At 44.4% G+C, this 72,089-nt stretch overlaps 2 protein-coding genes and 1 long non-coding RNA gene across 5 annotated transcripts; 2 read left to right on the top strand and 1 right to left on the bottom strand.

Moving 5' to 3' along the window:
• Positions 1–3,145: 3,145 nt before the first annotated feature.
• LOC125506213 (uncharacterized) lies at positions 3,146–4,540 on the top strand. The gene is made up of 2 exons (XR_015602915.1): positions 3,146–3,870; positions 3,952–4,540. It is a non-coding gene; the product is annotated as an uncharacterized LOC125506213 (long non-coding RNA).
• A 27,708-nt stretch (positions 4,541–32,248) lies between these two features.
• Positions 32,249–43,505, top strand: KAPP (kinase associated protein phosphatase). 3 transcript variants are annotated; one of them, XM_087522064.1, is made up of 14 exons: positions 32,249–32,367; positions 32,904–32,995; positions 39,228–39,393; positions 39,533–39,703; positions 39,805–39,980; positions 40,431–40,589; positions 41,038–41,178; positions 41,244–41,305; positions 41,445–41,580; positions 42,137–42,231; positions 42,465–42,580; positions 42,656–42,785; positions 42,869–42,923; positions 43,013–43,505. In XM_087522064.1, the coding sequence occupies exons 3-14, from the start codon at positions 39,324–39,326 to the stop codon at positions 43,151–43,153; spliced, it is 1,452 nt and encodes a 483-aa protein (XP_087378190.1). In that variant the 5' UTR covers positions 32,249–32,367; positions 32,904–32,995; positions 39,228–39,323; the 3' UTR covers positions 43,154–43,505. The 3 variants fall into 3 exon arrangements, with proteins under 3 accessions (XP_087378190.1, XP_048532320.2, XP_087378189.1); XM_048676363.2 differs by lacking the exons at positions 32,249–32,367; positions 32,904–32,995 and adding an exon at positions 36,865–37,044; XM_087522063.1 differs by lacking the exons at positions 32,249–32,367; positions 32,904–32,995 and adding an exon at positions 38,257–38,464.
• A 1,988-nt stretch (positions 43,506–45,493) lies between these two features.
• LOC125511082 (putative inorganic phosphate transporter 1-8) lies at positions 45,494–47,446 on the bottom strand. The gene has a single exon (XM_048676362.2). It carries the CDS (start codon positions 47,380–47,382, stop codon positions 45,766–45,768), a length of 1,617 nt encoding a protein of 538 aa, XP_048532319.1. The 5' UTR covers positions 47,383–47,446; the 3' UTR covers positions 45,494–45,765.
• Between the last annotated feature and the right edge of the window lie 24,643 nt (positions 47,447–72,089).

The raw sequence follows: 72,089 nt of genomic DNA, 5'->3' as shown, positions 1-72,089 counted from the left end.
CAGCGAGCTCCTTCACTAGGTGGACTGATGGGCAGGGCGTGAAGCAATTCAGAGGCCGGTGCCTTATAGTGAGTATTTTCGGTCATCCAGTCCAAGACCCAGGTGTTGATATCTTCAGGATCACCTATGATATGCAATGTAGCGTAGAACTGAAGAATAAGCTCTTCATTCCAATCAACAATGTCAGAGCAAAAGTTGAGGAGGCCTGCATCATGAAGAACACTGAGCACAGGAGAGAAGCAAGGTAATGATTCCATGTCCACGTGAGGAATATGCTCATGGTAGAAGATTTTGTCTTTGTTGAAAAGCAGTGAAGAATAGAAGTTGGCCTGGCTTGCAGTCCAGAAACGCTTCCTCCTTAAACGAGTAGAGTCATAAGGATTGTAGTTAGTGAAGAACACGTGCTCGCCGAAGAAATCATTAGCCTTGAATTTCTGCTTCTTTGAGAATGGATCCTTTGGCTTGGGGTGAGGAGTGTCAGTCAATTGCATCACAACCTCCAGGATCTCGATCTCAGGTTCCACAGGCTGAGGAATTTCATGTGCTACTTCAGTGGCAGCCTGGGACTTCAATTCTTCATTTACATGATCTTCAGCACTGGTGGCTGGAATTTCTTCATGGACAGATGGTGTGGCATGTGGTTCATCAGATCCCATTTGTACAGTAGTTACTGGGGACTGAGGAATTTCCTATTGCGTTGGGGCTGCAACATTGGAAGTGAACTGTTCAGTTATCTTTACAAATCTGACTTTGGCTCCTAGCCAGTCAGCATAATAGCGATCAAATTCATCACTCAGTTTCTTGATTTCAGATTGAAGAGCAACAAGTTCTTCAGGTGAAAGCTTCAGAACGTTTTGCTTCAGAAAGCGCTCTTTCTTGTACTGCGCTTTCTTCACCCTCCTTCCCTGTTCAAATTTCCACTTCTCTTCATCAATGAAGTGAGTCAGTACATGACTTTGACCAGGGGCGAGGTTCAGCTCAGGCAGAGGTGTGTTGGGGTCCTTGTGCCACAAGTCAATTAAGTCTAGGATCAACTTCAGATCTAGCATTAATGGCACATTACTGCCTTTGGCTCTAGCGGCCCTGAGTTGCATGTCCCTGATGATTTCAGCAAGTTCTTCATCATCAGCCTCATCATCATCAGAGGGCACTTGGAAAGCAACTTGTTTCTTGTGAGGACTTGGTCGAGGACCTCATCCAGCAGAGGTCTTCTTCTTCAAAAGAGTGGGAGAAGCTGAGGAACTTGCAGAGACTCCTGAGGCAATAGATATGCCTGTGGTTCTTTGGCACGTGGCGAGATGCACAGGTGCTGAGGATTTGGTCGGAGTAGCCGAAGATTTTGGAGGAGGAGCTGAGGATTTTGTAGAAGTAGGAGCAGCGTGAGGAATTGGTCGTGAGGGCTTTGAGGAATCTTGTCGTGAGGGCATAGCTGAGGAACTTGGTCGTGACGGCATTGCTGGTGAAGCACTGGGCTTGTGAGCAGGCTTCTTTGGCATGGCCTTCTTCGGCTTTACAGAGGCCTCAACAGCAGCAGCGGTAGCAGAGTCTTCGTTGAATTTCCTCATTGCATCTTTTGCTTGTTTGGACAACTTGGCCTGGCGCTTGGCCCATTCGTCAGGATAATCCTCACCACGCTTGAGGCTGGTGGGATCAGCTATTTGACCATGTACCAATGGAGGTCTTGGGCATGGAGGATTTAGTGCAAATTTCTTCATATATTTGGGAGTGACATATATGTACTCCCTCCACTCTCTTGCCCACCTCCTCTCAATCTTTTGAATGCGCACCTTGCGCTGATTTTTATCTTCTTCAGGAGGTGTGCAATACCCAGCATAGATGTCCTCGGGTATTTCAAAGGCAGTGTTGACCTCAGGCCTCTTTCCTCCTTTATGTGGCTTCTTACCATCAACCATTTTCTTCAGTTGAGGAATTTGAACAATTGAATTCTCTGAAGAGGTATGCAACTTTTCTTCGAGGAACGCTGCAAATGAGTTAAGTTGATGAGAACCTAGTGATTCATCAGCTGACATGAGTACCTGTGAACAGAGTATAGTTGCAAGGAATTTGGAGAGGTCATATGCGTTCTTAGAAGATTTTTTTATAAAGATCAAGTTTAAGGAATTTGACCAGATGAGTCTTGAAGAATTTCACTAAGTGTTCTTTCTCTTAGGTTCCAGAGATGTATAGATCGAAAATCCACACATTTGAGGAATCTTGAAGAAAAACATAGCTTAGAGAAACGAATCAAGAACAGATGACATGTGAGGTGTTTTAGTGTGTGAAGATATGAAGAAAAACACCTTTGAGGATTTTGTAGAAATCATTTGAATCAAAGAGGGCAGTAAAAGTAACTTTTAATTACCCTGGACGAAGAACACGACGAACTGGTATGTGGAGATGTGAAGTTCGTCAGTGCAGATCTTCCACGCCCTAACTTGGCGGAGGAATACAGCTACGACGGCGGCGGAGTGAAGATTTCCGTGGCCCGCGCGAGTATGACAGCGATGAGGTCGAGGCAGTGAAGCTTTTCCTCACCAGCGATGATGATGTAGCGGCGGCGCTATTTGAGAAGCTCGAGCTGGAGAGAGGTAGAGCGGAGTAAAGGAAGTGAGGAAGGGGAAGGGGGTATTTATAGCCACGGTGAAAAACTGTTCGCCCGAAGAATTTGGACGAACGTGCCCCTGACCCTTCTTATTCGCTTGACATGTGTCACCCACGTACTGAGAAGTGGAGATCGTGTGCGATCGTGGGTGAATAGATAAGTATATCGTGGGATGCGGAACGGTTTGAGCGGCAAAGCCGAAAATTTAGATAAGATAGGTTTTAAAGTTCCGTTCGCAATTTCTTCAGCTGACAAGGACACAGTGAAGATTTTAAACGAGTTTCAAATAAAACGCACATAAAGAATTTGTGAACAGATTAGGTTGAGTATAGCATAGAGAGGGAAGGGTCCAATCACATTCATTTAGCAGAAAAATCAACTTGAAGAAATAGTCATAAATGAATGCTGTAGATGACATAAACTCATATATATATATATATATATATATATATATATATATATATATATATATATATATATATATATATATGGATCTATTCTAACAACACTTCTTCTTATTCTGATAACACCCGTACGCCCGCCCACCCGAACAGAACAGAAACAAACAGCCCACCCCACCCACCTCCACCCACGCGCACCCCACTCCCCACCTTCTCCTCGATCCCCCACCCCACCTTCTCCCCGCACCGGCGCCTCCCAGCAAGCCACCGCCCCGGCCATGACCCCTCGGCGCGGCGCCCCCACCCCCACCCCACACCGCCGCCTCCCAGCCAGCCACCGTCCCGGATCCGGTGGTGCCTCCTCCCACCACCGCCCTGCGGCCACCGGATCCGGCGGGATCCTCCTCCCACCCCCGTCCGGCCACCTACCCGGATGCGACCTCCTGAGCCGGCCACCTCCCTCCTCCCAGGTGCCCAGCGCAACTGCCGGCGTGGATCCGGGCATACCGCCCCCGCCGTGGCTTTCCCATCTTCAGGCTCCTCCCGCGGCCACCGGATCCGGCGGGATCCTCCTCCACCTACCTCCTCCCACCCCACATCGGCCCATCCTTGTTGAGCCCCCGCGCCGGTTCCCGTGGAGGCCCGGCCGGATCTCCTCCATCGCGTCCCTCCCCTCATCATCACCGGATCCCTGCATCTCTCCTTCCACCAGTGAGGGTTGCGGCGAGGAGTAACCTCCTCGGCTCCTACGCATCCGTCCTTGCGCTGCCCGAGATCCACGTCTACGGCAACCGGATCCACCTACCCCACGGCACGGGTGCTCCTTGCTCCGCCGCTGAAGGTTGCTGCTGCTGCTCATGGCACAAGGCAGAGCCCTATCCGCCTCTCCTCCAATTGTTGCAGTTAATTTGATTTTTGTGTTGAAGCTCACTGAATCTTGTTTTGTAGTTCGCTGTCAAATGAAAAATTGACCAAATTTCCTGGCGCGGCGTCGAGCAGTTGGTAGGGCGCGGCGTGCAGTTTCCATGCGTGGATAGGAAATTCCTGAGGCTGCTGCGATCCATTTCTTCCCTAGTGCACTGCAGATAACTCTGAAGCAATGTGGTTCAATTTCTAAAAAAATACACAAGAAATTCACTTATTTTCCCCTGTAGTGCACTTTTTTTCTTGCTATGTTTCACTTGAACGGTGTGCAACGGTGGTTTACTTCTGTTCTGTGTTGCAGGGATTTTTTTCACTTGTGTGGGAAAAAAGAAGGAAAATTAAACACCACTCGCCGACAAAGATAACGACCCCGAGCATCATGCGCGTGCAGTTCCTTTTGTGTATGCTTGCAATGCATTGTGTGTATGTGTGTAGTGCACCCCATCACTTCATGTTTTTTGAGAAAACAATTTGTATTGTCATACGTGGCAGTTTCACTTGTGTATATGCTTGCAATGCGGTTGTCTGTATGCGTGCAGTGCACTCCTGTGGTTTCCTTTGTAAAATGGCAATTAAAAAACATCACAAAGAAGTCCATTCCTTTTTAGATGTAGTTCACTAGTTTCTGTCGCAGGGTTTACTCTCACCAACGAAGCAGTTCTTTAGTCTTTATGGGTTCACTAACTATGACCTCGGAAAGCAGCTCACTTCTCATTACATGTGGTTCACTTGCTCAGTCCCTGCGGTCCACTTGCCCGGTCTACGCATGTAAAAAATATTGAGTTTGGAAAAAGCTCAAGCAGTTCATTTTCGATAGTGTCACGACCTGTTTACGGTAGTCTCGAGGTTCACTTTTTATAGTATTGCGGTTCATCAACACTTAACATGAAGTGCACTCCATCTCGTTTGGAAAAATTTGCGTCCCACAAAAAAGAAATCATGCAATGCACTTGTCTGTCCGCTAAAGTGCGGTTTTTAGTCTGAAGCAGTGCACTCCACCTCATTTTGGAAAATTTACGTCCCACAAAAAAGAAAACATGCAGTGCACTTGTTCGTCTGATGAAGTGCGGTGTCGTGGCCCGTTTACGGTAGTCTCGAGGTTCACTTTTCATAGTATTATGGTTCACCAACACTCACATGAAGTGCACTCCACCTTGTTTAGGAAAATTTGCGTCCCACAAAAAAGAAACCATGCAATGCACTTGTTTGTCTGATGAAGTGCGGTTTTTAGTCTGAAGCAGTGCGCTTTTCTGTCTGATGCAGTACCCACGTCGATTTGGGTGTCGCGAAAAACAGAGTGCCCGCATTTCGGTAAATTTAAAACTGCTCTTAAACCGTAAGGAATTAGAGAGAGTGTTCTACATGAAAAAGTTGCGTCTCGTCGATATCTTTCCAACGGCATATCATTTGAATCATTTCGACAAACGGTTTGTAAAATTTCGCGAAAAACGACCGCTGCCTCTCGTCGTCCACCGCACGATTTTCAAAATTAACTTAAAACTATAAGTAATCTCAAAACCATTTCTACATATGGAAGTTGCGCCTTGTCCATAGCTTTCCAACGACATATTACACGCCTCGTTTCGACAAACGGTTCAAAAACTGGAGCAAAAACAGTACCGAAAATTTCAAAATTTTTGAAAAACAGAGTTCCGCGATTTAGTAAATTTGAAACTGCTTTTAAACCGTAATGAATTAGAGAAAGATTTATATATGAAAAAGATGCGTCTCGACGATATCTATCCAACGGCGTATCATTTGCTTCATTCCAACAAGCGGTTTAGAAAAAAACACGAAAAAACGCTCGCTGCCACTCGTCATCCACCGCACTATTTTCAAAACTGCTCTTAAACCGTGTGGAATCTCGAAAAGTGTTCAACATGTCGAAGTTGCGCCTAATCCATAGCTTTTCAATGGTATATTACACGCCTCATTCCGATAAACGGTTAAAAAATTAGAGTGAAAACAGTACCGAAAAAATAACGCGTGCAGTTTTTTCCGACGAGAAGTTCACTAGTCTCTATTGCAGTGCTCGTCGTCAAAATGATGCAGTGCGCTTCTGTTGAGCGTGCAGTGCCGAAGTGGTGTGCAAAATAGTTATTCTGCTAATATTAGCAGAATAGACCGTCTGTATATATATATAACACTGAAGACAATGCAAAGTTGAAGAATTTGAACTGAGGAATTTCAACACAAAAAAAACTCAAATTGAGGATTTTCAACTTTTGGTGGTGGCGTGACCCACCATATAAGAATGATGATTTCAGACACTGCGTATAATTGTCGTAGGGTTTTGAGAATCAAATTCTTCGTTAATTTCTTCACACTTAGAGTGTTATTCTTCATTGATTGAAGAAAAACGTTTATTCATGTGTTGCACATCTAAGTCATCAATTTTGCATAAGTGTTAGGATGAGTGTCCTTTTCAAAGAACATTCAAAGATTCTAAGATATTTAGCTCACACCGCAACTTGCTAAATCTCTTCTCATTCAAGGGCTTTGTGAAGATATCGGCTAGCTGTTCTTCAGTCTTCACATGCTCAATAGAAATGTTGCCCTTCAACACATGATCACGAAGAAAATGATGACGAATCTGAATGTGCTTTGTCTTCGAGTGCTGAACTGGGTTGTGAGCAATCTTGATGGCACTCTCATTGTCACGGAAGAGAGGCACATTCTTCATGTTGACGCCATAGTCCTTGAGAGTTTGCTTCACCCATAGCAATTGAGCACAGCAAGAACCAGCGGCAATGTACTCAGCTTCAGCAATAGATAGTGATACGCAGTTATGTTTCTTCGAGGACCAACAGACCAAAGATCGTCCGAGGAAATGACATGTACCAGATGTTGATTTGCGGTCCACACGATCACCAGCATAGTCAGAGTCAGGATATCCAATGAGATCAAAAGCCGAGCCCTTGGGGTACCATAATCCAAGTGTTGGTGTGTGAGCTAGATATCGAAGAATATGCTTCATAGCCTTATGGTGTGATTCCTTCGCTGTAGCTTGAAATCGGGCACACATGCAAACACTAAGCATAATATCTGGCCTAGATGCACATAAGTACAATAAAGAACCAATCATGGAGCGGTATACCTTATGATCAAAGTCGATACCATTTTCATCAGTGCACAGATGGTCATTTGTGGGCATAGGAATTTTGACGCCTTTGCAATCTTGCATGCCGAATTTCCTCAGTACATCCTTGAGGTATTTCTCCTGAGATATGAATATGACATTGCGTTGTTGGCGAATTTGAAGACCTAAGAAGAATTTCAATTCTCCCATCATAGACATTTGATATTCTTCACTCATCATATAGGCAAATTCATCACTATAACGTTGGTCAGTACAGCCAAAGATAATATCATCAACATATATTTGGCACACAAACAATTCACCATCATAAGATTTAGTGAAAATAGTAGGGTCGAGTGAACCGGGTTTGAAGCCTTTCTTCATAAGGAATTCCTTCAAAGTATCATACCACGCCCGTGGGGCCTGCTTGAGGCCATAGAGGGCCTTATTGAGTCTGAAGACTTTGTCAGGATGCTTTGGATCTTCAAAACCTGGGGGTTGAGCAACATATACTTCTTCCTCAAGCTTACCATTGAGGAATGCACTTTTCACATCCATTTGATATAGAGTGATATCATGATGGTTAGCATAAGCAAGTAATATGCGAATAGCCTCAAGTCTAGCAGCAGGTGCAAAAGTTTCATCGGAATCAATTCCTTCAACCTGTGTGTAGCCTTGAGCTACAAGCCGTGCCTTATTCCTTACCACAAGGCCATTTTCGTCTTACTTGTTGCGATAGATCCATTTTGTGTCAATGATATTGTGCTTGCGAGGATCTGGACGTTTAACCAGTTCCCAAACGTTGTTGAGCTCAAACTAATGTAATTCTTCTTGCATGGCCTGAATCCACTCAGGCTCCAGAAATGCTTCATCTACCTTAGCAGTGGGCTCTATGATAGAGACAAAAGCATAGTGCCCACAAAAGTTAAATAAATGTGAAGCTTTTGAGCGTGTGAGAGGACCTGACGCTTTAATGTCATTGATGATCTTTTCAACTTGCACATCTTTTGCAACACGAGGATGAGCGGGTTGTCGTTGAGGAATTTGATCAGCATTTTCTTCAGCACCATTTCTTCAGTATTTTCTTCAGGTGCATTAGCTCGACATTCTTCATGTTCTGGAATGAATTCTTCAGCAGATCCTCAGTAGGAATGACATCCTCAGTAGCCTTGAACTTGATAGTTTCCTCAGGTGTTGGTTCATCTATCACAGAAGGTAGGTGCTCTCTTTGCGAGCCATTAGTTTCATCGAACCGCACATCTACAGTTTCAACAACCTTGTGAAGAACGTTGTTGAAAACTCTGTAGGTGTGCGAGTCCTTTCCGTAACCAAGCATAAAACCTTCATGTGCTTTTGGTGCAAATTTTGAGTTGTGATGAGGATCTCTAATCCAACATTTAGCACCGAAGACTTTGAAATAACTTACATTGGGTTTCTTATCAGTGAGGAGTTCATAGGCAGTCTTCTTGAAGAATTTTTGAAGATATACTCTGTTGATGATGTGGCACGCAGTATCAATTGCCTCAATCCAGAAACGACGAGGCGTTTTGTATTCATCAAGCATAGTGCGAGCCATCTCAGCAAGAGTCTTATTCTTGCGCTCCACGACGCCATTCTGCTGAGGAGTATAAGGAGCAGATAACTCATGAGTAATACCAAGTTCATCAAGATAGTCATCAAGACCAGAATTCTTGAACTCAGTTCCATTGTCACTTCTGATGTGCTTGATCTTCACACCAAAGTTGGTTGAAGCCCTCAAGGAAAATCGTTTGAAGACTTCCTGCACTTCATGTTTGTAAGTAACAATGTGTACCCATGTGTATCGAGAGTAATCATCAACAATAACAAAGCCATATTGAGATGCATCATTTGAGACTGCAGAATAATGGTTAGGACCGAAGAGATCCATGTGAAGCAATTCAAATGGACGAGTGGTGATCATGATAGTCTTCGCTGGATGTTTAGCCTTTGTCATCTTCCCAGCTTCATAGGATCCGCATAAGTGATCCTTGAGGAATTTGACATTCTCGATGCCAATGACATGCTTCTTCTTCGCAAGCGTGTGCAAATTCCTCATGCCTGCATGACCAAGTCGTCGATGCCAGAGCTAGCCTTCTGAAGCTTTTGCAAGTAGACACACGGCTGGTTGCGGTCCTATAGAGAAATCAACAATATACAGGTCTCCTCTCCTAAAGCCTTCGAAGACTTTGGAATTGTCAGCTTCCATAACCACAACACAACGGTACTTGCCAAAGACAACAACCATATCAAGATCACAAAGCATTGAGACAGACATGAGGTTGTATCCTAAGGACTCGACAAGCATGACTTTGTCCATGTGTCGATCCTTTGTGATCGCAACCTTACCTAGACCCAATACCTGACTTTTGCCTTTGTCAGCGAAGATGATATGCTTCAGATGCGATGGTGATAAGGGAGCATCCATCAATAGATTCTTGTCACCAGTCATGTGATTTGTACATCCACTATCGAGGACCCACTCGGTGGCTTTGGGTTGATCATCCTGCAGATGAATTAGTGCAACTTACAAACTCATATACTTCATCAGTGAAGAATATGATATCAATTCATCAGATCAATTTCATCAAGCAAGAGAACAGATAAAGCAGTATGAGGATGTGAGAAATGAAAGTTCATTTCTTCATGATTAGCCTGCGTCCTTTCAGGCACATTCAGGTCTCCAGCAAATTCTTCAGACGATTACGTATGTCTGGAGACCTGACCCTACAGAAGAGATTAGTTCTTTTTCTTCACCACCCACATCTGAAGGGGTGGCAAATAGTTCATCACTCTGCGAGCTCCATACGAGAAAGGTGGCATAGAAGCCAATCCATTTCGTTTCACATAAGAGGGGTTAGGATAAGCATATGAATAAGCAAAGAAATTCTTCGAGGACTTATGAACATAATGATTAGAAGAATAATGCTCATATTTATAGCCCTTAGCTCTTCCCTGCGAAACAGAGTTGTTAGCACGATGATATTCATATGAGGACTTTGATCCTTTTGAGGAATTTGGTCCATATGAAGAATTTGATCTGGGGTTCCTATTCTTCACAGATGGTGTCCTGAGGACATTCACGTGAAGACTTTCAAGGCACCTTTTGGGAACCCAGATTTTCTTCATAGGAGGACCGTTCCTGCAGTTAGTGCCAACATATCTAGCAAATATTTCACCATTCTGATTTTTGAACAGTTTATAGTCGGAGTCAAATGACTCATCATCAGAACAAGGAGATTCACATGCAAAGCCAGATAAGTTAGATGGATCAACTGGAGGTCCCTTTGCAGCAACCCATGAGGTTTTGGGGTACTGCTCAGGCTTCCAATATGTACCATCAACATTGAGTTTCCTCTCAAAGGCAATACCCTCTTTCCTAGGGTTCCTGTTGAGGATCTGCTTTTTAAGCACATCACAAAGAGTCTGATGCCCTTTGAGGCTTTTGTACATGCCTGTCATGTACAATTCCTTCATCCCTGCATCTTCAGTGATACTAGCAATGTCCTTAGATGAGGAATTAGTGATAGCAGAGGCAGGTGAAGAATTTGAAACATTAGCAGTATTTGAACATTTAGGTGAAGAATTAGCAGATTCACGTTCAATGCACTTCAAGCATGGAGGAACAAATTCTTCCTGAGAAGCGCTGATTTATTGAGCAAGTAATGAATCACGCTCCTTCTGAAGATCTTCATAACCCACTCTTAGCTTTTCAAGATCTTGCTTTCTTTGAAGAAATTCATATAAAAGCTTCTCGTGATTAGATAAGAGAGTGTTATGATGACCTTGAAGGGTGTCAAACTTAGACTGAAGCCTCTGAAGACTCTCAGCCAAAGCTTTGGACTGATCCATTTCTTCTCCCAACATATCATCACTCTTATTTAGCATGTATTGAACTTTTTCCAAAGCTCTTTGTTGTTTAGTGGCAAGGGAAGCAAGTTTGACATAGCTGGGTCCAAATTCATCACCAGATTCATCATCACTGGATTCAGATAGATAGCATTCAGTTACCTTAGCATCTTTTGCCATAAGGCATGATGCAGAAGATGATGATTCTAGTTCGAATGTCATTGCTTTGAGAGATTCCTTGAAGTCCTCAAACCAAGGATCATGACGGGTTCGATGACCTTCATAGACCTCAGAGAGACGGTCCCAGATAAGCTTCGCATGATCGAGATGCATGATATTCCTGAACTGATTTTGAGACAGACAGGAGCAGATGACATCCTTCGCTGTGAGGTTGAGAAGAGTGTACTTGCGAATGTCATCAGCTTCCGCCATCTTGCACAGATCGATCAGACCAATCTCAGTGACGGTCCACAGCTCGCTGTTCATCGCCATGAGGTGCTTCTTCATCATGGCCTTCCACTTGGGATACTCGTGACTGTCAAAGATGGGGCATGACACAGTCTTCATTCCTGTGGTCGACATAACTAAAAGTCCAGGCGGTTAAACCAAAATCACACAGAACAAGGGAGTACCTTGCTCTGATACCAATTGAAAGTGCGTTATATCGACTAGAGGGGGGTGAATAGGCGATTTTTATGAAATTCTTCACTGAGGAATTTGCAGGTGAGGAAATTCCTTAGCGAAGAACTACTAGCAGTGGAATAAGTACTCAAAAGTAAACATAACAGAACACAAGCATAGTCATCATGATGAAATGAAGACAAGCACAGAGTACAGAAAGCGTAAACACATGATAACACAGGATGAAGACAAACATGCTGAAGAAATTGAACTGAGGAAATTGAGAAAGTCTTCGGTCAAAGTCTTCAAACACAGATACGAACAAGCACTCAACATAGTTATGAGGAAATGAAAGAGTTGAGGAAATAGAACCAGTGAGCTTGGTGAAGACAGTGATTTGGTAGACCAGTTCCAACTGCTGTCTCAGTTGTACATCTGGTTGGAGCGGCTAGGTATTTAAACCTGAGTGAGGGAGTCCTGGATTAGGGGGTCTCTAGACAGCCGGACTATATCCTTTGGCCGGATTGTTGGACTATGAAGACATAAGATTGAAGACTTCGTCCCGTGTCCGGATGGGACTCTACTTGGCGTGGAAGGCAAGCTAGGCAATACGAATATGTATATCTCCTCCTTTGTAACCGACCTTGTGTAACACTAGCCCCCTCGGTGTCTATATAAACCGGAAGGTTTTAGTCCGTAGGACAACATACAATCATACCATAGGCTAGCTTCTAGGGTTTAGCCTCTCCGATCTCGTGGTAGATCAACTCTTGTACTACTCATATTATCAAGAATAATCAAGCAGGACGTAGTGTTTTACCTCCATCAAGAGGGCCCGAACCTGGGTAAAACATCGTGTCCCCTGCCTCCTGTTACCATCCGCTTTATACGCACAGTTCGGGACCCCCTACCCGAGATCCGCCGGTTTTGACACCGACATTGGTGCTTTCATTGAGAGTTCCTCTGTGTCGTCGCCGTTAGGCTTGATGGCTCCTTCGATCATCAATAGCGATGCAGTCCAGGGTGAGACTTTTTTCCCGGACAGATCTTTGTGTTCGGCGGCTTCGCACTGCGGGCCAACTCGCTTGGCCATCTGGAACAGATCGAGAGTTGCGCCCCTGGCCACCAGGTCAGGTTTGGAAGCTTGAACTACACGGTCGATATCCGTGGAGACTTGAACTTCGACGGATTTGAGCCCCTGCCTTGTGCGCCACATGATTTAGCTCTACCATCAGACAGTGTTTAGGAGATCGCACCAGCAACCACTCCGACCCTCAATTCGGAACCAGCTGCGCCATCCATGGATGGGTGGGTAGACCCCGCCATGGAGGCCGCACTCTCATCGGCGATCGAGCCGAGTATCGACCTTACCCTCCACGAGAGCCGTGACGCTGAACTACCGGATTCCTCCCCAGCCACGGACTCCGAACCGCCTGCGCCCGTGCCTATCGAATCCGATTGGGCGCCGATCATGGAGTTTACTGATACGTCTCCAACGTATCTATAATTTTTGATTGCTCCATGCTATATTATCTAATATTTTGGGCAACATTGGGCTTTAGTTTCCACTTTTATATTATTTTTGGGACTAACCTATTAACTGGAGGCCCAGCCCAGATTTGCTGTTTTATGCCTATTTCAGTGTTTCGAGGAAAAGGAACATCAAACGGAGTCAAAACGGAACGAAATCAACTGGAGAAGTTATTTTTGGAAGGAAACCTACCGGATAGACTTGGACCCTACGTCAGAAGATGAAGGAGGTGCTCACGAGGGTAGGGGCGCGCCCACCCCCCTGGGGGGCGCCCCCTGCCTCGTGGCCACCCCTTCGGTCCACCGACGTACTCCTTTCACCCATATATACCCACGTATCATAAAAATTCCAGAACGGAGATTAGATCTAGAGTTCCGCCGCCGCAAGCCTCTGTAGCCACCAAAAGTCAATCGGGACCCTGTTCCGGCACCCTGCCGGAGGGGGGGGATGTTGGGGAACGTAGCAGAAATTCAAAATTTTCCTACGTGTCACCAAGATCTATCTATGGAGAGACTAGCAATGAGGGGAAGGAGAGTGCATCTACATACCCTTGTAGATCGCTAAGCGCAAGCGTTCAAGTGAACGGGGTTGATGGAGTCGTACTCGTCGTGATTCAAATCACCGATGACCAAGTGCCGAACGCACGGCACCTCCGCGTTCAACACACGTACAGCCCGGTGACGTCTCCCACGCCTTGATCCAGCAAGGAGAGAGGGAGAGGTTGAGGAAGACTCCATCCAGCAGCAGCACAACGGCGTGGTGGTGATGGAGGAGCGTGGCAATCCTGCAGGGCTTCGCCAAGCACCGCAGAAGAGGAGAAGAACTTGGGAGAGAGGGAGGGGCTGCTCCAAAGGCAAAAGGTGTGTTTGAGAGGCCCTCCTACCCCACTATATATAGGGATCCCAAAGGGGGGGTGCGCCAGCCCCTAGGAGATCCAATCTCCAAGGGGGCGGCGGCCAGGGGAGGAGTCCTCCCCCCCCCAAGGCACCTAGGAGGTGCCTTCCCCTGCTGGGACTCTTCCTTTAGGGTTTCCCCAGGCGCATGGGCCTCTTGGGGCTGGTGCCCTTGGCCCATGTAGGCCAAGGCGCACCCCCTACAGCCCATGTGGCCCCCGGGGTAGGTGGCCCCACCCGGTGGGCCCCCGGGACCCTTCCGGTGGTCCAGGTACAATACCGATGACCCCGAAACTTGCCCCGATGGCCGAAACAGGACTTCCTATATATAAATCTTTACCTCCGGACCATTCCGGAACTCCTCGTGACGTCCAGGATCTCATCCGGGACTCCGAACAACATTCGGTAACCACATACGAGCTTCCTTTATAACCCTAGCGTCATCGAACCTTAAGTGTGTAGACCCTACGGGTTCGGGAGACATGCAGACATGACCGAGACGTTCTCCGGTCAATAACCAACAGCGGGATCTGGATACCCATGATGGCTCCCACATGTTCCACGATGATCTCATCGGATAAACCACGATGTCAAGGACTTAATCAATCCCGTATACAATTCCCTTTGTCTAGCGGTATTGTACTTGCCCGAGATTCGATCGTCGGTATCCCGATACCTTGTTCAATCTCGTTACCGGCAAGTCTCTTTACTCGTTCCGTAACACATCATCCCGTGATCAACTCCTTGATCACATTGTGCACATTATGATGATGTCCTACCGAGTGGGCCCAGAGATACCTCTCCGTTTACACGGAGTGACAAATCCCAGTCTCGATTCGTGCCAACCCAACAGACACTTTCGGAGATACCTATAGTGCACCTTTATAGTCACCCAGTTACGTTGTGACGTTTGATACACCCAAAGCACTCCTACGGTATCCGGGAGTCGCACAATCTCATGGTCTAAGGAAATGATACTTGACATTAGAAAAGCTTTAGCATATGAACTACACGATCTAGTGCTATGCTTAGGATTGGGTCTTGTCCATCACATCATTCTCCTAATGATGTGATCCCGTTATCAACGACATCCAATGTCCATGGTTAGGAAACCATAACCATCTATTGATCAACGAGCTAGTCAACTAGAGGCTCACTAGGGACATGGTGTTGTCTATGTATCCACACATGTATCTGAGTTTCCTATCAATACAATTATAGCATGGATAATAGATGATTATCATGAACAAGGAAATATAATAATAATCAATTTATTATTGCCTCCAGGGCATACTTCCAACAGTCTCCCACTTGCACTAGAGTCAATAATCTAGTTCACATCGCCATGTGATTAACACTCACAGGTCACATCGCCATGTAACCAACATCCAAAGAGTTTACTAGAGTCAATAATCTAGTTCACATCACTATGTGATTTAACACTCAATGAGTTCTAGGTTTAATCATGTTGCTTGTGAGAGAGGTTTTAGTCAACGGGTTTGAATCTTTCAGATCCATATGTACTTCGCAAATCTCTATGTCATCTTGTAGATGTAGCTACCACGTTCTATTTGGAGCTATTCCAAATAACTGTTCTACTTGGAGCTATTCTAAATTGTTGCTCCATTATACGTATCCGACATCTCTACTCAGAGCTATCCGGATAGGTGTTAAGCTTGCATCGACGTAACCCTTTACGACGAACTCTTTTACCACCTCCATAATCGAGAAAATTCCTTAGTCCACTAGTTACTAAGGATAACTTTGACCGCTGTCCTGTGATCCATTCTTGGATCACACTTGTACCCCTTGACTGACTCATGGCAAGGCACACTTCAGGTGCGGTACACAGCATAGCATACTATAGAGCCTATGTCTTAAGCATAGGGGACGACCTTTGTCCTTTCTCTCTATTCTGCCGTGGTCGAGCTTTAAGTCTTAACTTCATACCTTACAACTCAGGCAAGAACTCCTTCTTTGACTGATCCATCTTGAACACCTTCAAGATCATGTCAAGGTATGTGCTCATTTGAAAGTACTTTTAAGCGTTTTGATCTATCCTTATAGATCTTGATGCTCAATGTTCAAGTAGCTTAATCCAGGCTTTCCATTGAAAACACTTTCCAAATAACCCTATATGCTTTCCAGAAATTCTACGTCATTTCCGATCAACAATATACTCATCAGAAATTCTATAGTGCTCCCACTCACTTCTTTGGAAATACGAGTTTCTCATAAACTTTGTATAAACCCAAAATCTTTGATCATCTCATCAAAGTGTACATTCCAACTTCGAGATGCTCACTCCAGTCCTCAGAAGGATTGCTGGAGCTTTGCATCCTTATTAGCATCTTTTCAGGATTGACAAAACCTTTTGGTTGTATCACATACAACCTTTCCTCAAGAAAATCGTCGAGGAAACAATGTTTTGACATCCTATCTGCAAGATTTCATAAACAATGCAGTGACTGCTAATATAATTCCAACAGACTCTCAGCATCGCTACGAGTGAGAAAGTCTCATCGTAGTCAACTCCTTGAACTTGTCGGAAAACATCTTAACGACAAGTCGAGCTTTCTTTAATGGTGACATTTACCATCATTGTCCGTCTTCCTTTTAAAATCCATCTGCACTCAACAGCCTTACGACCATCGAGCTATTCTGCCAAAGTCTACACTTTGTTTTCATACATGGATCCTCTCTCGGATTTTATGGCCTCAAGCCATTTATCGGAATCCAGGCCCACCATCGCTTCTCCATAGCTCGTAGGTTCATTGTTGTCTAGCAACATGACTTCCAAGACAGGATTACGTACCACTCTGAAGTAGTACGCATCCTTGTCATCCCACGAGGTTTGGGAGTGACTTGATCCGAAGTCTCATGATCAATATCATAAGCTTCCACTTCAATTGGTGTAGGTGCCACAGGAACAACTCTTTGTGCCCTGCTATACACTAGCTGAAGTGATGGTTCAATAACCTCATCAAGTCTCCACCATCCTCCCACTCAATTCTTTCGAGAGAAACTTTTCCTCGAGAAAGGACCCGATTCTAGAAACAATCCTTTATTGCTTTCGGATCTGAGACATGAGGTATACCCAATTGTTTTTGGGTTGTCCTATGAAGATGCATTTATCCGCTTTGGGTTCGAGCTTATCGGCCTGAAACTTTTCCACATAAGCGTCGCAGCCCCAAACTTTTAAGAAATGACAGCTTAGGTTTCTCTAAACCATAGTTCATACGGTGTCATCTCATCGGAATTACGTGGTGCCCTATTTAAAGTGAATGTGGTTGTCTCTAATGCTTAACCCATAAACTATTGTGGTAATTCGATAAGAGACATCATGGTATGCATCATATCCAATAGGGTGCAGTTATGATGTTCGGACACACCATCACACTATGGTGTTCCAGGCTGTATTAGTTGTGAAACGATTTCCACAATGTCTTAATTTTGTGCCAAACTCGTAATTCAGATATTCATCTCTATGATCATATCATAGATCTTTTATCCTCTTGTCACGACGATCTTTCAACTTTACACTGAAATTACTTGAACCTTTCAATAATTCAGACTCGTGATTCATCAAGTAAATGTACTCAACATCTACTCAAATCATCTGTGAAGAAAGAACATAACGATATCCACTACATGCCTCAGCACTCATTGGACTGCACACATCAAAATGTATTACTTCCAACAATTTGCTTTCTAGTTCCATTTTACTGAAACCGAGGCTTTCAGTCATCTTGCCCATGTGGTATGATTTGCATGCCTCAAGTGATTCAAAATCAAGTTAGTCCAAATGGTCCATTTGCATGGAGTTTCTTCATGCATACACACCAATAGACATGGTTCGCATGTCTCAAACTTTTCAAAAATGAGTGAGTCCAAAGATCCATCAACATGGAGCTCCTTCATGCGTTTTATACCGATATGACTTACGTGGCTGTGCCACAAGTAGGTGGTACTATCATTACTATCTTTTGGCATGAACATGTGTATCACTACGATCGAGATTCAATAAACCATTCATTTTAGGTGTAATACCAATGAAGGTATTATTCAAATAAACAGAGTAACCATTGTTCTCCTTAAATGAATAACCGTATTGCGATAGACATAATCCAATCATGTCTATGCTCAACACAAACACCAAACTCGATGGTAGAGGGAGCGCGCGATGCTTGATCATATCAACCTTGGAAACACTTCCAACACATGTCGTCAGCTCACCTTTAGCTAGTCTCCGTTTATTCCGTAGTTTTTATTTCGAGTTACTAACATTTAGCAACCGAACCGGTATCTAATACCCTGGTGCTACTAGGAGTACTAGTAAAGTACACATCAACACAATGTATATCCAATATACTTCTATCGACCTTGCCAACCTTCTCATCTACCAAGTATCTAGGGTAATTCTGCTCCAATGGCTGTTCCCCTTATTACAGAAGCACTTAGTCTCGGGTTTGGGTTCAACCTTGGGTCTCTTCACTAGAGCAGCAGCTGAATTGCCGTTTCATGAAGTATCCCTTCTTGCCCTTGCCCTTCTTGAAACTAGTGGTTTCACCAACCATCAACAATTGATGCTCCTTCTTGATTTCTACTTTTGTGGTGTCAAACATCGCGAATATCTCAAGGATCATCATATATGTCCCCGATATATTATAGTTCATCACGAAGCTCTAGCAGCTTGGTTATAATGACTTCGGAGAAACTATCACTATTTCATCTAGAAGATCAACTCCCACTTGATTCAAGTGATTGTTGTACTCAGACAATCTGAGCACAAGCTCAACAATTGAGCTTCTCTCCTTAGTTTGCAGGCTAAGAAAATCGTCGGAGGTCTCATACCTCTTGACGTGGGCACAAGCCTGAAATCCCAATTTCAGCCCTCGAAACATCTCATATGTCTCGCGACGTTTCAAAATGTCTTTGGTGCGTCAACTCTAAACCGTTTAACTGAACTATCACGTAGTTATCAAAATGTGTATGTCAGATGTTCGCAACATCCACAAACAACGTTCGAGATTCAGCACACTGAGCGGTGCATTAAGGACATAAGCCTTCTGAGAAGCAATGAGGACAATCCTCAGTTTACGGACCTAGTCCGCATAATTGCTACTATCAACTTTCAACTAAATTTTCTCTAGGAACATATCTAAACAGTAGAACTAAAGCGCGAGCTACGACATAATTTGCAAAAACCTTTTGACTATGTTCAGGATAATTAAGTTCATCTTATGAACTCCCACTCAGATAGACATCCCTCCAGTAATCTAAGTGATTACATGATCCGAGTCAACTAGCCCGTGTCCGATCATCACGTGAGACGGACTAGTTAACGTCGGTGAACATCTTCATGTTGATCATATCTTCTATACGACTCATGCTCGACCTTTCGGTCTTCTGTGTTCCGAGGCCATGTCTGTACATGCTAGGCTCGTCAAGTTAACCCTAAGTGTTTTGCTGTGTAAAAATGTCTTACACCCGTTGTATGTGAACGTAAGGATCTATCACACCCGATCATCACGGCGTGCTTCGAAACGACGAACTGTAGCAACGGTGCACAGTTAGGGGAGAACACTTCTTGAAATTGTTGTAAGGGATCATCTTATTTACTACCATCGTTCTAAGCAAATAAGATGTATAAACATGATAAACATCACATGCAATCAAATAATAGTGACATGATATGGCCAATATCATATAGCTCCTTTGATCTCCATCTTGGGGCTCCATGATCATCTATTACAAGAACATGATCAATCTCATACATCACATATATCATTCATCACATCCTTTTGGCCATATCACATCACATAGCATACCCTGCAAAAACAAGTTAGACGTCCTCTAATTGTTGTTTGCATGTTTTACGTGGCTGCTATGGGTTTCTAGCAAGAACGTTTCTTACCTACGCAAAAACCACAACGTGATATGCCAATTGCTATTTACCCTTCATAAGGACCCTTTTCATCGAATCCGATCCGACTAAAGTGGGAGAGACAAACACCCGCTAGCCACCTTATGCAACTAGTGCATGTCAGTCGGTGGAACCAGTCTCACGTAAGAGTACGTGTAAGGTTGGTCCGGGCCGCTTCATCCCACGATGCCGCCGAATCAAGATAGGACTAGTAACGGTAAGCATATTGAACAAAATCAACGCCCACAACTACTTTGTGTTCTACTCGTGCATAGTAACTACGCATAGACCTAGCTCATGATGCCACTGTTGGGGAACGTAGCAGAAATTCAAAATTTTCCTACGTGTCACCAAGATCTATCTATGGAGAGACTAGCAACGAGGGGAAGGAGAGTGCATCTACATACCCTTGTAGATCGCTAAGCGGAAGCGTTCAAGTGAACGGGGTTGATGGAGTCGTACTCGTCGTGATTCAAATCACCGATGACCAAGTGCCGAACGCACGACACCTCCGCGTTCAACACACGTACAACCCGGTGACGTCTCCCACGCCTTGATCCAGCAAGGAGAGAGGGAGAGGTTGAGGAAGACTCCATCCAGCAGCAGCACAACGGCGTGGTGGTGATGGAGGAGCGTGGCAATCCTGCAGGGCTTCGCCAAGCACCGCAGAAGAGGAGAAGAACTTGGGAGAGAGGGAGGGGCTGCTCCAAAGGCAAAAGGTGTGTTTGAGAGGCCCTCCTACCCCACTATATATAGGGATCCCAAAGGGGGGGTGCGCCAGCCCCTAGGAGATCCAATCTCCAAGGGGGCGGCAGCCAGGGGAGGAGTCCTCCCCCCCCCCCCAAGGCACCTAGGAGGTGCCTTCCCCTGCTGGGACTCTTCCTTTAGGGTTTCCCCAGGCGCATGGGCCTCTTGGGGCTGGTGCCCTTGGCCCATGTAGGCCAAGGCGCACCCCCTACAGCCCATGTGGCCCCCGGGGTAGGTGGCCCCACCCGGTGGGCCCCCGGGACCCTTCCGGTGGTCCAGGTACAATACCGATGACCCCGAAACTTGCCCCGATGGCCGAAACAGGACTTCCTATATATAAATCTTTACCTCCGGACCATTCCGGAACTCCTCGTGACGTCCGGGATCTCATCCGGGACTCCGAACAACATTCGGTAACCACATACAAGCTTCCTTTATAACCCTAGCGTCATCGAACCTTAAGTGTGTAGACCCTACGGGTTCGGGAGACATGCAGACATGACCGAGACGTTCTCCGGTCAATAACCAACAGCGGGATCTGGATACCCATGATGGCTCCCACATGTTCCACGATGATCTCATCGGATAAACCACGATGTCAAGGACTTAATCAATCCCGTATACAATTCCCTTTGTCTAGCGGTATTGTACTTGCCCGAGATTCAATCGTCGGTATCCCGATACCTTGTTCAATCTCGTTACCGGCAAGTCTCTTTACTCGTTCCGTAACACATCATCCCGTGATCAACTCCTTGATCACATTGTGCACATTATGATGATGTCCTACCGAGTGGGCCCAGAGATACCTCTCCGTTTACACGGAGTGACAAATCCCAGTCTCGATTCGTGCCAACCCAACAGACACTTTCGAAGATACCTGTAGTGCACCTTTATAGTCACCCAGTTACGTTGTGACGTTTGATACACCCAAAGCACTCCTACGGTATCCGGGAGTTGCATAATCTCATGGTCTAAGGAAATGATACTTGACATTAGAAAAGCTTTAGCATACGAACTACACGATCTAGTGCTATGCTTAGGATCGGGTCTTGTCCATCACATCATTCTCCTAATGATGTGATCCCGTTATCAACGACATCCAATGTCCATGATTAGGAAACCATAACCATCTATTGATCAACGAGCTAGTCAACTAGAGGCTCACTAGGGACATGGTGTTGTCTATGTATCCACACATGTATCTGAGTTTCCTATCAATACAATTATAGCATGGATAATAGACGATTATCATGAACAAGGAAATATAATAATAATCAATTTATTATTGCCTCTAGGGCATATTTCCAACAGGGGAACCCTCACCAGTGGCCATCTTCATCATCCCGGTGCTCTCCATGACAAGGAGGGAGTAGTTCTCCCTTGGGGCTGAGGGTATGTACCAGTAGCTATGTGTTTGATCTCTCTCTCTCTCTCTCTCTCTCGTGTTCTTGATTTGGCACGATCTTGATGTATCGCGAGCTTTGATATTATAGTTGGATCTCATGTTTCTCCTCCCCCTCTACTCTCTTGTAATGAATTGAGTTTCCCCTTTGGAGTTATGTTATCGGATTGAGTCTTTAAAGATTTGAGAACACTTGATGTATGTCTTGTCGTGCGTATCTGTGGTGACAATGGGATATCACGTGATTCACTTGATGTATGTTTTGGTGATCAACTTGCGGGTTCCGCCCATGAACCTATGCATAGGGGTTGGCACACGTTTTCGTCGTGATTCTCCGGTAGGAACTTTGGGGCACTCTTTGAGGTTCTATGTGTTGGTTGAATAGATGAATCTGAGATTGTGTGATGCATATCGTATAATCATACCCATGGATACTTGAGGTGACATTGGAGTATCTAGGTGACATTAGGGTTTTGATTGATTTGTGTCTTAAGGTGTTATTTTAGTACGAACTCTAGGGCTGTTTGTGACACTTATAGGAATAGCCCAACGGATTGATTGGAAAGAATAACTTTGAGGTGGTTTCGTACCCTACCATAATCTCTTTGTTCGTTCTCCGCTATTGATGACTTTGGAGTGACTCTTTGTTGCATGTTGAGGGATAGTTATATGATCCAATTATGTTATTATTGTTGAGGGAACTTGCACTAGCGAAAGTATGAACCCTAGGCCTTGTTTACCATCATTGCAATACCGTTTACGCTCACTTTTATCATTAGTTACCTTACTATTTTTATATTTTCAGATTACAAAAACCTTTATCTACTATCCATATACCACTTGTATCACCATCTCTTCACCGAACTAATGCACCTATACAATTTACCATTGTATTGGGTGTGTTGGGGACACAAGAGACTCTTTGTTATTTGGTTGCAGGGTTGCTTGAGAGAGACCATCTTCATCCTACGCCTCCTACGGATTGATAAACCTTAGGTCATCCACTTGAGGGAAATTTGCTACTGTCCTACAAACCTCTGCACTTGGAGGCCCAACAACGTCTACAAGAAGAAGGTTGTGTAGTAGACATCAAGCTCTTTTCTGGCGCCGTTGCCGGGGAGGTGAGTGCTTGAAGGTATATCTTTAGATCTTGCAATCGAGTCTTTTAGTTTCTTGTTTTATCACTAGTTTAGTTTATAAAAGAAAATTACAAAAAAAATGGAATAGAGTTTGTCTCATACGCTTCATCTTTTTAATATCTTTCGTGAGTATGATGGAAAGGATAATTGTGCTCAAGCGCTAGAAGAAGAAATCCATAAAATTTTTGGCACTAAATATTTGAATAATGAGCATGATTGCAATGTTGTTAGTATGAATTCCTTGAATATCCATGATGCTAATGATATGCAAAGCCACAAGCTTGGGGAAGCTATGTTTGATGAAGATGATATTTTTTGTCCCCCAAGTTTTGATGAGCAAATTTATTATGATGAAAGCATGCCTCCTATTTATGATGATTATTGTGATGACATGTATGCTTTAAAGAATAATTATAACAATGAAATTTGTCATCTTGATTTCAATTTTCAATCCCATGATAGTTACTTTGTTGAGTTTGCTCCCACAATTATTCATGAGAAGAATTTTGCTTGTGTGGAGAGTAGTAAATTTTCTATGCTTGTAGATCATGAAAAGAATGCTTTAGGTGCTGGTTATATTGTTGAATTCATTCATTATGCTACTGAAAATTATTATTAGGGAGGAACATATGCTTGTAGGAATTGCAATAATATCAAGTTTCCTCTCTATGTGCTTAAAGTTTTGAAGTTATGCTTGTTTTGCCCTCCTATGCTAGTTGATTATTGTTCCCACAAGTTGTTTGCTCACAAAATCCCTATGCATAGGAAGTGGGTTAGACTTAAATGTGCTAGTCATATTCTTCATGATGCTCTCTTTATGTTTCAATTCTTATCCCTTATGTGAGCATCATTGAAATCATCAAGCCTAGCTAGGGGCGTTAAACGATAGCGCTTGTTGGGAGGCAACCCAATTTTATTTTTGTTTCTTGATTTTTGTTCCTGTTTAGTAATAAATAATTCATCTAGCCTCTGTTTAGATGTGGTTTTATTCTTTTAATTAGTGTTTGTGCCAAGTAGAACCTTTGGGAAGACTTGGGAGAAGTCTTGTTGATCATGCTGTAAAAAAACAGAAACTTTAGCGCTCACGAGAATTACTGACATTTTTATTTGGAGAGTGATATTTAGTTAATTCTTTTTGCAGATTATTAATACATAAATTCCTCAGGTCCAGCAATTTATTTGAGAATTTTATGAGTTCCAGAAGTATACGTTTGATCCAGATTACTACAGACTGTTCTGTTTTTGACAGATTCTGTTTTTCATGTGTTGTTTACTTATTTTGAAGAATCTATGGCTAGTAAAATAGTTTATAAACACCAATATAAATAAAGAATGATTTCATTACAGTACCTTGAAGTGGTGTTTTATTTTCTTATACTAATGGAGCTTACGAGTTTTCTACTTCAAGTTTTGTGTTGTGAAGTTTTTGAAGTTTTGGGTAAGGATTCGATGGACTATGGAATAAGGAGTGGCAAGAGCCTAATCTTGGGGATTCCCAAGGCACCCCAAGGTAATATTCAAGGACAACCAAGAGCCTAAGCTTGGGGATGCCCCGGAAGGCATCCCCTCTTTCGTCTTCGTTCATCGGTAACTTTACTTGGAGCTATATTTTTATTCGCCACATGATATGTGTTTTGCTTGGAGCGTCAATTTATTTTGTTAGGATTTGCTTGCTGTTATTTAGAACAATGTTTTGCATCTTTTATTTCAATAAAAGTAGCATTGATAGCCTTTACTATGCCTATTTGAGAAGTCCACATGTTGCTGTTTGAAAACAGAAAGTTTACCGCTGTTGCAATAATTCCCTAGAAAATTAATAATGTGATAAAATGTTGAAACCTTTTTCATATTAAGCTCTGATAAATTTACTACAGTGGGAATTTTCTTTCATAATTTTTGGAGCTAGGGAAGTATGGATGTTGCTGCGTTCTTTACAAACTATCCTGTTTAGGCAGATTGCTGTTATGTTTGCATATGTTTGCTTCTTTAATGATTCTACTTGAGGATAGGACTATTAAATATGTAGAGGAATTCAGTATGCAATGTTGAATAATAATTTTAGTGATTCGCTACAGTAGAGTATGATAAGGTTTTTGCAATGGTTTATACTAACTTATCTCACGAGTCCTTGTTGAGTTTTGTGTGGATGAAGCTTTTGAGATTTAGGGAGATCGTGATATGAGAGGAATTAAGGAGACACAAAAGCTCAATCTTGGGGATGCCCAAGGCACCCCAAGATAATATTTCAAGAAGTCTCAAGCATCTAAGCTTGGGGATGCCCCGGTTGGCATCCCACCTTTCTTCTTCAACAACTATCGGTTAGTTTCGGTTGATCCTAAGTTTTTGTTTCTTCACATGATGTTTGCCATTCTTAGAATGTCATTTTATTTTTCTTTGCTTGCTGTTTGAATAAAATACCAAGATCTGAAATTATTAAATGTTAGAGAGTCTTCACATAGTTGCATAATTATTCGACTACTCATTGATCTTCACTTAAATCTTTTGGAGTAGTTTGTCATTTGCTCTAGTGCTTCACTTATATCTTTTAGAGCATGGTGGTAGTTTTATTTTTAATAAATATATGAACTCTCATGCTTCACTTAGATTTTTTTGAGAGTCTTAATAGCATGGTAATTTGCTTAAAATCCTAATATGCTAGGTATTCAAGAATAATAAAATTCTCTTATGAGTGTGTTGAATACTAAGAGAAGTTTGATACTTGATGATTGTTTTGAGATATGAGGATGGTAATATTAGAGTCATGCTAGTTGAGTAGTTGTGAATTTGAGAAATACTTGTGCTGAAGTTTGTCATTCCCGTAGCATGCACGTATGGTGAACCGTTATGTGATGAAGTCGGGGCATGATTTATTTATTGATTGCCTTCCTTATGAGTGGCGGTCGGGGACGAGCGATGGTCTTTTCCTACCAATCTATCCCCCTAGGAGCATGCGCGTAATACTTTGTTTTGATAACTAATAGATTTTTGTAATAAGTATGTGAGTTCTTTATGACTAATGTTGAGTCCATGGATTATACGCACTCTCACCCTTCCACCATTGCTAGCCTCTCTAGTACCGCGCAACTTTCGCCGGTACCATAAACCCACCATACACCTTCCTCAAAACAGCCACCATACCTACCTATTATGGCATTTCCATAGCCATTCCGAGATATATTGCCATGCAACTTTCCACCATTCCATTATTATGACACGCTTCATCATTGTCATATTGCTTTGCATGATCATGTAGTTGACATCGTATTTGTGGCAAGGCCACCGTTCATAATTCTTTCATACATGTCACTCATGCATCATTGCACATCTCGGTACACCGCCGGAGACATTCATATAGAGTCATATCTTGTTCTAAGTATCGAGTTGTAATTCTTGAGTTGTAAGAAAAATAGAAGTGTGATGATCATCATTATTAGAGCATTGTCGGGATGATGGAGACTATGATTCCCCCATAAGTCGGGATGAGACTCCGGATGAAAATAAATAAATAAAAGAGGCCAAAGAAGCCCAAATAAAAAAAAGAGAAAAGAGGCCATAAAAAAAGATAAGGCCCAAAAAAAATGAGAGAAAAAGAGAGAAGGGGCAATACTACTATCCTTTTACCACACTTGTGCTTCAAAGTAGCACCATGATCTTCATGATAGAGAGTCTCCTATGTTGTCACTTTCATATACTAGTGGGAATCTTTCATTATGGAACTTGGATTGTATATTCCAATGATGGGCTGCCACAAAATGCCCTAGGTCTTCATGAGAAAGTGAGTTGGATGCACACCCACTAGTTTGTTTTGTTGAGCTTTCATACACTTATAACTCTAGTGCATCTGTTCCATGGCAATCCCTACTCACTCACATTGATATCTATTGATGGGCATCTCCAAAGCCCGTTGATACGCCTAGTTGATGTGAGACTATCTTCTCCCTTTTTGTCTTCTCCACAACCACCATTCTATTCCACCTATAGTGCTATGTCCATGGCTCACGCTCATGTATTGCGTGAAGATTGAAAAAGTTTGAGAACATCAAAAGTATGAAACAATTGCTTGGCTTGTCATCGGGGTTGTGCATGATTTAAATATTTTGTGTGGTGAAGATGGAGCATAGCCAGACTATATGATTTTGTAGGGATAGCTTTCTTTGGCCATGTTATTCTGCGGTGACGGCAGCCTCACACCGCAACCGAACCAGTGAAGCCTCATACTCCTCTCCGCGTGGGCACCCACTGTCACGTCTTCCCGGCTCCGCGTCGTCCCCTTCCTAGGCCTCATCGTCGTCCACCACCTTGGTGCTCTCGGCATGGCGTGGTCAGTGTGGTCAATGACCGACTTCCATCGGAAGAGTACTGTACGTGGAGAGGCTGACAGCTGGGTCCACGGCCAAAACCCAGTTTTTTGTGATTTGCCAAGTAAGTCGCTTTGTCAGGTCTGTTGGGCTGCAAATCTTTCAAGACAAGGAGAGTTTCATTCGGCTGGCCGAGAGAATGGCCTATTAGTAATGAGAAATGGGATGTACATTTTTAAAACACATCAAACCGGAAATTAGTTTCAATTTTTTTTATTTCGAGATTTTAAATTGCATTGATTTTTATGCGTGGACAATTTGTTGGATTTTATATTGACATACATTTATTTTTAAAATCAGTTTGAATGTGACTCGAAATTTCGGGATTAAAAACAGTTCGGACCGCACCTAAATATGCAAATTTTCGTATAATTTTTTAACTGTGGCCACAATATGGGCTGTAATGCTAACAAAAAGAATATGGGCTCAAAAAACCTTAAGAATTAGCAAATGGGTTGTAAATAATTAGAAATAATGGCAGATGGGTTGTATGCTGTTTTCCACAGATTTGAGGCTTTCTAGAAAAAGGTTGATGCACAAGCAGTGACTGTTGGATGTCCATCCAACGGTCGTCGTGCTTCTTCAATCTCTGCTCTTCCTGCTCCAGCCGCTCAAACAAGCGCCAGCGGGACTGCCTGCTCCCTCCTCTCCGCGGCCGGCTGTGCTGCCGCGCAGGCCTCACCGCCCCATCGTACTCCCATCGCTGGCCTAGCCATCATCCATACCTGATGTTATTCTCCGGTGACGGCAGATGAACCAGTAAACCCTCGTATAGTCGTACTCCCCTCCGCGTGGGAAACAACTGTCGAGTCTTCCCTGGCTCCGTTCCCCTCCTAGGCCTCGCCGTCGTGCACCACCCTGGTGCTCTCAGCGCGGCCTGGTCAACGTGGTCAACGACCAACATGCATCTGAAGTGGACCGTACGTGGAGAGGCTGACAGCTGGGTCCACGACCACACGCAAGGAAATGCCTCCTTATTACGCGCAAAATAATGATTCCTCCACCTGACATCTAGGACCCACCGAAAGAGTCTTTGTATTTCATGAAAAAACGTTACCGCCGCTGACAACTCGGGCCCACCAGCTATATCTTCGCACGCAAGGAAGTGCCTCCTTATTACGCACAAAAAAATGAATACTCTCCTGCTAGCTGGGACCCAGTATAGTGGCAGGCTGACTTGTGGGCCTACTAAGTTGATGAGGACGGAGGGCTTTGTCAACTTAGTCAATATGCACGATTCTAGCTCCAGTGACCGTACGATGTCCATCCAACGGCCGTAGTGCCTCTTCAACCTCTGGTATTCTTGCTCCAGCCGCCCAAACCAGCGCCGGTCATGCCTCGTGCTCCTGCCTCCCGTGGCCGACTGCGATGCGGCGGAGGCCTCACCGCCCCCTACTACTCCCACCGCTGGCCAGGCATCCCTCTACTCACCCACACCCCCTGTTATTCTACGGCGACGGCAGCCTCACACCAAAGTGAACCAGTGAACCCTCATACTCCTCCACGCGTGGGCATCCACTGTCGCATCTTCCCTTGCTCCGCGTCGTCCCCTTTCTAGGCCTCGCCGTCGTCCACCGCCCTGGTGCTCTCGGCGCGGCGTGGTCAACGTGGTCAAGGAATGGCTTCCATCGGACGTGGACTGTACATGGAGAGGCTGACAGCTGGGTCCACAGTCGCAGCAAGGAAGTGCCTCCTTATTACACGCAAAATAATTATTCCTCTACCTGACAGCGGAGACCCACCGGACGGGCCATCATATTTCGCGAAAAAAATGTTTCCCCCTGACTGCTGGGACCCACCAGCTACATCTTCGCACGCAAGGAAGTGCGTCCGGGCAAAAAAAATGATTCGCCCCCCTGACTGCTAGGACCCACCAGCTACATCTTCGCACGCAAGGAAGTGCCTGACAGTCGGGACCCACCTGGTCGAAGCGTACGTAGCGTTGTCATTCTGGTCGCGAACGTGTACGTACATACTGGTCGATGTAGAGGCGTGCACGTGTCGTAGTAGAGGCACGCACGTAGCATGTACGCATACGTACAGCAGCCAGTGTGCAAGAAAGAAAATACGACCACGTACGTACATACAGGGGGGGTCTCGAATGCCTACTCACGCATACGTACGGCCAGGGCTCGTGTACATGGCTGGGTCGGAAAGGAGAAACTGCGTCGTCGTCGTGTTGATGGGGAGGCAACAGAACGCGTTGTGTTCATCGGGAGGCAATGGAACGCGTGGGAGCCAACCGTTTTGGATGGAACAGCCGATGGAAACGAGGCCTGGCGTACCGCACAAAGGAGGAAACGACCTTGTGTTCGACCGGCCACATTTGAAACGGGATCTTGTTCATCGGGAGGGGTCTGGCGTACTGCAAAACGGAGGAAACGGACCTCCTACGGTCGAAACGGGGTCCTGTTGAACGGGAGGGGTGTGGCGAACCGCAAAACGGAGGAAATGGACTTGTGTTGGAGCGCTACGGTCGAAACGGGGGTCCTATTCATTGGGAGGAGTGTGGCATACCGCAAAACGGGACTCCATGGGACACTGTTCATCTCCACCGTCGACCCCCTCCAGCTTCCACGGGCTACTATTCATCCACCGTCGACCTCCTCCAGCCTCCACCTGCGACTGTTCATCCACGGGCTCCTGTTCATCCAGCCTCCACCGTGCGCTACTCCACCGGCTACTGTTCAACTAACCCTCTCCACGGGCTCTTGTTCAACCACCCCTCCACGGGCTACTGTTCATCCAGCCCTCCACCGTCTATTGTTCATCCAGCCCTCCACGGGGTCTTGTTCATCCAGCCCCAACCGGCTCGATCGATCGGAGTCCTGTTCATCCAGAGGCAACACCACGGGGTCCTGTTCATCCACCCCCGCCGGGAATTGTTCATCCAACCCCCCTAGCAGCGCTCACTGTTCATCCAGAGGCATCATCGATCGGCTTTAGTTAGCAACAGTAGCGAAGGAATCGCTCGATCGGGTTCAGTTAACAGCCATCGATCGATCGCTCGGGTTCAGTAACGTGTAGCCTGCAGTGCAATTGCTCGGGTTCAGTAGGTGAACGCCTCGCTCGGGTTAAGTTAGAGCCCAATGCCTCTCACCCACGCGCGTGCGTGTACGAGAGAAACGCACAAACCTCCGTGCATCGCTCGGCCCCGACCACCCACCGTAACCGGGAACACCCCGATATTTTCCTCGCCCTCACTTCTACCACGGTTTTCTCCATCATGGACGGCCCAAAGAATTTCATGCAGCTGCATCTCCGGCCCGCCCAGGACGAAAAGTCCATTTTTGTCATGATTTTTTGTCATAGAAGTAGGAGCCCACCACATCTATGATGATACCGGGTTTTGTCACAATTATCGTCATAGAAGTGTCATAAGTATGACAATTTTTTTTGTTCGGCCCAAAATGCCACGGATGTGTCTTTTTTTTGTAGTGGCGGTAGTTCCGCTGGAGCGTACTCCATAGCTAGCAACGGTACTTCCGCTTAGCCTGTAGGTGTCTAGTAAACCTACGGTAGTTGAGAGGCTGTTAGCCCCGTAGTACCACAGGAGCGGTACTACCGTGGCGAACTACCGCTCTACTATTGCCTGTTTACAGAACCAACAAATTAAGCGGGGAGCTGTACTACACAGCGGTAGTGCCGCTGGAGCAGTACTATCATTGAGCAGAGTGGTACTACCGCTTAGCCCATTCTGGCAAGGTTCAAACACTAAGGAGGGACAAGCTCAATTGCCGGGAAAGAACGAGGGTGCACAGATATAGTGTATGTGTTGATTCCACCCAAACCTTTCCGAAGCAGATCCCCTCTTAATAGTACGGTGTTCCAATGACTCAAGTCCACCGAAAAAGAAACGCACGAAAACACCATCTTCATAAATATCCAAAGGGGTTCAAATCTTCTTGTGCCATAAGATAGATTATCTGAAATTCTCAATGCACACGATTAGTCCGCAAATGCATTGTCATCAATCACCAAAACCACTAAGGGAGAAATATGCCTCGGAGATGGCCATGAGGCTCTGTCCTCCAACAAGCAGCTTGGGAAGGTGGGTACGCCACCATCCTTTATAGGAGTAATACCGAGGAGGAAATTTCTGGCTCCACCACTCGGGAGGGGATGAATGAGGGCAAGTGAAACACTCAGACAAAGGGGTGCATGACCTCCTAGTTTCTTGCTCTTGCTTCTTGTCATGAGATGGCATGTAATATTTTCTCTTATGCTCAGTTTGCTTGTAATGATATTACCGTTTGTGTATGATGGTATTTGTTCACTTTATTAATTTAAATATGGGTGCTCCTTGCGTCTTTTGATCTAAAAAACAAAGGGATGAGAAGAAACCAATTGAGGGATGGAAAAATGGTGGAATGGGGGCTGGACGGCAAAAAAATTGCTAAAGGAGGGAAACGGGGAGGACATACAAGCACGATGGTGAACGAAGGGGGTTGGAAAAACTAGCTGGAAAGACGAAAAAGGTAACCAACTGATTTCTAGCGTGACACGACGCTGACCTCTCAGCATGACACCTCACCCGAGTCTTCGTGCATTGCCAGCGTGGCACCACTCAGTGCGGTGCAGTGACTCACCGTTCGCTCCAGCACGTGTTCGTGCGACGCAAAGATCAACGTCCATTTGGTAGCACAAATCATGAAGCTGGCGTCGTGGGTCAAAGAGTCTACACCCTTGCATTTATTTCTCATACTCTGACTTCTTCTCTCTCGCTCACCGCTATATCTCCATCGCCGCATCCCATTAGTATATCCCCAACATCGCATCCAACCACATTTGCTCGTTGTGCCAACGCCCCTCTGTGAGCATCTAGAGGATACACCGACGCCCTCCCTGAAATCTGCCAACGCGCTCCTTTGGGTAAGGTATGGTCATCGTTCCTCCTCTTCCTCACCTAATCATGATGGATTTATGGTTCGCATTTTTTAGGGGTTCGACAATTTGAAGAGAGCACACATTTTGGTTCAAGCAAGGGGGGGGGGGGGTTGGGGTTCGGTTGCCTCACTGCTACATGTGTTACATTCTAGCATAATCAACATGTTCTCTGGGGCGTTCGTTCGATTTTCCACCAAAGGGTGTCCAAATGGCGACCTGAATTTAGCAGCAGGGCAAGCCATTTCTCTAGCCACCACACATATGTTTTTGCTTTGATGAAGGAAAAGAGGGGTCGGTGGGTCGTGGGGGCACGGTGCATTTTGATTTCCGGTGCCAACACGTGCAATTTTGCTTTTTCTTAATGGAACGAAAATATCGGTGGGGCATGGACTTGGGAATTTTCCGGGAGTCGAGCGATCTTGTTGCCGTGAACAAATTATATTACATGCTCTGATTATGTTTACTCTTTTTTGGCAACGCTTTGACCTTGCTCCTTCAATGGGGCCATTAATGTCGTCTCCGGCAGGGAATCAAGCTTGTGAGGCGGAGAACATGCGAAGCTGGGAGGAGGAGCAAGCAAGGATGGGGGAGATGGATGCTTAGCAATTTCGCTCTTCGGTTAGTATTTTTGCCCCTACTATGATCCACATATTTGAATGGAATTTTTGTTGTTGCCAACATCCCCAAAACTACAATGGTTAGTTGTTGTTACAAGGATGGCAAGTTTGTGTTTTCCATAGATTTTCTCTATTTGTCATATTATACAATAACTCCTAAGATTCGAACGACTCTTATGCGAGCATGCATTGCAAGGCGCAACCCTTTTGGGGACCAAACCCCAAAAATCCCGCGACCCCATTTGCAGCCATGGGCCCGATAATTAATCTCCCCATTCAATTGTGGGGTCCAGTCTCCCTCCCTCCCAATTAACTGTGGGGCCCAATAATTATTTCCTCTCCCCTCTGATTTAATTGTGGCCCTATTGATTCCACCGGGGGCAAGAAGCTGCATGCATGGGACTCACACTTTGCATGCATGGTAATTAGGATTAGTTGAAAAGGTAGAAAGACTTCTAATGCATTGCATAAGAGCAAGTATAGTAAGGTGATGTAAGTGAGCTATAAGGATTTAAATATTATATTGTTGCTGAGTTAGAAGAGAGAGAAGAGAAGTGTGCTGCAGAGTTACAATCGGTTGTAGCATGGGCTCCAAGAAGCTCTGTGAGAATGAAAGGTGAGTCATACACCAATAAAGTACTCCCTCCATCCCATGATATAAGATGATTTTTCAAGCTAACATAGCTTGAAAAAAAAACTTATATTATGGGACGGAGGAGTAGTATTTTCTTGTACCTAACTAGCTAACTAGTATACCTGTTGGCTATTACATTTGCTATAGATGAAAACATGTTATAGCTAGCAGTTGGTTATACTATTAACCATGCTTTGATCCGGCTAGGTAGCTAGTTGAAACTGCACGCCCAGGACGCCTGTGAGTTATCAGCCCCATGACTTCTGTAAATAACACATGGCAAGTATATTTTTTTGAATCATCACTGCAGTTGGTACAATTAAGGTGAAAATTACTTTTCTTTCTCCTGCTTTGCCACATGCCAGGTCTTTTGAATCGTCACGATAATCTAGTGAATTTAAGAAATGACATCTAGTTAAGTATAGTAAGCAAAAGTAGCACGGAAAATATTTCCAAAAAACTTTTCTTATCACATGGCAAACCCTTTTTTGGAACATGACTTCTGGTTTCTTTATTTAACTTTATCACATGGCAAACCTTTGTCCTTAAACATGGTAACCTGGTATAATTTAAGCCAACATATTATAATAATAATGCATCCTAAAAACAGAGTTGTCAACTAAGTCTGCCAACCTTTATTTTTGGAAATGGCACATACTTTCTGCTTGTCGTATGGCTTCCAATACAAACTTGCCATTGCCTATGAATAAAACCTACCACATTTGCAAGATTTGCCATATGTACACATATAGTTGATGCACAAAAAAATTGACGTGAATTAAGATAAATACGAAGTTGCCAGCCTAAAAGTTAACACAAATTCCCCGTGATTACTATAGATCCAGTGGCCACGATCTCATGAATAAGTGACCATGCATAAGTGATAGCATAGTGACAACTTAAGGTCCATGTTCTAGTGAACAAAATTTACCTAAAATTGCCATATGACTAGCCCAAACATTTCACAATTTGCCACGTTTTGTAAAACAATTTTCCATCAATTTGCCATGTGATTATTACATATATTTTTTTTCAAATTTTCCCATGACGTATGAAAGAAACTTTTCTAAATTGACCATGTGACCAGTCCAAACATTTCAATTTTTTCCATGTTGGAGAGAACATTTTTTCATAAAATTTCCATGTGACAAATACAGATTTCCAAATTTTCCCATGATGTAGTAAACAAACATTTTCTAAATTTTCCATTTGATTAGTATGAACATCTTCAAAATAGAGAGTCAAATTTCTTAATTCTCCATGTTATACTAATATTTTTCTATAATTTGCAGCACTATCATATTTCAGGATTTAGCACATACATTTACATATAGTTGTCTTAATTTATAGCATTTTTATTCATAAGTTGCCATGTTTTCATTTTTCCTGGAATATATCTCTGGTATTAAAGTGGAATTGGTTCCGTCGCCTCCCCTCCTTACGGGTATTTTCCTCCCCGTGTTCCCCTCCCTCATTTGGTGTCATATTTTTTTAACCCCAACCGATGCCGCACAAAATAAAAATCTCTACTATTAATGAGGAGTTGCTTCCCTTGTCACGCCTTCTTTCTCAGTTTTCCTACCCAAGTCCCCCCCCCCCTTTGGTTCCCAATTTTTTGGTAACCCCAACCGATGCCTCGCGAAATATTAACCAACATAAATATAGTAACTTGAAATAATTAAACGAAATCGATACTTTACCAAAACCATGTTCTACATTAACTCAATGAAATCAGTCTTACCAAAATCTTTAACTAAATTAAAACCTTCCTTCCCTCCCACATATACTAAAATCAAAATAAATGTTACAATTTTTTTGATGTGAATTAAGATAAACACAAAGTTGCCAGCCTAGAAAGTTAACACAAATTTGCCATGATTACTATAGATCCAGTGGCCATGATCTCATGGATAAGTGACCATGCATAAGTGATAGCATAGCAACAACTTAAGATGCATGTTCTAGTGAACATAATTTCCCTAAAATTGACATGTGACTAGTCCAAACATTTTACAATTTGCCATGTTCTATAAATTTTTTTCCATAAATTTGCCATGTGACTACTAAGATTGTTCTAAATTTTTCCATGATGTATGGAACAACTTTTCTGAATTTACCATGTGATCGATCCAAGCATTTCTAAATTTTCCATGTTCTAGAGAACATTTTTTCATAAATTTGCCATATGACAATTACAGGTTTTCTATTTTTTTCCCCATGATGTAGCAAACAAAATTTTCTAAGTTTTCCATTTGATCATTATAAACATTTTCAAAATTTGTCATGTTCTATGGAACCAAATTTCCCAATTTTCCATGTTATACCAAATTTTGTTTCTATAATTTGCAATGCTAGCATATATTCAGAATTTTGCACGTACATTTACATAAAGTTGCTTCAATTTATAACATTTTTTTCATAATTTTTCATGTTTTCATTTTAGGGGCTATTTTGCCATGCACAAACGTTGATTGCCACACACAACGTTTGATTTGGGGTTTGATATTGTTTTCCTTAGATGCGTTTTTGTCGCTAGTAGCCATGCGTGCCACCGATTTTGTTTCGTGAATGGCCTTTAGGAAGCCGTTGTGCGAATGTGCAAGGAAGAATAGATCGATGGGGGACACCCTTGTTGAAGTTGGCAAGTGAACGTTGGTTGGGCCGCGACCATGCGCTCATGTCGATGACCATCGAGGGGAATGTCCAGTTTATAGGTAGTAGAGAAGAGACGGAGAAGTAGGGATAGAGACTTTACTGTTCTATCAACTAGACTATCATGTTATTAATTTCATGTATAACAAAGATTACATATTGTCATTGTTTAAAAAAAAGATTACACATCGACACCACACATAAATATGAAATCTAGCACGATATACTCCCTTCATAAACTTTTATAAGACGTTTTAGATACTATGTTTACCACACGTTTATAACGGTGCAATATAAAATCTAACATGATATACTCTCTCTATAATAAACTTTTATACTAAGACGTTTTAGATACGATGTTTATGAGTACACGATTATAACGGCACAAGAATGAATCTGCCGCTGATTTTTGGCAGAAATGACATCACCATCACCATCAGATAATCTCTGGTGAATCCCCCGCCGTCGACACGAAACGCAAAACATGTGAAAAAGACCATAAAAACCGATGCAACTCGCGGGAAGGAAACAGAGGCGGCCCCTGCGTGTGAAAAGGGGGCAAACATTGAAAGAAAAGAAAAAAAGAGCCCCCGTCCGCGGCCACCGCCACCGGCCTCCCCCGCCCGCCCATGGCCATTTCCCCCCTCGTCGTCAGCGGGGCCGCCGTCGCCACGCTCGCCGTCCTCGGCCTCGCCGTCTACGCCTGCCGCCGCTGGTGCCGGGGCGCGCCCCCCGCCGCGCCCCCGCCTGCCTCGTCCTCCCAGGTCAGCCCCCCACCACCCCTGGAAATCTCCCTTCGGTTCCTTCCGTCCCCCCTCGATCACGGCGCGGATCTGCCGCGGGGGGCGGCCGCGCGGCCGGCTGCCCCCGTCGTTTCCGGGGCGCGCGGGGAATCTCGATGGCGCGGTTAGTTCGAGGGGGGCTCCGCTAGGTCGGCGATTTGGTTTCGAGGGATTTGGGATAGCGGGGCGTTCTTGGTGTTGCGTCGCGTCGAACATTTCGGCAAGATTGGTTGCAGCGGACGAGGGGCGATGTTGGTACTGCAATAACATGCCTGTTCCCCGCGCTAGACTGGCCCGTGGTGACTCGGAGGACATGGTATTTGAGCAACTTTGAGGTTTGATTGGATCATTAGCCTTTGCCATTGGGATTATCGACCTAACACGCTGATGTGTTTATTGGCTCAGCTGCCACGCACTTCGGTACAACGGAGACAATTGGGCAAACTATGATCATCTTGCATCTCTAAGCTTACCAGCCATTACCCTAGTTATTTAAAAAGCGCTAGGCGTTAATTGTGCGGTTGGCCACTGCCTTGTGCTTAAATCGCACGCTTATGCGCAGATTAAGTGCTACGCATTTTGCTATTGCCTAGAGCCTAGGCACGCCATTTATAACTATGTTCATTACTGAATGCTTCTCAACGCAATGCATTATTATTGGCCTTTACTTACCCTCAGTAGACCTTTTTGTTGTTGTCCTATTCTGTTTACTTCTGTAGACCTTTTTTGTCACCAGCCACTTCTACCTCAGTAAGCTAAATGCTTTATGGAATTATTTTCGTGTTGATTTGAATGATACATTGCATCTCATATGGTCGGGCATGAGTACAACTAGCTTTTGATCCACTCAAACAACTTGTACTAGGGTTATAAAAAACCCATTATCTTGCTTTCTTGTGAAGAGCATGGGATATTATGTTCTCATTTAATCCTACATGATGTTTATTTACTTGAAGAAAAAAACTTTGGCTGTGGTAATGCAACTATGGGTATGTTTGGATGGACACCAATACCAGGGTGAGCCAAAATTGGCGTATTTTGGAGGTTGTTTGGATCCACGTCAATTTTGGCTCAAACCAGGTGCGCCCCTCCTGATTTTCGCCAAACCACGGGCGAAGCGAGGACGTGGACATTGTCCGTCAAAGATTTGGCAGCCAAATCCTCCGCACTGTCTCCTCTCTTATACGGTCATTTTCCACTTCCTCTTCTCGCCCGCACACCACAAGCCCCAAGCAGAAAACCATTGTCAGATCTGCAGGTCCCACCGGCCATAGTGGTCCGGTGTCGACCTGCTCTGCTCCGAAGGCCTTCCTCCCCCCACCCTCAATCAATGGAATCACATTGCATCCAAAGCCCAGCACCCGAATCCTCCTCAACCCTATACAGATTGCCTTTTCCAATGGTGTGATTTTCCTCACTCTTGTCCGTTTAGCTGTAGATGCACTTGTGCGTAACTAATACTAGATGTGGTGTGTGTTTAACAAATCAATGTCTTATGTGTTTGTAGTTCACACAGATCTGATTGTATGGAGTAGCTAATATGAACATGACTGGGCTATTTTATTTTTTGTAGTAAGCAACATTTTGTGGAATATCTTTTGTCTGGTGCAAACATGTGTTCTGTTCTGTCGAGTAGCTGATCATTGATGCTAGCTATTTATATTCCACAACGTTTAGCATGATGTTGCTGGAGACCAAAGTTACTCCATGGAACTTATGGTGTCTTTATACTCTTTAAGATCATGCCTTTTTTGTTTAGTCTGAACTAGAAAATAATCAAGTTGTATCGGTGTTGGTTTGTGCCTATATGTTGTTTTATTGGTTGGCATGCAAATTCCAAATTATGGACCAACCAAACACAAGCCAATCAAAATTGCCAAATATTTGGCAAGCCATTTGGCTTAAAACCAAATGATCAATGGTTTGCCAAAAAATTGACAAGTACTATGGCCTAGAAACCAAACAGCCACAGCTTATCAATATTTTGGTCATGCCTTTCGTTTGTTCATGCCAACAATTTGGTACGGCTGAATGGGGCTTAATCCAAACAGGCCCTATATGCATATATTATCAGAGCGGGTGTAATGGACAGGAAAAAGCAAATATATTTTTGTTTTCACAGATGGAAGGTGGAGGTTGTATGTCTGATTGCTGTTTGCTTGCAGGACGACGATATCAACAGGCCTCTAATATCAGACAAGTTGGATGACTACTCGGGCCCAAGCAATAACCTTGGTAGCAATAATGCTGGTGAGTCTACAATGTGGACAAATAGGAGTACCACTTCACCAAGGACGCATACTCATCCCACTGAATCTCATCCTATTGAAGGTGCGTATATTTACACTCGGTCTTTCATCATTGTATCATACAGCAGCAGCACATTTGATTTTGTGTGCTGTTTTTTGGAGTACTCAGCTTCTCTATTAACCATCATCATAAATTTGTAAATATATATTTAAATTTGTAGGAGAAGTTCATGTGATTGATGTTACAAATGGTACACCGGAAGAGCTCCATCTAGGAAGTACGCTGAAGCGTACAGCGGAAGCAAGTGTGCGAGCATCTGAGGCGAAGCACACAAGAAGGGCTTCTGGAGAGAATAATAATGGCGGCATTCCTGTGAAGGATATTACAGTTGGTAAAACGTCCTTTCATTAGCTGGATGTCCTAGTGGCCCATATGTTGCAAATATTATACATGCATATGCTCATGATGTATAATCATTTGCTAGGAGTGCAGGAAGCCACCTAGCCTTGGAGGTCATAGCTGGCCCATCTCATGGAATAAACCGCTACCTGCAGTCAGGTAATACGTCCATGCTCCCAATGACTCTTGGAAGGATTCCTCAAAGCGATTTGGTGTTAAAGGATTCTGAGGTGTCAGGAAAGCATGCACGGATTGACTGGAATCCAAATGTAAGTTTCACATACTTTCCAATCTTTTTCACCTTCATTCAGCATGCTACTGTATTGAACCCTAGGTTATTTCGAAAATTGAGATATCTGTGGATGTAATTGCCGGAGTGTCTGCTTGCTTCTGCTGGAACTCTTAGTGCTTCTAATTTTCATTTTCTGCTACCTGTTTGTGGAGTTTGCAGCTGCCATTTCTCTTGTCAGTTATGATGCTATTCTTCTTAGCTTGATGCTGCAGTACATATGTAGGGCATTTCTGTTGGCTGTAAATATGATTTCGTGGGGCACTTTCAGATTTCACATTATACAAAGGAATATCACAGATTATAGTGGGTGTCTTTGGTTCATAAATCACAGTATATTCAATTCATATCATTACAATGCATATGTACATGTGAATATAGCTAGCCTTCTTCCATCCCCATTCAGTAAATCATTACTCTTATATTGCAGACACTCAGATGGGAACTTGTGGATATGGGCAGTTTGAATGGAACCTTCTTGAATTCCCAGGCAGTTGCCCATCCTGATGTTGGTTCTAGGCGTTGGAGTGCGCCTGCCGAACTTGCTGATGGTGATATTATAACACTTGGGAGTTCATCAAAAGTATCTGTAAGTCTTGGCTGCTTTTTTTGTTATCATTAGCATGAAAAATCGTTGACTGGCCAAGTGGCCATGGGCCCACAATTTTAATCATATGGTGGTTCAGGCTTCCAATATTTTGGTGTACAAAGCATTCAAACTGTATCCTTCTGCTCAATAGGAATCTCCTGTGCATTTGTGCACATATAAATCAAACTATATCCTGTTCAAAATGGCACGGTATACAGATACACAGATATGTCAGCGTGCTCAGTTATATTTCTTGTTACCAATTCAGTTGAAAAAGCTTGCCTACCTATTATAAACTTATAACATTTTGAAACCTATAGATGAAAAAAAAAATCTTCATCATATTTGAACTCTATCATTTAAGCAAATCATTCTTTTATTTATTGGACTATTTAGCTGAATCCATGTTCGTACAGAAAATAATCTTCTAATAATGCTACCTCGCTAGGTTCAAATTTCACTACAAAATCAACAAGTGCCAGTAGGAGTTGGTATGGTATCTGATGCAATGATAACCCGTCGAACTGGAAAGAAACTTCCCATGGAGGATGTCAGCTGCTACCAGTATCCTCTTACTGGTGCTCAACAGGTATGGAAATAATGCCATAAATTTTCGAAAGAGTTGGATTCATTCTGATTCCAATTTTTTTACAGTTTGGGCTGTTTGCCATTTTTGATGGCCATGGAGGGGATGGGGCTGCAAAAGCTGCCAGCAGGTAAATTTTTTGTGCCTATCCGTTTGTTGAAGTCAACATCATATATATTTTTTTCCTGTACGAGTTACTTTATCATATGCTTGACTTGGGGTGATATGATGACCTGTATGTTGAACTGATGACTGCCTTTGTTGTGTAGGATTCTTCCAGAGAATGTTGCGAAAATTCTTTCTCAGAAGGAAACAATAGAAAGAGTTCTCACATGCAGCAATGCTTCTGATGTTCTTAAGTGTGCATTTGACTTGACGGAAGCTGCACTCAATCATCAGTATGAGGTTTTTCTTTTAATCTGGCTTTCTTGCCCGCATTTTAGTATTTTCAATGTTCCTATTAATCATATTGCTCGCTAGTCTATGAATGTGATGCAAAACATCAAGTCAAGGTTTATCCACACATTTGTTTGGTGTAATTGGTTGATGAAATTTTCAGGAATCCTAAATGTCTTGTGAGCCTATCTTACCAATCTGATTATGTTATCTAGTTTTCCATCTTTTAACCTTCCTTTGATGTTCATATTGGTTCTCTATATCTACCAAAAAAGCAACTTTGGGTCTGGAAGTCCTTGGTGTGTCCCTTGAGTAGTAAATCAGTAGCAGAAATATACTTTGGTTCAGAAAGTCTTGGACCCTGGGTAGATTTACCAATTTCACGGGTTTCAAATATCTGACTAAAACACTTTGGTTGGCAATGTCTAGGCTCTAAATGGGCTTTTTAATTAGTGAACATACATACAAGGCATAGAAATACACTTCACCATTTCTTGAATTACCCCTTATTTAGGGAATCTGATGCAATGAACTTTTATGGCTCATGTCTGTCTATGTTTTACAGGGTTGTACAGCAACTGTCCTTCTTATTTGGTTTGATCAGAACAAAGATTGCTTTGCCCAGTGCGCTAATCTCGGTGACTCGGCATGTATTATGAAGTAATAACATCTATTCATCTCTAAAAAATATTTCAGCATTTTCCTTGAAGTAGTAAATCAGTATTCTCTTGTTATGTGGGAAACTTGCATTTCCCTACCCTTTATAATTCAAAATCAACTAATGCCTCCATTCTATTTTAAGGAATTGATAGCATAAACATACATGGGCCATGCTTGTGTCTTTATTTCTCAAGCTCTGTATCACTATAATCATATGTATACCTCTCTGTCAGTGTCGACGGGAAACCAATTGCGATGACAGAGGATCATCGAGTAGTCAGTACCACAGAACGAGCGAGGATAGCGAAATTAGGGAATCCCCTGAAAGATGGCGAAAGCCGTATATGTGGTATGTTACCTTTACTTGTATTGTGATGCTGACTTGACCAACAAAGATCTCAAATTACTGTCTTTATTTCTGCAGGACTGAATCTTTGCAGGATGCTTGGAGACAAGTTTCTCAAAGAGCAAGATCCAAGGTTCAGTAAGGAACCATATGTGAGCCCAGTAGTTCAGATCTCGAAATCATGCTCAGCTTTTGCGCTTATCGCTAGGTAACACAAATTCCCATATCTGCTAATGCTCATTCTCACTGATGCGATGCATCCATTGCCTGACATGCTTTGTGCCACTGCAGCGATGGCTTATGGGATGTCATTACCGCGAAAAAGGCAGCACAGCTTGTCCTCGATGTGAGATATCAATCGGCATTTGTTCATATTAGTCTCATATTTCTTTTGTAGTCACGTGATGCTAGTTTTATTTTGCCCCGTGTTCGCAGTATAAGGAGAGGAACATGGGCCAAGAAATCTCAGCGGACGGAGTAGCAGACCATGTGCTTAGTGAAGCCAGGAATCTGCGGACGAAGGACAACACATCGGTGATATTTTTAGACTTCGACGCCATGAGAATGGGTCGCTGAACTGCCAATTGATTCATTCAGTCTAGAGAGAAACCGCCCCGCTCGGCTGCTTCAGCCCCAATTGTTTTGTTCTTTTTCTCTTAGATTGTTTTTACCAGTGGTATGACTCCTATCCAGCACTCGAGAGTCTGCGCCTTGCTTCAGAGGCCAAATACAACCATCAGTTTTTTCTTGTCTGCAACCAAATTACCCGGGGAGCTGTTTTGTGCGGCTGTGCCTGTAAAAATTGTGAGGCGATGTGTTAGAGGAATGTTGTTGAACTTTGCATCCTGGGATCATATATATGCTTTGGACAAAGGCTCCCCTGATAATACTCATATACAGTACTAGAATCTTCTGTATTTGGCATGTAGAGATGGATGTGAGCACAGTCCGCCATCTTGCTCAGCAACAGATTCCTCTGTTTCTGTGGAAGAGACATTATTAAGTGCGACTTGTTGACGTTATACTAGAATGCATTAACTTGAAATAATTGTCATTACCAATACATATGAAGGCACTGTTAAAATCAATGCATTTATTTTCTTTTCTTTTTATGAAACCAGATAACCAGACCCACTTTCTGATGTCAGATTTTTAACCATGGCAAATCGAACGCTTTTTTCTGTGGCAAATTAAGTTGTCCTGAGCATGGCAATTTTCTTTAACAAGCATGACAAATTAAATACTCCCTCCGTGAAAAAAATATAAGAGCGTTTAGATCACTACTTTAGTGATCTAAAATGCTCTTATATTTTTTCACGGAGAGAGCACTTGCCATGTTCAGGTTTTTTTTCTTCAAAATTTGATGTGCTTGCTAAAGAAAACTGTCATCATCCTGACAACATGATTTGCCTGAAAAACGTTTGATTTTGCATGCTAAAACTATATGATGTCCGATTTGTAGTAAAATCCTTTTTTTATAATTTCTTTAAATTCTTTTTTTCTTCATTGTACAGCAGAATATGTTTTGTATTTTTTTTTTGTAAGAGCAAAGAAGCAGATGAAAAGTCGTGGTAAGATGCGGTGGGTCTGGTTGAACTGAAGTACTTCCTTCGTTCTAAATTATTCGTCGTAGAAATGGATGTATTTAATAGAACAAGTAGTAGTAGTAGGTGCATGCGGTGCGTGGAAACGAGAGTAATAAGCGTGGAGTTGACCTGTACGGTACAGGTGTGGCAAGTCGACCGCAGCTGGTTCTCTTGTGCACTCCCTATTCTATGCATGTACTACAGTAGCAGCAGTGCTAGTGCTAGTTGCTCCGTGCAGCTCACACTTGTTTTTCTTTCGATGTTGCAGCTCACACTAGTTCACACCTGTTGATGGACATGGAAGAGTGAACTTGTAGCCGAGCTGCAGCTGCAGCAACCAGCGAGTGAACTATACTACGGTCAGTCAGTCAGCCATGTACGCATGCATCCATCAACCCAGCTCAGCTTGACAAATGAGTCTGACCGGCCGCATCCACATCGATCAGATCAGACGATCGCCGATGTACCTTGGTGCCTAGCGCGGCGGAGCGATCAAGCCGTTCAACCTTGGTAGGCCCGTCTGGCCTGGCCCCTGTGAGAAACCGAGAAGAACTGCAGAAGAAGGTGACGGATCAGCCGGAACCCAGCGGCACATCACATGCACGTCGCTCTCGCCTCTCCTCTCGTAGTCTCACATGGTACTACGTACGACCCTCAAGTCTCCGCATGGCCAACCAGTACTTGTCATCAAACAGCCTAACATCGCCGTCACAAGTCGATCCAAGTGTGGACATGAAGCAAGCAAGGAAAGCTGCTCCGATCCATCCAGATTCTTGTTTGCAGCACCTCTCGGGCATCCCGTGCCCGTGCGTGATCGATCGTCATCATCTGAAACTTGTTTTCCTTTTTTGGGAGGGAGATCATCGGAAATTTGTGATCCGTTAACATGTGCCGCTACCTTTTCCAGCCCAAGAAAGGCAAACCTGACACCGCTAATCATCTGAAAAACAAATTAAGTTTCAGCGTTCTTCTCCTCTGCTCTCTGAATTCGACCGATCCAAATCTTTTTTCAGTGGCCTTGTATTTAGCGAATGCGGCATACTTGCTAGTTTTTTTTTTTTTTTTTTGATAAAAGAGAGCTTGCCTCTCCGGTTTCATATATGCATACTTGCTAGTACATGTCACGGCCGATCAAAATCCTCTACCGCTCCTCTCACAAAATCGATTTTTAATCAAATTGCAAATTCAGTCAACTCATATACTATTGTGTGAAAAATAAATAAATAAATAAATAAATAGAAAATGAATTTTCAAGGTAGGTACGGAACTAGCAATACTAGAATTTAGTACGTACTGTATAATATATTGTCCAGTCCACACACGCCAAAACGCATGAAAGTTTTCCATCATATCGCGTACATATGCGTGCCTCTTTGATGCACTACCACTCGACCCGACTTGTATCACTCCCTATTTTACTACTGCTAACTCGACCAGCAACTCTGATGAATTAACCTGGACAACTCGACCCATCACACGAACACACGATTATTTGTTGCACTCGTCGCCGCGTTTCACGGTCCAAACCATGAAAAGCATCCACACACCCGTCCGTCCAACACCTGCATAGTATACCCCCACTAGTGTCCGACGACGTCCGTCTCACACGGGCACCGTCCTGGCGTGCGCCGGCGCGGCCGCCTCGCCGTCGTCGTTCTCGCCGGAGAGCTCCTCGAGCGAGATGCCGTTGGACTCGGGCGCGCAGAAGGTGAAGCCCATGCCGAGGAAGTTGCAGGCGGCGAGGATGAAGAGCGAGTTCCGCACCCCGATGCCGGCCTTGTACCCGTGGTCCACCTTGGCCGGGTCCTTGTTCTGCGCCAGGTACAGGAACCCGAACGACCCCACGATGGCCCCCAGCTTCCCCGCCGCGGCCGAGATGCCGTGGCACGTCGACCGGAGCCTCGCCGGGAAGATCTCCGCTGGCACGATGAAGGTGGTGGAGTTGGGCCCGAAGTTGGCGAAGAAGAAGGTGAGCGCGTACAGCACCACGAACCCGATGTGGTTCCCCGGCGTCGTCCAGTGGTGGTACGGGAAGGCGAGCCCCAGCATGAACACGGCCATGAAGAAGAAGCCGCCGAGCTGGATCCAGAACCGCCCGATCCGGTCGATCAGCGCCACCGTGAACCAGTAGCCCGGCACCGTGCCGCAGAGCGCGATGAGCGTCTGCGCGCGCGCTATGCGGTGCACCTCCTCGAGGGCGCTCATCGTCTTGGCCTTGGGGATCCAGTTGATCGCCGTGAAGATGTCCTTCTGGAACAGGTTCTGCGAGTAGAAGGCGATGTCGAGGAGGAACCAGCAGGTGGCCGTGCCGAGGAGGTGCAGCCCGTGCCGGCGCAGGAACTCGCCGGAGAAGAGCCCGAACGAGTTGCGGTCGTCGGCGGCTCCAACGCCGTCGTTCGCCTTGGGGTCCTCTTCCTCGGCGCCGATGTCCACCTGGAGCACCTTGGACATGTCCGCGGCCGCCTGCTTGGCGTTCTTGGCGACGAGCGCCGTGTAGCGCGCCGTCTCGGGCATCTTCATCCGCCAGTAGTAGGTCATGAGGGCCGGGACGGCGCCGAACATGAGGATGAAGCGCCACACGAAGTCGGCCTGCGCCGGCGTGGAGGCGAGGGGGGCGTCCTGGTAGGCCTGGGTGGGGAAGGCGGCGCGGAAGGCGGCGGAGACGATGAGCGTGACGACGCCGCCGGTGAGGATGCCGAAGCCCTGCATCGCAAACACGGCGGCGATGAAGGCGCCCCTCGTCTTCTTGTTGGCGTACTCGGACATGATGGTGGCGGAGAGCGGGTAGTCGCCGCCGATGCCGAACCCAAGCCAGAAGCGGAAGAAGCACAGCGTGGCCATGACGGAGCCGGGGGTGGACCCGAAGGAGAGGCCCGAGGCGATGGAGCAGAGCACCATGCACATGAGCGTCATGCCGTAGACGCGCTTGCGGCCCATGCGGTCGCCGAGCCAGCCGAAGAAGAGCTGGCCGGAGAGCGTGCCGCAGAAGGCGACGCCGTTGACGGCGGCGGCGACGTTGGGCGGCAGCGAGCCGGGCGCGTCCGCCCCTTCCCGGTAGTAGTAGATGCGGCCGAGCAGCTTGGTGACGAGGGAGATGCAGAAGAGGTCGTAGGCGTCGGTGAAGAAGCCCATGCCGGCGATGACGATGGCCGTGAAGTGGTACCACTGCGTCTTGGCGGCGTCCAGCGCCGTGAGCACCTCCAGCTGCTCGCGCGCCATGGCCGCGAGCCCTCCTCCCTCGGTCTCTCGCCGGGGATCGCTGCCGTTTCCTCTGTGGAGAGAAGATCGATCAAAGATGAGAAGATTGGAGATTTTAGGGTGGGGTGGGGGAAGGGGGTCGGGTGGGGGGAGATAAATAGCGCGGCTCCTGCTTCCCCGGGACTCTTTTTTTTTTTTTAAGGGCTTCCCCCCGGGACTCTTGGGCTTGGTTGTTGACTGCCGTGAGGGAACGCTGGGATCAAAGGTATTTTGGTGGGATCGCTGGGAATAAACCTCGTGCAGTTACGATTTTACTGGCGACTCGAACCGGCTGGCAGTTGTTTTTGTTCAACTCTCGAGGGGAATATTCGCCCGGTATGTTACCTTATTCCAGTTTTGTTGGCGAGAAAATCATATCTTCATTTTTCGCTTTCTAATTCTAATTCCAATAGTACTAATAAAAGAAAAATCTGTTACGTAGTATTTTTCATTCGGGTGAGATGAGATGAGATATTCGTGCGTGCGGTTGTGGTTGTTGGCGGGGTGGGGTTGGAAAAGAGGAAACCATTGAAGGTTGTTGTCACGATCAAGGAGGCATGCATGAAGAAATACGGGGCAAGTAATAAGGTGACGTGACGGCAGTGACCAAAGCTGGGCGGGCCAATATAAAGGAAGATCATTATATTTTTTTTCGTGGCTCAGTTTACTTTAATCCTACACTGTATTAGCTTTGGAATGGGCGGGCCATAGCCCATTTTCATTCCATGTAGCTCCGCCAGTGCGTGACGGGGCACTGCTTGACACTCGCATCGCATGCCATGGGAGAGTGTGGACTTTTCAACGCAGAAAAAAAATTAGAACTAGTTGCACACAAGTGTAAAAATATTGCCTTGCCTGGGCTACTTTTGAAAACAAAATAAAAGAGAATAGAGTGCGACGTGGCTATAGGCTCAGTTCTTTTGAACAATTCTCCCAGAATCTTGAGAATCGATTCTTCACTCAGCTTATCGAGTTCGGTGATGGATCGATCGACGGCTGATCTGATTTGAAGACGACAAGAAAACGGAGTGAGTCAGTTCGCTGCAGGGGGATATCCGCCCCGCCTCGCTCCCGGCCAGCCTCGTCGGTCAACCACGACGATGACGGCTCCACGAAATTTCCGGCCCGGCCAGGCAATTAACGCAGTAGATCGAGTCAACTCCTGCGGTCGGTCGACGCGCATGGTCCTCTGGTCCTGGTGCCCGATCTATCATGGCTCTCTCTGGCTGCAGCCTCCAGCAGCTTAGCCAAATGTTTAAGACTGTGTCACGTTCAGTGCATGACCACCGTCCGTCCGCCCCTCACACCTTCTGGACCTCGACGCGCATGGGTTGTGAGTTGTGACCAATGATCAACGCAACGCAATTCAATTTGGATGGTTAGAGAGACTGTGGTATTCCCAACCCATCAGACTTTAAATCCTGGTGCTTGCATTTATTCCTGAGTTTATTTCAGGATTTTCGACGACGAGGTGCCCTCTTCCGGAGATGCTCATAAGGATAGGGTATGCGTGTGTGCATTCATAGGGATGAGTGTATTCGTGTGTATATGAGTGCTTGTGTCTGTACTGATGTTCAAAAAAAAGTCAAAGGACGCTCGTCCTTATCTAAACACGGCAAATCCTTTTTTTGCGGGAAAAACACAACAAATCCTTGTATTTACTGTGTTTTATTATTCAGTAATGCTAAAAAAAATCTAAAGCTAGATTCTTAATCATGACAAATAAAACGTTTTCATGCTCATTATAGTCATTGTGGTGACGGCAATTTCGTTTAGCAGCATGTCAAATCCTGACAAAAAACTAAACATGGCGAGGATTTGCCATGGTTGCTAAACACATTCAACGAACGTTTGATTTTTAGGCATGGCAAATTGAACGTTTTTCATGCCAAATTGTGTTTGCCAAGGATGCCAAGTTTAGCGGGCAAGCTTGACAAATCCGCATCGATTCAATTTTCCCTCCGAAATTGCCGTACTTGTCAACTAAATTTGTCATCCCTGAGCCAACATAAATTGCCATTAAAAACGTTTGATTTGCTATCGCTAAAAATCAGATGTTACATTCTTAGCATTTCATTTGCGCGTCAGTCGGTCAAGCACGCGCCATGTCCACATCTTTCCGCGACCAATTAGGCTCTATCTGAACTTCCCTCGCAGCTCACTCTCGTGTATTTTTCTTTTCCTGCAATAACTATGACATGTCATACCGAATGCCTATATATGGATTATTGGCCTTCCATAACTTTAGTTTATGTAGGAATATTTTTCCACAAAAAACACTTGGATCTATTTACTGAAAAAAAAAGAGAAATTGCGCTGAATCCTCTAGGGAATGACCATCTTCTTCCTCTCGAACACGCTAATAGGGATATCAACATCAACGCAGCATGCCGACGTCTTCCCGCGACAAAGGAGGCCGAATTTTTGGGATTTTCTGGACTTCCTTTGAGTCCCACTCTCGTTTTTGTAGGATTACTGTTTTACTATAGTTTTAGTTTCTGTAGGAATACTAACATCAACGTCAAACACTGTCTTGTAGTCATTCGCTGGGAATTGATGGGGAAGATCTTTTTGATATTGTGGAGCAAAGAAGCGGCTCCGATCACACGTCAATGTGGTCTCGACGGAGACCCCGATGATTAACCTAGTATTAACATAAAGTAACGTTGGAGTAGGGGTGTCAGTGTACTCAACACATGCAGAGTATGGACATCTGTCTGTGGTATGTATATTCAATCAGCCAAGTTAGTCGACCGTTTCACTTTATAATACCCGTATGCACGTCATTAGGTGTACCAAACACATTACAAGTAAGGTTAAAACTATGTCATCTGATGCCAATCACGTCATTGGTTTGCTAACCTAGTTTGTTTTCTTGCATTAGCAAATTAACTGGTACGCCCCTCAAGAAAGAAAACGTGGCAGGTGCAGAAGAAAGCCCCTGATAGTAGTATCAAATGTGGCCATCGTTCTGTAATTTTATTACATGCTGCCTGTAGAACCGGCAATAATTTGTGAGCCCGAATTATTGGCCTGTCACAGCTCTGAAAATACTATTAGCATCTTGATGTGTAAAACATGAAGATAACAGTTGACCTAACGACTCGTACTACAGGTAAGAAAACAGTCGACATGGATGGATGTGGCGTGTTGACCGTTGAAGGAGGAACTTTCTTGGTACTGCAGGAATAACACGTCGATGTCAAAGAAAATTAGATGATTGATTAGCTAGGAGATGTGCCAAGACCTTGCTCGCCGGTCTCGCCTTGCGGCTCAGCAAGTCATATCATAACGCGCGTCATTTATTTCCGGCGGTCCAAGGAGACCCTCCGGTGATGTTCCGCTCATTGGCTGCATCTAGCGACATGCATGCAGTTGCTAGGAGACTCAAGGCTCAAAGTCAGCCGCCGCCGTGCGCAGGGGCAAGCGACGAACGGAAATCGACGAGTTATCGAGCTGTCCATCGGCCGAAAAAGTCCGGGACGTGATGGTGCCAAGCGGATATTCGCGCGAGAAGGCCTCTCGGGATTTGCAGGGAATCAGCTAGCTGGTGCGTTCTTGAACTCTTGAAGAAGGGTCTAATTTGAAGAGTTGGGAACGGAAGAAATATATGTGTTTGGCGTGACAATTGGATACCCAGACCCTTCTCTTATAAACCTTTCACTTTACGAGGGAGGTGCAGAATTCGCTTCGTCTCAGATTTGCTGAATGAGAACAGCTCATGGAAGGTTGGCTTGTTACAGAAATTCTTTATGCCAGCGGATGTTGTGGAAATTTTAAAAATCAGGGCGTCGCCAAGACAGGAGGACGATACGTTGGCGTGGGGCCCTGGCAAGTTTGGCGCCTTTTCAGTGAGGAGTACGTACCAGTTCGGCTTTGAGGAAGCTCACAGAAGCACTTCGACGGGCTCCAGCTCACATCCAGATGGGCGTCGGGACCGCTGGAAATTTATATGGTCGACTGATGTTCCTCTTTCAGTTCGTAATTTCGCATGGCGGGTCGCTACAAACTCTCTGCCTACATGGAGTAACAAGCATACAAGAGGGTTGGAAACTAGTGATTTGTGCCCTGTGTGTTCGATAGAGTCCGAGGACTGCTTCCATGTACTATGTCGCTGCACCCTTTCGAGAGTTCTCTGGGATGCTATGGCAGAAGTATGGACTCTTTCAAATATTACTACTGTGCAGAATACAGGTGTCGAGTGGCTGCTGCACGCTCTTGCTCCTCTGCCAGATATTGAACGTTCGATGCCTCTCATGACATTGTGGAGGGGGTGGCACATACGCAATGAGATTGTTCATAATAAATCCCCGCCACCCATAGAGGCTTCTCGAAGGTTCTTGATGAGCTACTTGGATTCTCTAATTGCATTAAAACTGATCTAATTGCTGATCCTAGCAAAGGGAAGTCAATCATAACATATACTTTAGTTCGGCCACATGCGGTAATGGTCGTAGCAGACCCCAAGTGGACTGCTCCTAAGCCCGGCTGGGTTAAGTTGTGTACTGATGGTTCATTTGCTGTTGATGGATCGGCCGGTGCCGGAATGGTGTTAAGAGACGACAAGGGAGCCATCATCTTCTCTTCCTGTAGGCAGTTATTTTCTTGTCGTGATGCACTTGAAGCTGAATTATGTGCATGCATGGAAGGTTTATTTTTCTCCATCCATAGAAGTGAGCTACCAGTACAGATCGACATGGTTCTATAATTGCAGTGAAATTGATCCAGGCTTCAGAGGTTGATAGATCGGTATATTCGTCCATCATCAAGGAGATTAGATATCTTATGTCTCTACGTGAAAATTGTATTACTCATGTAAGTCGTAGCCAAAATAAAGTTAGTGATAGCTTAGCTAAATTTGCTCGTAGTGAGGGTAGAATCATGACTTGGTTAGGTTCTGGTCCTCCTGAGGCTTTGGAACTAGCTGCGATTGATTGTAAGGACTTTGGTGGATGAGTAATACAAATTTCTACCCGCAAAAAAAAGCTAGCTGGTGCGTTTTTGTATTTTTGACAGTGCTTGGCCTTTTCTCTTCCTTCAGTTGTTGATGTTTGTTTCGGCTGAGGAGTTTGCGTAAGAGCATCTACAGTCGCACTTTACAAATCCGACATCTTAAACGTCCACGGACGCGACCGGGCACGTCCGTAGACAGTGATCGGTCACGTCTCAAATTAGTCATTCTGCATGGAGTATCTCATATTTCAACCCATAAATCCATACAAAAGCATGAAAAAAATAATCTTACGTACTACCCTAGCTAATCTTCGTCGTCGGAGATGTCCACCACATCAGTGTCGGGCGTCGGGCGGATGGGCGCGTAGGAGGGCTCCTGCTCCTTCTCCTCCTGCTTGACCTCATCCATGTAAGCAAACATCTCCTCCTCCACGGCATGCTACGCCTCCATCTCTTGCCGGCGACGCCGTCTCGCCTCCGCATCCGACTCTGAGCGGAGGGAATCGTAGATGATCTGCTGCTTTGCCTACAAATCCGCGTCCCCAGATTCCCCCACATCCTTCGATTCCTTCTTCTTCTCCTCAACCTCCTCCGCCTCCTCCGGGTCCATTGCATCCGGGGGTGGCCCTGCGGTGATCCGGGCTTTGTGCCTTGTCCGGATCCGCTCAAGGAACTCCTGTCGGTGCTCCGGCGATAGAAATGGGTGGCCCCAAAGAAATAGGTGTGCCAAACACAAACAAGTAAGGTTCAAACTATGTCATCTGATACCAATCACGTCATGTTGGTTGACGCTCGTCCTTACTAACCTAGCTTGTTTTCTTGCATTATCAAATTAACGGGTACCCCCTCTAGAGAAACACTTGGCAGGTGGAGAAGGAAGCCCTTGACAACAGTATTAAATATAGCAACTGTTCGGTTCCAGTGAGGGAGGGGCAGTGACGATGGCGAGTCTTTAGCTCGCTCCAGTGCTTGTAATCGTCGCTCGGTGGTCTACGAATCTATATGTAATTTTGTTTCTGGTGTTCTTTGTACTGCCTTAACAGACGATGAATAGATCGGTAGTTTTTCCCGCAAAAAAATTTAAATATAGCCACCATTCTGTAATTTTGTTACATATTTTTGGTAGAACTAGCAATAATTTGTGAGCCCAAATTATTGGTCTGTCACAACTCCGAAAATACTAGCGCATCTCAATGTGTAAAACAAGAGGATAACAAGCCTTCAGTTCACCTAAACAAGTAAAACAGTCGAGAGAATATCATACGGAAACCAATATTCGGTGGAAACCGGTGAAAACCACGAGAAAAAGATATTTTGAAGTTTCAATTTTTTTTGAAAGAGATACGGGGTGTTAAGAGGATGATGTTTTATTACCACACAAAATTTCAAGTTGAAACACATTACAAGATGTGAGTTATGAAAAAGACAAAATCAGCGTTAAATAGTGTCGAATAGTAATGTCACTATTCAGGGCTGAATTTATCTTTTTTATAGCTCACATCTTGTTATGTTTTTCAACTTAAAATTTTGTGTAGCAATAAAACATCACCTTCTTAGGGCCTCTTTGATTCGTAGGATTTTGAAAACACAAGAATAGGAAAAGTATAGGGGCTCATTCTGTTTGGAGGATTTCATAACGTATGAATTAGGACTAGTATAGAAATTTTATAGGATGTCACTTGCCACCCTAAGGAATTGACTTGTCTCGTTCCTACACGTAAAATGAGTTTTGAGTGAATGTGTAATTTTCTCTAAAAACACAAAAAATGAATAGTATTTTTACGAAATTCCTATGCACATTTCCTACAAACCGAACACATCTATAGGAATTTTTTTCTCTGGAATCTTTGTTCCTATGTGTTTCCTATGAAAATCCTCCAAACCGAATAGGCCCTAGGATTGAAGTGTCCTGCCCACTTGAATCCTATAGAATTAGCAAGTAGTGTTTGATTTCACTGGAAAAGTAAAGAAATTGTAAAAAAAAGGTTGAAATGGATGTTAGATTTCCTACGAGATGTAGTAGAAAAGATTTCATTGGAAAAATTTCTATGAGATTCAATCCTATGAATCAAATGACAAACGTAGGAAAAATTACAAAGGATTTCAATCCTCCAAAAATCTTATAAAATTCCTTTGAATCAAACGAGCCCTAAACAACCCACATTTTTTTCAGATTTTTTTAAAACTTTAAAATATGGTTTTCACGAAGTTTTCATTGAATATTGGTTTCCGTATGACATTCTCCCAAAACAGTCGACATGGATGGATGTGATGTATTGACTATTGAAGGAGAAACTTTCTTAGTACAAGAATAACACGTCAATGTCAAAGGAAATTATTTCCTTCGTCTCATAATATAAGAACGCATATTATGAGACAGAGGGAGCAGATGATTAATTTGTCAGGAGATGTGCCAGGCCAAAACCGCGCCCGTTTGACTCAACTCCTGCGGTGGACACACACTGTCCTCTCGTAGTGGTGCCCGACCCGTCATGGCTCTCTCTGGCTGCAACCTCCAATGGTACTCCTTCTTTCATGTGTCGCTGTGGTATGGTATGAGTTGTTTGATCCGTCGATGCCGCATTGCGACCAATGATCAGTGCAAGCAATACGTACGCACGCAGTCCAGTCGTCAACGACGTCAAGCACACCTCCGGTCTACCTCGGCTTTCAACTTGACCGCTAATTAACTAGCTAGCTAATGGCAGTGTAGCACGGTGGCATAGCGCTGGTATTTGCCGTGTTTAATTATCGGTAATGTTCAAAAAAATAATCTGGTGTCAGGTGTTTAACCATTGACAAACCAAACTTTTTCATGGCAATTTTCTTCAGCAGCCATGGCAAATTCTGGCAAAAGAATAAACATGGACAAGGATTTGCATGCTTGCTAAACAAATCTGTCATCCTCACGACAACTATAATTGTCATGAAAAATGTTTGATTTGCCATGATAAAAAATAAAAAGTAATTCAATGTTTAATTTATACCGAAATCCTTAATTATTTGCCCGCCAGTCAGTCAAGCACGCGCCGTGTCCACGTCTCCCCACGATGAATTAGGCTCTATTTGAACTTCCCTAGCAGTTCACTCTCGTTGATTTTTCTTTTCCTGCAATAACTATGCCATGTCATATCGAATGCCTATATATGGATTATTGGCTTTCCATGGTTTTAGTTTCTGTGGGAGCCCCAAAAAATACTCTGCTCGAGTATTTCTAAAAAGATTAAAAGTTACATTGAAGTCTCTGGAGCCTGACGGTCTTCTTCCTCGCAAAAGGACGGGTTGCCAATATCAACGCGGTGTGTCGACGTCTTCCCGTGACGAATGAGACTGAAATTTTGGGATCATCTGAACTTCCTTTGAATACCACTCTTATCTTTGTAGGATTACTATTTTAGTATTGCTTTAGCTTCTGTAGGAATATTAACATCAACGTCAAAAACTGTCTTGTAGTACTCATTCGCTGGGAATTGATGGGGGCAGCAGAGGAAGCAAGAAGAAGCGGCTCCGATGATTAATTAGTGCTTGCTCCTACCACAGATTAAGATAAAGCAGTAACATTGGAGTGTATTACGGGAGTCGGTGTGCTGAGCACATGCGAGTATGGACATCTGTCTGGTATCCGTATATTCAATTCAATCAGCCAAGTTAGTCGATCGTATCACTTTAAAATACTCCCATGTACGTCGTTAGGTGTACTAAACACAGACAAGTACGGTTTATACTCTGCCATCTCTGATCCCAATCACGTCAAGTTGACGCTATGACACACCAGTCCTGGCTAACCTAGTCCATCTAGCTTCCTTGTTCTCATGCAACTTCTCAAAAATAATGATGATACAATAAAACAAAACGTGGCAGGTCAGTAGTTTGATTAAGAGTATCGTATGTATGACCAATTATTAGTGTGCACTAATTATTGGCCTGTCTGAACTCTGAAAACACTAGCATCTCGATGTGTGAAACATGAACATAAACAAGCCTTCTGTAACAGATCGACATGAATGCGTCACTACTAGAAAAAGGGTTATAGATGATATGACCACTAATGGCGCACCAGATATATGGTGCGTCACTACTATATAGCAGTGGTACACCATGTGTCGGTGCGTCATTAGTGTAATAGACACTAATGTCGCACCAGACACTCGGTGCGTCACTAGTAACAATTTTCTTTATTTTTTCAAAAATACTAATGGCGCATCAGTGCACAGTGCGCCATTACTAGTTAAAACTAGTAATGGCACACCTGCCACACAGTGTGCCACTACAAATTTTTTTTTACAAAACTACTAATGACGCACCACAAGCACCCACGCACCCCCCCGCTCCATCGCCGCCGAGCACCCCCGCACCCTCCCCCGCTCCACCGCCGCCGCCGACCCCCCCCCCCCCCCCCCCGCACCCTCCCCCGCTCCACCGCCATCGACGACCCACCGCACCCTCCCCCGCTCCACCGTCGCCGAGATAATGAAATGACCCATTGGCGACTTCATTACGCGGGGATAATGATTTTGCAGGTACCCCGACAGGCCCTTGAGTTTGCTGGAATGTCGATTAACTTCCGTTCCGGCAAATTCGGGTACTCCATATGTCCTACTTTCAGCAAAGGTCATGCTAAAATTTTCCGTGAATTTTAGCATGACTTTGCTAAAAATAGGACATATGGGGTACTTGCGACTAATGCATGGGTTGGGGTATCTTAGTACTTAATTAAGTAGGATCAACTGCCTCTTGTGTTGTACATATAGAAGTGTGATATCAACTCATAGTTATTACTAATGTCAGTTGCTCGTCATCGATAAACCCTAATCTGGTAGGATGACCTACTAAAAAAGCCCATATCACATATTCTATTTGGATGACCCTGCTAACCCTTGACCATAAATACTTGAGATGGATGTAGCAGGCTTAAAGAAAGAAATGTTTTTAGGCCAACTCCACTGGGCCTGGCTGAAAATGCACAAGTGTGCATGACTAACAATATTCTATTGTAAAGCTAAACAGGAAAGAGGAACCACTCATCCTAACCATTTGCTCTCAAAATTACCACTTCACTTCTTACTACTGAAAATCTAAGACCATCTCCATTCATCAATAGCTCAAACCAATTCGAAGGGCGTGTTTTCACCATACTGTGGATTATCTTATTGGACCCAACGCAAGAGATGATGTAGTTTTGAATTATGAACGTATGATATGTCGTCATCGGACGACGAAAGTCTCCCGAGGGAGTGCGGCTGGTGCCACGACGATCGAGGTCTGTGCGACATGCCTCACATGGGCGATGATCGGTGCTTCAGCATTAAGCTCGAGGAGACCTTCGAAGTTGAAACGGTACACAACGACGACAAGTGTTATTTTCATAATTAAGCATGACTTCAACTATTTCAACATGTAATTTTCATCTTTTACAATTCGAGTATAGCTTATCCCATGCCATGCAAGACGCTATGTCTTGGAGAGGATGGATTTTGAAGACCATGAAATTTCTGAAACAAAGAAAATTCACCTAAGGACTCATCACGATGTGGATTTTGAAGCAAATCTGTATAATTCTGGGAGCGTAACCCATTTTGGTTGCAAAAATTGGGAAGCATTTTGCAAGACGTATGGTTTTGATGAGGGTATGCTTGTCACCATGGATCTTGGTGATCCTAAAATCGAGCAAGACAATATTGACATTTGGGTCCTTGTTGATACGTCTCCAATTCTACCGCTATGTGAGTTTCTCAAACATAATTATTAGCTAATTTATATTGTTCATTTAAAAATAGTTGACAGCTTATTTCCATTGACAGCTTATTTTCATTGTTCAAAGAATGTGCGGGAGATGGTAGACAAAACCCACTACACCGATGGCTCCGAATTAACAACTTACAAGGAGAAAAATCATCTGGTCGGATTTTGTACTAACATTGAGAATTACAATATCTACAATCAAACTCCTCAACATTATGGTCAATACGTGCCACTAGTGCATGTGTTCAACTACGGTAACTACCATGAAGATACCCTGGTAAGATTTTTTACTATTACCACATCCGTGCATCTTTTGCATACTTCTAAAACTAGCACATCATTGCTAACTATGAAGTTATTATTATGTTTTTCAACAGATAATCTCAGAGAATTGCGTGCCTCATTTGATGTATCAGAAAGGTAGCCTTAATGTTTTGAACATACAGCCAGGTCATCCTACGAATCTCAACTGTCCATACCAGATTTCTAAAAGAAGTGGAGACATGCAAATCAAAGGATGGAAAAAATGTATGGACAGTCGTAAGGAGGTTCTTGGAAGCAAAAGGAAGCGAAGCGCAAGAATTGGAGACAGGATGATCTCCATTCTCCATAATGAAGAGTGAGGGTCTATATTGTGAAGGAAATATGCCCTAGAGGCAATAATAAAGTTATTATTTATTTATTTATAATCATGATAAATGTTTATTATTCATGCTAGAATTGTATTACCCGGAAACATAATACATGTGTGAATACATAGACAAACAAAGTGTCACTAGTATGCCTCTACTTGACTAGCTCGTTAATCAAAGATGGTTAAGTTTCCTAACCATGAACAATGAGTTGTTATTTGATTAACGAGGTCACATCATTAGTTGAATGATCTGATTGACATGACCCATTCCATTAGCTTAGCACCCGATCGTTTAGTATGTTGCCATTGCTTTCTTCATGACTTATACATGTTCCTATAACTATGAGATTATGCAACTCCCGTTTACCGGAGGAACACTTTGGGTACTACCAAACGTCACAACGTAACTGGGTGATTATAAAGGAGTACTACAGGTGTCTCCAATGGTACATGTTGGGTTGGCGTATTTCGAGATTAGGTTTTGTCACTCCGATTGTCGGAGAGGTATCTCTGGGCCCTCTCGGTAATACACATCACATAAGCCTTGCAAGCATTACAACTAATATGTTAGTTGTGAGATGATGTATTACGGAACGAGTAAAGAGACTTGCCCGTAACGAGATTGAACTAGGTATTGGATACCGACGATCGAATCTCGGGCAAGTAACATACCGATGACAAAGGGAAAAACGTATGTTGTTATGCGGTCTGACCGATAAAGATCTTCATAGAATATGTAGGAGCCAATATGGGCATCCAGGTCCCGCTATTGGTTATTGACCGGTGACGTGTCTCGGTCATGTCTACATTGTTCTCGAACCCGTAGGGTCCGCACGCTTAAGGTTACGATGACAGTTATATTATGAGTTTATGCATTTTGATGTACCGAAGGTTGTTCGAAGTCCCGGATGTGATCACGGACATGACGAGGAGTCTCGAAATGGTCGAGACGTAAAGATTGATATATTGGAAGCCTATGTTTGGATATCGGAAGTGTTCCGGGTGAAATCGGGATTTTACCGGAGTACCGGGAGGGTTACCGGAACCCCCCGGGAGCTATATGGGCCATAATGGGCCTTAGTGGAAAAGAGAAGGGGCTGCCCTAGATGGGCTGCGCGCCTCCCCCTTCCCCTAGTCCTATTAGGACTAGGAGAGGTGGCCGGCCCCCTCCTCCTCTTTTCCCCTTCCGCGAATCCTATTCCGACTAGGATTGGGGGGGGGGGAATCCTACTCCCAGAGGGAGTAGGACTCTCCTGCGCCCTCCTCCTTGGCCGGTTAGCCCCTCCCCCTTGGATCCTTTATATACGGGGGCAGGGGGCACCTCTAGACACACAAGTTGATCCACGTGATCTATTCTTTAGCCGTGTGCGATGCCCCCTGCCACCATATTCCTCGATAATACTGTAGCGGAGTTTAGGCGAAGCCCTGCTGCTGTAGTACATCAAGATCGTCACCACGCCGTCGTGCTGACGGAACTCTTCCCCGACACTTTGCTGGATCGGAGTCCGGGGATCGTCATCGAGCTGAACGTGTGCTCGAACTCGGAGGTGCGTAGTTTCGGTGCTTGATCGGTTGGATCGTGAAGACGTACGACTACTTCCTCTACGTCGTGTCAGCGCTTCCGCAGTCGGTCTGCGTTGGGTACGTAGACAACACTCTCCCGTCTCGTTGCTATGCATCACATGATCTTGCGTGTGCGTAGGAAATTTTTTGAAATTACTACGTTCCCCAACAGTGGCATCCGAGCCTAGGTTATTTATGTTGATGTTATATGCACGAGTAGAACACAAGTGAGTTGTGGACGATACAAGTCATACTGCCTACCAGCATGTCATACTTTGGTTCGGCGGTATTGTTGGACGAGACGACCCGGACCAACCTTACGCGTACGCTTACGCGAGACCGGTTCCCTCGACGTGCTTTGCACATAGATGGCTTGCGGGCGACTGTCTCTCCAACTTTAGTTGAACCAAGTATGGCTACGCCCGGTCCTTGCGAAGGTTAAAACGGAGTCTATTTGACAAACTATCGTTGTGGTTTTGATGCGTAGGTGAGATTGGTTCTTGCTTAAGCCCGTAGTAGCCACGTAAAACTTGCAACAACAAAGTAGAGGACGTCTAACTTGTTTTTGCAGGGCATGTTGTGATGTGATATGGTCAAGGCATGATTTTATTATATGAGATGATCATGTTTTCTAACCGAGTTATCGGCAACTGGCAGGAGCCATATGGTTGTCGCTTTATTGTATGCAATGCAATCGTGATGTAATGCTTTACTTTATTACTAAACGATAGTGATAGTCGTGGAAGCATAAGATTGGCGAGACGACAACGATGCTACGATGGAGATCAAGGTGTCGCGCCGGTGACGATGGTGATCATGACGGTGCTTCGGAGATGGAGATCACAAGCACAAGATGATGATGGCCATATCATATCACTTATATTGATTGCATGTGATGTTTATCTTTTTATGCATCTTATCTTGCTTTGATTGACGGTAGCATTATAAGATGATCTCTCACTAAAATTATCAAGAAGTGTTCTCCCTGAGTATGCACCGTTGCCAAAGTTCGTCGTGCCCAGACACCAAGTGATGATCGGGTGTGATAAGCTCTACGTCCATCTACAACGGGTGCAAGCCAGTTTTGCACACGCAGAATACTCAGGTTAGACTTGACGAGCCTAGCATATACAGATATGGCCTCGGAATACGGAGACCGAAAGGTCGAGCGTGAATCATATAGTAGATATGATCAACATAAACGATGTTCACCATTGAAAACTACTCCATCTCACGTGATGATCGGTTATGGTTTAGTTGATTTGGATCACGTAATCACTTAGAAGATTAGAGGGATGTCTATCTAAGTGGGAGTTCTTAAGTAATTTGATTAATTGAACTTAAACTTATCATGAACTTAGTACCTGATAGTATCTTGCTTGTTTATGTTGATTGTAGATAGATGGCTCGTGTTGTTGTTCCGTTGAATTTTAATGTGTTCCTTGAGAAAGCAAAGTTGAAAGATGATGGTAGCAAATACACGGACTGGGTCCGTAACTTGAAGATTATCCTCATTGCTGCTCAGAAGAATTACGTCCTGGAAGCACCGCTGGGTGCCAAGCCTGCTGCTGGAGCAACACCAGATGTTATGAACGTCTGGCAGAGCAAAGCTGATGACTACTCGATAGTTCAGTGTGCCATGCTTTACGGCTTAGAATCGGGACTTCAACGACGTTTTGAACGTCATGGAGCATATGAGATGTTCCAGGAGTTGAAGTTAATATTTCAAGCAAATGCCCGGATTGAGAGATATGAAGTCTCCAATAAGTTCTATAGCTGCAAGATGGAGGAGAACAGTTCTGTCAGTGAGCGTATACTCAAAATGTCTGGGTATAATAATCACTTGATTCAATTGGGAGTTAATCTTCCGGATGATTGCGTCATTGACAGAATTCTCCAATCACTGCCACCAAGCTACAAAAGCTTCGTGATGAACTATAATATGCAAGGGATGAACAAGACTATTCCCGAGCTCTTCGCAATGCTGAAAGCTGCGGAGGTAGAAATCAAGAAGGAGCATCAAGTGTTGATGGTTAACAAGACCACTAGTTTCAAGAAAAAAGGCAAAGGGAAGAAGAAGGGGAACTTCAAAAAGAACGACAAGCAAGTTGTTGCTCAAGAGAAGAAACCCAAGTCTGGACCTAAGCCTGAAACTGAGTGCTTCTACTGCAAGCAGACTGGTCACTGGAAGCGGAACTGCCCCAAGTATTTGGCGGATGAGAAGGATGGCAAGGTGAACAAAGGTATATGTGATATAGATGTTATTGATGTGTACCTTACTAGAGCTCGCAGTAGCACCTGGGTATTTGATACTGGTTCTGTTGCTAATATTTGCAACTCGAAACAGGGACTACGGAATAAGCGGGCACTGGCAAAGGACGAGGTGACGATGCGCGTGGGAAACGGTTCCAAAGTCGATGTGATCGCAGTCGGCACGCTACCTCTACATCTACCTTCGGGATTAATATTAGACCTAAATAATTGTTATTTGGTGCCAGCGTTGAGCATGAACATTATATCTGGATCTTGTTTAATGCGAGACGGTTATTCATTTAAATCAGAGAATAATGGTTGTTCTATTTATATGAGTAATATCTTGTTCATTTAAATCAGAGAATAATGGTTGTTCTATTTATATGAGTAATATCTTTTATGGTCATGCACCCTTGAAGAGTGGTCTATTCTTATTGAATCTCGATAGTAGTAATACACATATTCATAATGTTGAAGCCAAAAGATGCAGAGTTGATAATGAAAGTGCAACTTATTTGTGGCACTGTCGTTTAGGTCATATCGGTGTAAAGCGCATGAAGAAACTCCATACTGATGGACTTTTGGAACCACTTGATTATGAATCACTTGGTACTTGCGAACCGTGCCTCATGGGCAAGATGACTAAAACACCGTTCTCCGGTACTATGGAGAGAGCAACAGATTTGTTGGAAATCATACATACCGATGTATGTGGTCCGATGAATATTGAGGCTCGTGGTGGATATCGTTATTTTCTCACCTTCACAGATGATTTAAGCAGATATGGGTATATCTACTTAATGAAACATAAGTCTGAAACATTTGAAAAGTTCAAAGAATTTCAGAGTGAAGTTGAGAATCATCGTAACAAGAAAATAAAGTTTCTACGATCTGATCGTGGAGGAGAATATTTGAGTTACGAGTTTGGTGTACATTTGAAAAACTGTGGAATAGTTTCGCAACTCACGCCACCCGGAACACCACAATGTAATGGTGTGTCCGAACGTCGTAATCGTACTTTACTAGATATGGTGCGATCTATGATGTCTCTTACTGATTTACCGCTATCATTTTGGGGTTATGCTTTATAGACGGCCGCATTCACGTTAAATAGGGCACCATCAAAATCCGTTGAGACGACGCCTTATGAACTGTGGTTTGGCAAGAAACCAAAGTTGTCGTTCCTTAAAGTTTGGGGCTACGATGCTTATGTGAAAAAACTTCAACCTGATAAGCTCGAACCCAAATCGGAGAAATGTGTCTTCATAGGATACCCAAAGGAGACTGTTGGGTACACCTTCTATCACAGATCCGAAGGCAAGACATTCGTTGCTAAGAATGGATCCTTTCTAGAGAAGGAGTTTCTCTCGAAAGAAGTGAGTGGGAGGAAAGTAGAATTTGACGAGGTAACTGTACCTGCTCCCTTACTAGAAAGTAGTACATCACAGAAAACTGTTTCAGTGACGCCTACACCAGTTAGTGAGGAAGCTAATGATAATGATCATGAAACTTCAGATCAAGATACTACTGAACCTCGTAGATCAACCAGAGTAAGATCCGCACCAGAGTGGTACGGTAATCCTGTTCTGGAAGTCATGCTACTAGATCATGATGAACCTACGAACTATGAAGAAGCGATGGTGAGCCCAGATTCCGCAAAGTGGCTTGAAGCCATGAAATCTGAGATGGGATCCATGTATGAGAACAAAGTATGGACTTTGGTTGACTTGCCCGATGATCGGTAAGCAATTGAGAATAAATGGATCTTTAAGAAGAAGACTGACGCTGATGGTAATGTTACTTTCTACAAAGCTCGACTTGTCGCAAAAGGTTTTCGGCAAGTTCAAGGGATTGACTACGATGAGACCTTCTCACCCGTAGCGATGCTTAAGTCCGTCCGAATCATGTTAGCGATTGCCGCATTTTATGATTATGAAATTTGGCAGATGGGTGTCAAAACTGCATTCCTGAATGGATTTCTGGAAGAAGAGTTGTATATGATGCAACCGGAAGGTTTTGTCGATCCAAAAGGAGCTAACAAAGTGTGCAAGCTCCAGCGATCCATTTATGGACTGGTGCAAGCCTCTCGGAGTTGGAATAAACGTTTTAATAGTGTGATCAAAGCATTTGGTTTTATACAGACTTTTGGAGAAGCCTGTATTTACAAGAAAGTGAGTGGGAGCTCTGTAGCATTTCTGATATTATATGTGGATGACATATTACTAATTGGAAATGATATAGAATTTCTGGATAGCATAAAGGGATACTTGAATAAGAGTTTTTTAATGAAAGACCTCGGTGAAGCTGCTTACATATTAGGCATTAAGATCTATAGAGATAGATCAAGACGCTTAATTGGACTTTCACAAAGCACATACCTTGACAAAATTTTGAAGAAGTTCAAAATGGATCAAGCAAAGAAAGGGTTCTTGCCTGTGTTACAAGGTGTAAAATTGAGTAAGACTCAATGCCCGACCACTGCAGAAGATAGAGAGAAAATGAAAGATGTTCCCTATGCTTCAGCCATAGGCTCTATCATGTATGCAATGCTGTGTACCAGACCTGATGTGTGCCTTGCTATAAGTTTAGCAAGGAGGTACCAAAGTAATCCAGGAGTGGATCACTGGACAGCGGTCAAGAACATCCTGAAATACCTGAAAAGGACTAGGGATATGTTTCTCGTATATGGAGGTGACAAAGAGCTCACCGTAAAAGGTTACGTTGATGCAAGCTTTGACACTGATCCGGACGATTCTAAATCGCAAACCGGATACGTGTTTACATTAAACGGTGGAGCTGTCAGTTGGTGCAGTTCTAAACAAAGCGTCGTAGCGGGATCTACATGTGAAGCGGAGTACATATCTGCTTCGGAAGCAGCAAATGAAGGAGTCTGGATGAAGGAGTTCATATCCGATCTAGGTGTCATACCTAGTGCATCGGGTCCAATGAAAATCTTTTGTGACAATACTGGTGCAATTGCCTTGGCAAAAGAATCCAGATTTCACAAAAGAACCAAACACATCAAGAGACGCTTCAAATTCCATCCGGGATCTAGTCCAGGTGGGAGACATAGAGATTTGCAAGATACATAGGGATCTGAATGTTGCAGACCCGTTGACTAAGCCTCTTCCACGAGCAAAACATGATCAGCACCAAGGCTCCATGGGTGTTAGAATCATTACAGTGTAATCTAGATTATTGACTCTAGTGCAAGTGGGAGACTGAAGGAAATATGCCCTAGAGGCAATAATAAAGTTATTATTTATTTCCTTATAATCATGATAAATGTTTATTATTCATGCTAGAATTGTATTACCCGGAAACATAATACATGTGTGAATACATAGACAAACAAAGTGTCACTAGTATGCCTCTACTTGACTAGCTCGTTAATCAAAGATGGTTAAGTTTCCTAACCATGAACAATGAGTTGTTATTTGATTAACGAGGTCGCATCATTAGTTGAATGATCTGATTGACATGACCCATTCCATTAGCTTAGCACCCGATCGTTTAGTATGTTGCTATTGCTTTCTTCATGACTTATACATGTTCCTATAACTATGAGATTATGCAACTCCCGTTTACCGGAGGAACACTTTGGGTACTACCAAACGTCACAACGTAACTGGGTGATTATAAAGGAGTACTACAGGTGTCTCCAATGGTACATGTTGGGTTGGCGTATTTCGAGATTAGGTTTTGTCACTTCGATTGTCGGAGAGGTATCTCTGGGCCCTCTCGGTAATACACATCACATAAGCCTTGCAAGCATTACAACTAATATGTTAGTTGTGAGATGATGTATTACGGAACGAGTAAAGAGACTTGCCGGTAACGAGATTGAACTAGGTATTGGATACCGACGATCGAATCTCGGGCAAGTAACATACCGATGACAAAGGGAACAACGTATGTTGTTATGCGGTCTGACCGATAAAGATCTTCGTAGAATATGTAGGAGCCAATATGGGCATCCAGGTCCCACTATTGGTTATTGACCGGAGACGTGTCTCGGTCATGTCTACATTGTTCTCGAACCCGTAGGGTCCGCACGCTTAAGGTTACGATGATAGTTATATTATGAGTTTATGCATTTTGATGTACCGAAGGTTGTTCGGAGTCCCGGATGTGATCACGGACATGACGAGGAGTCTCGAAATGGTCGAGACGTAAAGATTGATATATTGGAAGCCTATGTTTGGATATCGGAAGTGTTCCGGGTGAAATCGGGATTTTACCGGAGTACCGGGAGGGTTACCGGAACCCCCCGGGAGCTATATGGGTCATAATGGGCCTTAGTGGAAAAGAGAAGGGGCTGCCCTAGATGGGCTGCGCGCCTCCCCCTTCCCCTAGTCCTATTAGGACTAGGAGAGGTGGCCGGCCCCCTCCTCCTCTTTTCCCCCTCCGCGAATCCTATTCCGACTAGGATTGGGGGGGGGATCCTACTCCCAGAGGGAGTTGGACTCTCCTGCGCCCTCCTCCTTGGCTGGCCAGCCCCTCCCCCTTGGATCCTTTATATACGGGGGCAGGGGGCACCTCTAGACACACAAGTTGATCCACGTGATCTATTCTTTAGCCGTGTGCGATGCCCCCTGCCACCATATTCCTCGATAATACTGTAGCGGAGTTTAGGCGAAGCCCTGCTGCTGTGGTACATCAAGATCGTCACCACGCCGTCGTGCTGACGGAACTCTTCCCCGACACTTTGCTGGATCGGAGTCCGGGGATCGTCATCGAGCTGAACGTGTGCTCGAACTCGGAGGTGCCATAGTTTCGGTGCTTGATCGGTTGGATCGTGAAGACGTACGGCTACTTCCTCTACGTCGTGCCAGCGCTTCCGCAGTCGGTCTGCGTTGGGTACGTAGACAACACTCTCCCGTCTCGTTGCTATGCATCACATGATCTTGCGTGTGCGTAGGAAATTTTTTGAAATTACTACGTTCCCCAACATATTGTTTTATGCTATTTTACCTTAAATAGGTTATTTAGGTCCTGCCTAATACTGATGATCATGTGCTAAGAACAATTAAGTAGGGTTGGTTCGATGACTATCAAGATGATAATCGTATGACTTGTTATTAATAACGAGTAGAAGTTGTATGATGATGATTAGTAGGACTTGTTAGGATTAGTATGCCAAAGCACATGGGTAAATATGGCCCCTGGGAGGCATACTAATGACGGACTGTGGGCTATACTAATGGCGCACTGGTGCGCCATTAGTATACCGGATACTAATAGCGCACCACAGCTGCGCCATTAGTAAAAAATAGTAATGACGTGATACTAGTGGCGCACCTGTAGTGCGCCATTAGTAGGCAAAACAGGTGCGCCACTAGTTGGCCTTTTCCTAGTAGTGTGTGTTGTGTTGATAGTTTAAAGGACTTCTTGTGTGTACAAACAGGACGATGCTTCGGTGCCTTAAGGCACCTACCTTTATGTCTATGACATGTGGGCCCAACAGGTGGCTGGCCCACATTTTAGTGACCCAAAGGCAGGAGCCTTTAAGGCACCGAAGCTGTGTCCGTACAAATAACACGCAGATTCGGTGGATCCCGGCCTTTGCCGATGAGAAGGCTTCGTTTTTAGATACTTTTCTTAGTTTTGTTAGGGTTTGTACCATGCTCAAAAAGACGAGGCGGCGGACAGCTTCTTGAAGATGGAATACGGTTCTCTCCATCTAGCCCCCGTTTCGGTGATGCTTCAAGCGTCGTCGGAGGACGTGTGAAGATCTATCTCCGGCGGATCTCATGGATCCGGCTAGCATCTGTCTTCGATGGATCCGCCTGCATCCGACCTTTGTTCGTATACGTTTGTGTGTTTGCAGGTTGGTTCCTTCCGATCTACGCTTCCCTTCATCAGCGACGGGTGTTGTTCTGGTGCACCGATCTTATTGTGTCTTAGCACGAAAACTTCCCCACTATCTACTACAACAATATTTGTCCGGCTCCTGTGAGGGAGGGGCGATGACAGCGACGCGTCCTCGGCTCACTCCAGTGTTTGTCTAGGTGGTCTACGGACCTGGATGTAAATTTTACTACTAATGTTTCTTTGTACTACCTTGACAGTTGATGAATACATCAGATATTTTTTCTCACGATAAATAAATAATAACACACGGATTTCATAGGATTTTTTGAGGGAGATTTCATAGGAAATTAGAGAATGCGTATAACTGTACACATCTGATTAGTCAGGTGATGTGCCAAGATCTTGTTCGCTGGTCTTCCTTGCGGCTCGGCTAGTCATCAGTCATCACCCGTCACGCTCGCTCGTGATGGTCCAAGGTGACCCTCCGGTCTGATGTTTCTGTCATTGCCCCCCTCTAGCTGTATCTAGCGACATGCATGCAGTTGCTCGGCAGCCTTGCTAGGATAGGAGACTCTCAAGTCTCAAAGTCAGAGGGACGAAAGGAAATCGACAATCTATTATTAAGCTGTCGATCGGCCGAGAAAGTCCGGGACGTGATACCAAGTGGCGTCAGCAATCTGCAGCCTGGGAGGATATTCGCGCCAAAAGGCCTCTCGAGAATTTTTTAGGATCAGCCAATAAAGTTGAGTCAGCGGGCTATACAAAATAAACTAGTATATTTTTGCTTAGTTGAAGGGAAAAAAAAGAGAAAAGGTAAACGAGCTCTTCGTGAAGAGCCAGCTCTAGCACGTGCTCCTAAACACTTTGTGAGAATGAAAGCTGGGCCACATAATAAAAAAAATAGTACATTCTTTTGATCTACTATAGTACATGTTGGCTATAAAATAAGTTGTAGATGACATGACACTGGCTTATAATCAACAGTTGGCTGTATTACTCATGCTCTCCGCTAGCTGCTGCGTTGCATGACCTTTTCTCTTCCTTCCATTGTTGAAGTTTGTACCGGCTGAGGGGTTTGCGAAAACGATAGGCACCGTTGATTTCTGTCCCCTGTGCGATCCTTTTTCGACCCGCGCATGCCCGTCTCACCGGCCTCCGATCGATCAAGGCGTTTTCACGGTGACGTGCTAGCACGGGCAAAACGAGAAGAGCGTTGACGATGCATGCATCCGCCCTAGTATTGTACTTTTCCATACGACTTTACCTACTACGACAGGGTTCCAATGTCGTCGAGATAACGCACAAGGATGTCACCAGTTTGCTGCCGCCGCAGACACCTATTGCTAAGAGCATCACCCACAGTTCCCTAGAAAACTCTTCCTAAGGCTGGTCATAGTGGGGAGTAACTTAGATTAGTGTCATATGCATGACACTAGTCTAAGTTACTATCTTCATAATGCAAAGTAACATTGTACTAGTGTCATATGTGGCCTCATTTAATAGCTTGTAGACTCATGTTGTCTTGGAAAGCGCTATGTTACAGTAACATATTATGTTACTACTTCTCATTAACTACTTGCCACATAAACAAAAAATTCTCAAGGTGCGCTATGTTACTACCTAAGTTACTCCCACTATGACTAGCCTAAACATAGTCTTGCGAGGTGTCCATGTAATTTCAGGGAGGGTGACAGGTAAGCTGCTTTGGCAGTTTCCGTAAAAACCTTGCCTGAAAATGGTATTTAGGGTTTACAGCCACATGTCTTCTGAAAACTCATGAATGTTTCATAACTTTTTCAAAAATTCGAGTTTGAATTTTATAAATAGAAATAATGGGATCATGTGAGGGCTGGTATAAATACATACCCCCCCCCCCTACTCGCAAAAAAGAGAGAAAGATATCCCCCTCCCCCCTCGAACTCTCATTCCAAAAGAAGACACGGTTTGACAGGGAACTGCCGAAATTCATGGTTCGACCATACATCTTTCTTTTGTGTACGATATATACTTGCAATGGTTATAATTTCATAGAAATCCAATTGAGACAGTCAAGCCTCGCCTCCTTTGTGAATCCGAGCAAGAGTATGATCGATGGGTGCCCTTCTTTTTTTTGCGATGGTAAGAGAGTTTTATTCCAAAAGTGTAGGGTTACAATCGAGAGGCACCAACTCCTCAATACATGGTGGAACACTATGAAGCCATACAGCAGTTGTGTTTTCTGTACGGCTATACAATACCAACCGATGTGCTACCCTATTCTGCTCACGCCTAATTTTTGACGGAATAAACTCTCGAACACCCATGTGATGCCGAATCTCGGCTACTAAATGTCCATAGGCCGACCTGGATAAGCTTTCTCCAGTCATTGCCCCAAGCGCCAATGAAGAATCGGACTGCACCACGATCGGACTAGTGCAGTGCTGCAAGGCTAGAGCCATACCTTACATTATTGCATGTAGTTCTGCCTCAAGAGCGTCGTTGCAATTGAATATGCATCTGTATGCCACAAAGATCACGCTCCCGTCATGTCGTCGCAATATCAAACCCGCCGCCGCCGTGCCATCCGCATGCAAGAACGCTCCGTCCACAGACAGAGCCACTCGGTCAGGCGCCGACCTCGGCCACGGCAAGGGAATGCACGGTGCCGGAGCCACCATAGCCGCTTCCTGAAGCATGGGCATCTTGCCTTTGATTATTTCTTCTGTGGAAAATCGCCTGCACATATTCAGCGAGTTCATGTAGCTTTGCAAAAAGTCAGCCGTAGTCGCAAGAGGAGGCGACCCTTTCCCATGTGTTAAGTCCGATCTTAGGTTCCAGATCCTCCATATCAACATGATTGTGCAGTCCCACATCATGTCATCACAAGTTGCCAGAACATTCAGCAGCCAGTCCTTCCCTGTATCCCTTAACAAATCATGGTCGGGCAGCCGCCATATATCTCTCATTTGTGTCCAGACTGCCCTTGCATGCATACATGACACCAGGGCATGGATGCTAGTATCTTTCTCCCTTCCACAAACCGGACAACTATCCCGTCTAGAGATATGTCTGAACTTTTTGCATTCGTTCGTCGCCAGCGCCCCCGACGCAGCTTTCCAGGCCATGATTTTCATTTTGAGAGGAACATTTGCACTCCAAATCCGCTGCCAAATCGGTCTTCATCCTGAGGAGTTCCCACTCGAAGAGCCTAAACCCACCGCATACTGAGCTTCTGTTGCAAGGTGATATGCACTCCGGACCGAAAATTGACCACTCCGCTCCGGGAACCAAGCAAGGAAATCCTGGCCATTCCGTGGTGAAGTACGGATCTTCAAAATCTCACTAACATCGAGTTCCCAAAAGTGTTCCCTCAACCTTTGTACATTCCATGCCCCGTGTTCATTCAAAAAGTCAGCCACCCAATTGAACCGACAGTTCCTCTTTGGTGTGACCGGTCTAAAATTATGTCCTCTCGGGATCCAAGCATCTCTCCACGTCTTGATTAAGGTGCCATCACCAACACGCCAAATAATACCCTTCTTTAGAAGTTCCAGCCCATGAACAATACCTTTCCAGACCGCTGACGCGCTCGAGGAAAAAACAGTGTCGAGTAAATTACCTCGTGGGTAATATTTAGCTCTCAATAAACGAGCACAAAGGCTGTCTGGGCAGTCCAATAGGCACCACGCTTGCTTGGCCAGCAGCGCTTGGTTGAACGCCAGCATATCTCGAAACCCCATGCCCCCCATAG

The sequence above is a fragment of the Triticum urartu genome, chromosome 5A (assembly GCF_056163025.1).
Source record: "Triticum urartu cultivar PI428250 chromosome 5A, HENAU_Tu73, whole genome shotgun sequence".
NCBI lineage: Eukaryota > Viridiplantae > Streptophyta > Magnoliopsida > Poales > Poaceae > Triticum > Triticum urartu.
Note: the sequence above shows the minus strand (reverse complement) of the source record. Positions and strands in the feature narration are given on the sequence as shown.

Coding starts and splice junctions, on each gene's coding strand:
- KAPP (XM_048676363.2), top strand. CDS start 36,910: ATGGCCATTTCCCCCCTCGTCGTCAGCGGGGCCGCCGTCGCCACGCTC. Junction 42,232..42,464: donor GACTCGGCATGTATTATGAA/GTAATAACATCT, acceptor CCTCTCTGTCAG/TGTCGACGGGAAACCAATTG. Junction 42,924..43,012: donor CAGCACAGCTTGTCCTCGAT/GTGAGATATCAA, acceptor CCGTGTTCGCAG/TATAAGGAGAGGAACATGGG.
- LOC125511082 (XM_048676362.2), bottom strand. CDS start 47,382: ATGGCGCGCGAGCAGCTGGAGGTGCTCACGGCGCTGGACGCCGCCAAG.